The sequence below is a fragment of the Aspergillus alliaceus genome (genome assembly GCF_009176365.1).
Source record: "Aspergillus alliaceus strain CBS 536.65 unplaced genomic scaffold BDW43scaffold_6, whole genome shotgun sequence".
In the NCBI taxonomy this organism is placed as follows: Eukaryota; Fungi; Ascomycota; class Eurotiomycetes; order Eurotiales; family Aspergillaceae; genus Aspergillus; species Aspergillus alliaceus.
The window spans coordinates 148738-216676 of NW_022474689.1; the positions used below are offsets into that span (position 1 = coordinate 148738).

A 67939-nucleotide genomic window follows, 5' to 3' on the forward strand; every position below is an offset into this window, starting at 1 on the left:
GTTAACTTGGTCGATAAGAGCTGTCTTGAAAGGATTACATCGAAGACATTAAATATAACAGAAAATCCCAACAAAAAGGCTCGCGGTTTGTAAATCGTGTAGTGATGATATGAGCTTGTCATCTCACCTGCACGTTCGATCACGCAAGAGAGCGTACCCCCATAACTGTGGTGTCAAGTACAGGGAATGGTTATAAGAAGAAGTGGATATACATTAACCATCGACAGTAGAGTAGTAGGTGGGATACTAGTTATGATTATATATGATGAGGCTGAGGAAGAAGAGGAGGGGGGATGAGGGAGCAAGGGGCTATTTATAAGCACGCAAACCCAGTGACAGTGTAATATCCCTAAGAAAACCAGCGCAGAAATATGAATACAAATGTGTACCATATCCTTCACCTCGATGCATTCCCCATTGCTAGTACAAAACGTGCAAGGCAATATGAATCTACCCGTGTGGCTGTAGAGTGACAGATTGCATAACTTTGTTGAATACCGGCTATTCTTGTCAAGAGCCTTACTCGATCCAATAGCGGGGTAGGATATTTGATTTGAATGGCTTTTAATAGGAAGGCGATATTATGGTGAAGATACTCCGGAGTCAATATAGTCACTGCGCAGTAGTATAAATATGCACAGGCCAGAACGAGATACCGCGCATTCATTGAATTGTATTAGATTTGCTTCCCATGTATTCCTCGCTACAGATGTTACTTTCCGTAATATTCCGACATCTAGTATGACATTTCTTCCCTGCAACACTATCCATGAGGAATGCTGTTGAGAAAGACGGTCAAGTCCAGCGTTCAAGCTATGTGCCAGGAATTAGTGCAATCGAAGGCCGAGTGAAATGTTTGGCCAGTGCCGCTTGAGCTTGGCGCTGACAAGAACGATGATAGTCAAGGAGAATAGAAAGAGGATCCGACCGAATTATTGCCTTCATGAATTGATCGTATCCGACCTTTGCATTGATCAATACACCGAAGTCAAATGCGCATAACATGGAGTCCAAGGAACATGAAAGTCGAATCGAGTGATATCGTACGTAAACAGCGACTCCATGCTAGCCTCAGCCCTTACAGATTATTGAATAAATCGTACGAATCATGCAAAGTGCATTTAATATTGTACAAGAGTTTATCTGTGGAGGCGGTTAGTTTTACTCCTTGGACACGTGAGTAGCACTCCAAATGCAATCCTTACCGTGATCGTCGTTGTTTTCTTTTTTTTTCCTTTTCTATTTTAGCCTTGTTTTTGACTCTTTCGTTAATGCTCCGGAGTGGGCTTTCGGAAGCGCGGGTAGTAAAACAAAAAGAAGACAATCACGGCCAACAGGACGACCAGCGTGGGAAGGAACATGAAGGTGAAGAGTAAGAGGCTCAGCCCGAAGGCGGCACTTTGGCCGGGAAAGAAACGGCGAGCCATGATCTCAACGCTGTCCCAGACCATTTGGAAGAGGAAGAGGGAATAGGGAAAGGTTGAAAGGCGGTGATGGTGATGATATATCGACGGAAGGGCGGTAAGGCGAATGCTAACGGCGCTAACACAGATTGCCCCAAGTATATGTAGGGTCACTACGATGCGGAAGTTAGAAGAGCAATTAGCTGATCAATTTGAACAGCGCATGAAATGGTTTCAACATGCAGATGGGAGATGAAGGGAGAGGGAGAGGTAAAAAAAAATAACTATATAAATATATTTCTTGGGTCGTACAGTTGGACATAATACAGTACATACATACATACATACAGCCATCTGTACAATTAATGTAAACTAGTTAGTTAACGTATTTCACTACCGAGCGCCGCACCACCACCGAGCGTCGCACCACCACCGAGCGCCGCACAACCACCGAGCGCCGCACCATATATCCCATACTAATTCAGCATTTTTTGACTCTAATATCTTGACCAAACTTAGTCCAATCTACTTTATACTTTTAAATTAGTATATTGAGATGGTGCAAATCTTAATATTAAAATAATATAGGATATATATCTATAGATCTTTAGGTAATATATATAACATTGTAATTTTGCGTAATTTATTTTAGTCTAATATTATAGACCTTATATAGGTCTTCATCTAACTATTTTAAGAATATATATTCTAAATGTATATACATAGCTGTTATTATAATATTATTACAATTAAGCTAATAGTTGTTGAGATATTTGAGGTCAAAAAATGCTGAATTAGTATAGGATACACAGTGCGGCGCTCGGTGGTGGTGCGGCGCTCGGTAGTGAAATACGTTACATGGCTTTTCGCTTAGTCAGAAGGGAAGTTGAGCAAATTGGATTTCTAATTTTTGATTACCACTCATACATAGAAGGCGTTTATCTCACAAATCATAATTTCCACCAGTATGATTACGAGTCTCTGATGAATGACAAGAATGGGTATCCGCGACGCCCCGTAGGGATTCCCCCACTATTGGGAAACGATTGGCTTGGGAGTTCCAGACCCACCGAACTACGGGCGGTTAATCAGTCACTAAACCGGAAACGGCGGATGACGCCCCGAGCAAGGAACATCCTTAGGGGCAGGCAGCAGCATTCTTAGTACGGAAAGATTGATGATACAGTACCGTTTGTGTATGAAACAAGGGAGTGAAAAGGAGACGAATCTATAAATGGAATTGAATTACTGGTACTAGTTATAGACTCAGTGGAGATGAGAGTGACGTTGCCACAATCTCTTCACTACGGATACCAAGTACTAGTAGTTAAAACTATCCCTAAAATGAGGCTGATCATGTGGCCATGACTTAGGTACTCAGAGGAAGGCCTAGGCAACCAAATATTGCTAAAAGTCTCCGTCTCTCGGTTACCAGATAAAGCAATGTCTTTCCGGGTAACATCGTAGAATCAGCCACTGGCACAACCTGTTGTAAGAATTTCATAATCGGTATGGAACAAGGTGGAATATCCAGACCGAGACTTCCGAGATTTATCTTTAATTGATTTATTTACGGAGCACTACGTAATCCTTATTATCACAGGAGGGAAAAGAAGAAGTATGAGAAATAAGAAGGTTCGTCCCTCTGAAGGGAAACCAATTGCCTTGTAGGGCTGAAAGCTTGGCATGGATCCTCCGTTGTCAAGGTTTGTGTTAATTCCACGGATACAAACAAACAATACACTCCCAACTGTAAGATCGACGGCAAATCCCCATTAATCGTGGGGCAGCAAGGACGAACCCTTGTCCCCATTTCACCTTTTCCTTTCCCATTCCATTTTCCTTCTCTTTTCTTTTTTTCTCTTCCTTTCTTGCATGAACCGTCGAATGATCCGCGGAGATGCGGGCTACTCTTTATCCCTTCACCATCACTTCATGAATACCCTCTGATGAATTTATTATTGCTTCTACTCGCACAACATCCCTCTGTCGACATGGGTCTGCTTACGGGAAGCCGCGAACTCGATAGGGCCGAAGCCAACAATTTTGGCGTGGACTGGGTCATTCACTACCAGTTTGAGGACACCGGTAAGTTTCTCTCGACCGGTCTTTTGTCTTGATAGGCACGTCTCACTAATTCGCGCGATTGTCTCTAGAACTTGGCAATGCCATCGAAGAGTTCCGCACCCTCATCCACGATCTGCAAGAAGCCAAACTGCAAGTTCAAGTCCGACGCGGCTATGGCCCTTCCTTATTGCTGTGCATCCGCGTGCCCCGGAACCACCTGGGGAATATGGTGTATAAATCTCGGTATGACTGAAGACCCCACTGCGAATCGGTGACTCCGCTAACACCGTCTAGGGTAAAAGACTGGCTCTATGGAATCATCCATGAAGTCCCCATCGGCGATGAGCACACCGCGATTGACTCCGAAACCGCCGCTGAAGAACTCCGATCCGTATACCATGCGGTTACCTGGTCGAAGGCGCTGGGAGGTGCGGGCATCACCGCTCAATTGGGCAAATGGAAGAATGTGGCTAGCACCTTTCCATTACACGATCCGTCTGCCAATGCCGACCTCTTGCGTAAGTGGAGTCGGACCCTGCTACTAAACGCAGAGGATCTAGATGCGATCCGGGCGTTATACGGCGAAAAGGTTGGCCCCCTCGATTATCACACCAGGGGCTCCCGCTGACGATCCCCGCTCCTAGGTCGCCTACTATTTCGCCTTCATCCAATGCTACTCGACCTTTTTGGTCTTCCCTGCCGTCTGGGGCGTCTTTTCCTGGCTCTATCTAGGGCCGTACTCAATTGCTTCGGCATTTGTCAACTGCCTCTGGAGCATCGTCTTTGTCGAATATTGGAAAATCCGGGAAACTGATCTGAGCTTACGATGGAACGTTAAGGGCGTAGGAGTGCTCAAGGTCAATCGCCCGAAGTACGTATGGGACAAGGAAGTTCGCGACTCCGTGACGGGTGAAATTGTCCGCGTCTTCCCAGCGCACAAACAATTCATGCGCCAAATGCTCCTCCTGCCCTTTGCCACGATCGCCAGTATCGCATTAGGATCATTGATCGTCGTCACGTTTGTCATGGAGATCTTTATTTCGGAAGTGTACACGGGCCCCTTCAAAGACTACTTGGAGTTCCTCCCGACGGTCCTCTTCTCCCTGTCATTGCCATGGATCAACAATAAATTGACAGACATGGCCACCCAGCTGACCGAGTACGAAAATTACCGCACGCAGGACCAGTATGACATCGCACAAACCACCAAAACGTTCGTCATGAACTTCATTACCTCCTTCCTCCCCACGATCCTCACGGCCTTTGTGTATGTCCCATTCGGCGCCCGACTGCTGCCATATCTCGATATGTTTCGCGTGGGTAGTCTTGCCAAGTCTATTGACACCCGCCGAGTCCACATTGACCCCTCACGATTGCAACAAGAAGTCATCTATCTGTCCGTGACAGGACAGATCCTGAACTTTGGCGAGGAGGTTGTGCTCCCTTATGTCAAACGAGTGTTGGTGCAAAAGTGGCGTGACTATCGGAAATCGCACCCAACGGGGGGTCGCCGTTACTCGTACCGAACTGATCAGCTACTGAACGACGCCCCAGACGAGGCATCCTTTCTGGGGAGAATCCGAAATGAAGCCGAGGCGGATGAATACAACGTGCACGATGATACGCTTGAGATGTGTGTCCAGTACGGCTATCTCGCGCTCTTCGGGACGTCGTGGCCGCTCGTCCCGCTCGGCTTTCTCGCCAACAACTGGCTGGAACTGCGAGGCGATTTCTTCAAGCTGAGCCTCGAGTGCCAGCGCCCCCCGCCGATCCGTGCCGACTCGATCGGGCCCTCACTGCAGGGACTGGAAGTTCTCACCTGGCTCGGAACCTTGTCCACCGCTGCCATCGTATATCTATACCGCGGCGGCATGGCTGATGTGTGTCTCTCCTCGCTTCTGTTGACTCTCCTGGCGGCCGAGTGGGCGTATCTCGGACTACAATTCGTCGTGCGCACAGCGCTGGAGAAAATTGCCACGGGGTCACTTCGCCGGGAGGCCGCCAAACGATATGCGATGCGCAAAAGCTACTTGGACGACATCTCACGGAGTACCTCGCCAAAGGGCCGACAACGCGTGCGCTTCCAAGACAGGGTGAATGTTTATAGCACGGCAACGGATGTCCCCACCAAGGCGCAGGAGTCCTTGCACCCCGGTCACCATGAGTCAACGAGCGAGGAGCGATTCTGGGCATGTCCCCCTCAAGATACAGCCGACGCCGGCGTTCGGCTGATCAAAGCCCTGAAAGCGGGAGATTCAGTGCAGCCCGAGAAGATGAAAAAGGGCGTATAGACTGGGCCAATCGAGCATGTTTGCGTCAGGGTAGAACTGTTTCACATTTTTCGTTTTCATTACCATTTCTAGTTTCCTCTTTCAACGCGGTTGACCTGTGTGACTTTTTGCCGTCAACCTTCCACCGGTATCGATTACTTGCCTGCTGTGCAGAATTCTGTCTCGACGTTTTCCCGTTGGGTCTTTTGAACTCTAGTTCCTATGGATTTGACATCCTGTCCTTTCACATCGGTGCATTTGATGAGTGCTACTAGTTCCCGGGATGCATATTTACTCAGGGTTGTGTACATACGTACTTTCTATTTCTTTTTGTTTTGGTATGGGGTGACAGGTTGGCAAATTCTCTTTATGAACGACGTATAGCCTAGGTATATCAATCTAATAATACACATTGTAACAATCCGTCCTGCACATAGTTCTCCAGTACTGGTCACAAACGGGCCGGCCATCATCCCGGTAGAAGTGAGATCGGTTAGAGTGAAATGTCGCAGACTGAACTCGTCGTTTGTGTCCGTGAACAAGTAGTTCTCCTGTATTGGTCACCAATGTATAGGTAGCGCGCCCTCGACCCGCAGCCAGGCCCACGCTTGACACTATCCGCTCGCGTATATCTGAGTACGACACGGAAACAATGAATAGCCTGTCACCCCCACCTCTTCTCTCCCGAGAACCTGATGGGTTACAACCATTAATTAGAGAGGGACTGGGCAATGAATAGTTACATTTTGATAGGTGTGAAAATCATATTTCGAGAAGCATCGAATCATTCGAGCAAGTTACACAAGATGAGTCGTGGTGGTACATCGTAAGAGATATATATTTTTCTTATGCTTTGATACACGAACACGCAAAATAACGCGAGGTGAAGTAACACAACAGTTGGCACGGATCACATGGTCTCTCCTATTTGCTATCCACGTGGATGGAGTGTAGGTTGAGCAAATGGGGTCGAGAGATTGGAGGGCATGGTTCAGCCTACGTCCTTCCACGGACCACAGAACCTTCTGCCACTGGGGAACCGATCGAACTAGACCTCGCTACGTATCATCAGCGAGTTGTCTAGGCGGACCATCGGGTATTCGGAATCGTACCGGTTCCCCCCTTATTTCTTGAAATTGACACTAGCCTACCTAAATTGGTTACCTACACGGTAGGGCTAAGACATGATACTGGCGAAGGATCTGGAGCCCCGGCGGAGTTCGGGTGATTCGGCCACAAAAGCCTACGCTGCTTGTGATAGGTACCTGTTCTCATTTTGCATGTCTCCAGGTGTGTCGAGGGATACGTAGGATTGGGTAGGGATGGGCATGGATGCAGATGCTCGTTCATGCAGGGAGGGGGGAGGGATTGATGGGCGGTCAAAGGTGGTGTGTATGGTACCATTGATGAGGTTACGAGGAGGATCACCGGAGGCAATTGAGGCATCCTTTCTGACCCATTCTTCATCTGTGTACTCAATTATAACCATACTTAGTGTTGAATCCACTTTCAGCCCTACAAGGCAACGCCAAGTCAAGGGAAAGTCAATCAGTCATCCGGGCCCACCAATCACATCATCCTTCTTGAAGTCAGTGACCGACATTCCATTCCATTTCCCTTTCCGTCTTCCTCCCTTTCTTTCCCCATCAATTTTCCCTTTTCCTTTTCCCCTTCCGTTAAAAGCCCATTAAAAGCCCCTTCCATTGCCCTCCATTTCCTTTCACCCCTCGCCTTGCCTCGTTCTTTTTCTCTCCCCTTCCTCCCTCCCTTCCCCTCTTTTGACACTCTTTTCTGGAGGAGCGAGTCTCCTCCCGTCTCCCGATGTGCCCCTCTCAGCGTCCCTGCGACTCAAAAACCGACCTCTTTTTCCAAGAGCATGAAACGGGAAAGCTCGTCCCCATGATAACTGTCGTACGCCGGCGTAGACGATGGCATTTGGTTCACCCCTCCTGGTACCGCAACAGCTTGCTGGCCAGTACGGGATTTTTAGAGTTCGCCAATGCGGGTGATTTTGCAGCCAATGTGTGGAATGAGATCCCTGTTCCTCGGCACGCTATGATCCTGATGGCCATTGGAGGTCCAATCGCTTTATTAATGAGTGTCGTTGCCCTCCGCGACTTCATCCTCAGCTGGCGAAACGTGAAACGTCTCCACGCCGAACGTAAATACCTACAATCGCTACAAAATGATTATTTGGTGTCCACCAACCCAGACCCGGATCTCATCCGGTTGATCGACAGCCGTCTTGGCGTCGGATGGCGCGAGCTGGGCACTGAGCTTATTGACCGCATCGCTATGGACGTTTTTCTCGGACTCGGTGCTCTCCTCGTCGGCACGGGAACCATTATGGCCATCTGGGGCGCCCACCCCAAAGTTTTCCACGCTAGTAACCTCCTCTCCGGATTCGTGGGGAACGCCTTTGCCGCCTCATTTGGAGTCGTCAACGCCGTCTGGTCCGTATACCTTGCCCGCCGATTCCACCGATACGATCGAGCCTGCGCGCGTGTACCCGCCCTGGCCCCCTTCCGAGACCGCCTTCACCTTCGCTTCAACAAATTTAAGTGGCACGCCGTCGTCTCCGGCCTCACCGGTCTCATCGCCGGCGCCGCCTCCATGGTCACAGCCAAGATGTGGTGGGGATACGTGGTACTCGCGCCATGCATGGTCCTCCAGGTGGCATGCAACCGGTTCTGGCGAGTGCACCTAGGCTACGATCGGCCGGTCGTCAGCGACTACGATCAACGCGGGATCCTACTCCGAGAGACGCAAGAAATTCGCGACGAAGAAAAGGACGCACCGTTACTGGACAGTCTCGCAACCACGGTAACCTTGTACAACGCGCTCGGTGCTCTCCCCTCGCCGAGCGAGGCCCTCGACTGGACGAGGCTGGACTCTCTTGTCCAATTCATCATCACGAACGATCTCTTTGATTCCCTCTGCGACTGGCTCGCGCGCGATAAATCCGTTCCTTCCGACGTCCGGGACGCCGTCTTCCGTCTCCCCGCTTCCGACGCGGAACTCGTCGAGGTCACTCTCACCCCAGAGCATCTCCTCGCTATTCCCCTGCCGCTACAAGCTCAACTGCGCGATCTGTGTCGTCAGTATCTCCAGCACGCCGGACGGAAAGTCCTGCTGTATCGGGAGCGGTATTTGTTAGAAATGATGGGGTCTATGCTCTCCAGGGAGAGTGAGTAATATAGCACGTCCTGTATACCAATATGTATATCGTCTCTCTTGAATAGGGGGGGGGCCATTGGGACACTCTGTGCCGGCACATGAGGCAGTAGATCTGCATGCATAGATATTAATGTGGATAATACAAAGGAAATTTGTACGGTAATAATAATTAATGAAGACATTTTGCTTAGTTTCTTGGTTGTACAGTAGCCCAGTCAAGAAAGGAGATAAGAAAGGAACATGACTAGGGTAGCATATGTCACTATTGTCATTCTTCTTCTCTAAATGCTCTCATCAAGCCCCATCCGGTTCCTAATATCGACACGGCAGCTTCTATCCCTGACTACTTTATCTCACTTTCCCAGAGCCGTCTGAATACAGGTGGATTACTTAAATGCTCCCTAAACTACTTTGACTATTTCTTCCGATTCGGAGCGCCCATCTTCAAATTGACGTACGAAAATTAATTCATTAGCATGACCACTACCTGATTTTGTATGTAACAGCTGATACCGACCTAGTCCATACCGCCACCGAAGACAAAAATACTGAACATACTCACTTCGGCATGAGAAACCCTCCCCCCTTCCCAAGGACTCTCACGAAGGCATTGCATAGTCGGGTAATGTGAAGCGAGGGAGTGATAGGCCAACCATAATTCATACCTTCTGTTCGACTGCGGGGAAAGAGTGGTTAGGGTGAATTGTCCAACTCATGCATACAATCAAGTTGATACCGGTGGCTATACTAGACATCTATGTCATCAATATACCGTTTCCCCACCACTCAATAACGCTAAACGCTACAGGTGTCCGAAGATCAGCACGTCGTTGGGCTATGGAATTAGTATCTCCTTTGCCGATAGGTCATGTAGTATTCTGGGAGGCGCTGCGTAGTACAGTACCTACAGTACCATTAGGTCTATCCCTGGACGGTAGACCTACGACCACGTTGGCTCTCACCAATGTTACTATCATGATGATACCAAAAAAAATAAAAAAAAAATAAAAAAAAGGAAAAATAAAGAAAGGAAAACAAAACAAAAATTATGTATAGTATATTATATTCTAATTCCCCAAAACGCCCTCTTAAAAACTAAATAAACCACTCCTCCTCTTCCCCAACGGATAAACCACCAAAGCAGCCACAAACAACCCCACCGTAATCCCAATCGCAACCTGCACCATCCCGAACCCCAAATCCTGCACGGACTTCTGCTTCCCCGATCCAACCCCAACAGACTGATTGCCCCCATGTCCACTACTACTAGAGATATTCGACCGAATCTCATCTGCCGATTCAACACCCGTAATCAGCGATCCAGATGCCGCCAGACCGGAGGGCACCAGGACAAAAATCCCGGGTAAGATAGCTGTCGCGGCATGACCGTGCCAGATACGACTGTACAGGTTCCCCATAACGCCTATAGCGAAGGCGCCGACGGTATTCGCAACCTGGGTATTTGTGCCGAGACGCTTTGTGACGAAGTAATTAGTGACGTAGCCCGCGAAGGCGATGACGATCATTACGGGGCCCTGTTTCCACTTCCCCTGGTTGATGACTAGAAGGCAGATGGAGAAGGCGATGACGAAGGGGAAGCGGGCGACGTAGGGGTTTTTGAAGCCCAGGACGTTTGGACACGTAGTCTTTGAGGTTGCGTTGCGGTCGATGAGGCCGTAGATGGTTGTTCCGACTGTGATGCCGTAGCCCAGGAAGAGGGAGTAGATGATTGCGTAGACCATGCGGATGGAGCCCGGGACGATCTTCTGGGACTGGAGCTCGAGGCTGCTGCAGAGGACTGTGTAGCCCGGGAGGATAAGGGCGATGGAGGATTGGGCGATGGCGGAGAAGCAGAAGAGGTATTGGTGCGTGCCGTGGATGGTTGTCATTATGCTGCCGATGGCTCGGGCGATGAACGAGGTTAGCACTGCGGCTGTTACTTCGAAGACGTTGCTGTAGAGGACTGAGCGGGGGGCGATGATGTGTTGCATTACTCCAAGGAGACAGCCGTTGAAGAAGATGATGGGCATGTCGATTGGTCTGGCACCGAAGGCGAAGGGTCCGACCATGGCTGTGGCGAGGCCGCAGACCAAGACGATTATTATTTTGCTGTACCGCGGTTTGCGTTTCACTATGTCTTCTAGTTCTTGGATAGCCTCCTCGATGCCGATCACGTCGTGGATAACGTTTTTATAGACGTTATGGGTTTCGGAGAGACGTCCTAGGTCGACGCCTTGGGAGACTCGGACTAGTTTGACCTCTGCGGTTCGTGTCGATGGGTCATCAAAGGACATTATCATGCAGCCGGGCACATAGAGATACTGACTATCCACTTCTAGTACCTTCGCAGTCATTTGCATGTACTCTTCTAATCGATGCGTGGGGGCGCCGAACATCATGAGTGCCTTGCATAGCTGCATGATATATCGTTCTCGAGCGATAATTTGCGCAATCTGTAAGGTAATCTCTATCTCGTCCTCCAGGCGCATATTTCCCAGCGATTGCTTGCTGCGCCGCTTCGAAGCAGCGGTGAGCACTTCACTCGAGACCGGTGTGCTTGTCCCGCTGATATTGGTTGTAGAGCCAGCAAGGGTATTAGGTGACATATTCGGCGGTTTTTTATACCATTTCCTTTTACCTGGTGTGCTTGTCCCGGGCGTGCTGCTATCACCCAAAGGAGTCTCCATCTGTCTAGGTGACTGACTAGTATTTGAAGGTCCACCGATGTGTGAGTGGTCTAGAGCCCCATTCAATTTCAGCAGCTGGGATAAAACACCCCCAGTACTGCCACTGCGTCGGAGTCTCCGATCATTCCACGCATCACCAGGACTTCCCCAATACTCCGGACCCTTATGCGGATATGGCTTTCCATGTCCAGGACGATGATAAACAGACCGGTCATGAGACATTTCCCGAACGAGACGATGAGCCTCAGAGCTCGATCTATCCTGCTCATACCCTTTCTCAGAAAGAGCCGGCCCGCTGTGTCCACCCGAGTCAGGACGATGCTGTATATCCCGCACATCCTGCTCATCAGACGGCGGGCGTCCAAGACGAGCCGCCCAGTCTCTCGCTTTATCCGTCACGGTATGTCGAAGCCCATATACTCTGCTGAGAAAGGAACCCCCCTGACTCGGATGAGCGGGTTTAGTAGGCGACACTTCCCCAAAGTCCACACTATTTGTACCATGAGAGCGATTAGAAAATACAGACCGCTTCCTAGGCCGCTCCTCGGTGATATCTACGGACCCCTGCGTGGTTCGATAGCCACCCTCCGGTGGTGCCGCCTCAGGCGAGCCCTCGGTTTCAGCATTGACGTCGCCGTATTCGTAGCTCAGGTCTGTGCTAAAGTGGACCCGATGATGGCGGGAGAGCGAGACACTGCTCGGACTGTTCTTCGACACATTGGCTGCTTGACCCTCAACATGATGGTCGGGTGTTCCTGGGCCCTGTGGCTCAACACTCCGGTAACTGATTAATGAACTCTGGCTTGCTCCGCTATCGCGCCGGTCCTGGGTCATGAGGGTGGTGTCTTTTGGAGAGATATGAATAAGCAGGATTTAATTAAGAGGATTCACTCTGTACGCTAGCTCGATAGAAATTCCTAAAATCTGCAGCACGTATAAGAGTGTCCAGAGTAGTATAGGAGGACGTTTTTGTATTCAAGCACCACTACATGCCGAGGAAGGTGCTGTGAAGGTCGGACTAACTTCAGGGCAGATCCACAGCTAGATAATCACATTCACTAGATCCAAGGGATTGTTCAATCAAACGAGGCGGGCGAAAATGATGAAAGCGAGGGGGATGTTTACTAGACGATCTTCCAAGACTAGATGTTTTCTGGTAGAAAACCACAATGGTCCCAACCATGGGTAGTTCGACGTCATATAGGATCAACACCAGCGAAAGGCACCACTAACAGCCTTATCGGAGGAGTGGACAATTGTTGTGGACCCCTTTGAAGGATGTTGACGCTTTGGAAGATGAGTCTATGACGCAAACAGTGAGTTTTTATGTGGGTCCAGATGCACTTCCGGACTTTTTACGTGACATGTAAATGTCGGCTGTATAAACTGTTGGAGCGAACTGAGGAGGGTTAACTGATACCTCCTATCATAACTTGACTTGCTCTACTATCCAGTAAATAATAGAGGGACTTTGGGTATCCTGGTGATGTTGCAAAGCGGATAGGTCCGGTTGTGGTGAAAGGTATCCTGGCCATGCGAAAGCTACTAGTGTGGATTACCGACGGTCTAGACGTTCAATTCAACTCAAAATTTGATAGATTTGATCTAGAACATAGTTATAAATATGCCAACCCCGGAAATGCGCGGGCTTCAATGATATCAATCGATGAATGTCCATATTTCCGACAGCATGTGCGATCTCATTTTCTTTTACTGAGGCATTGAATAACAGTCGAAACTCATAGAGGGTTTGAGAATAGCGTGCATCATGAATCTCATTTTTGCATTTTGGAGGACTCACTCAGGAACCCCTGTATTTTCAACAGATCGTTGCTTCTATATCCTGACTCATCTTCGAGTAATTGCGTCGATATAGCCACGACGGTATCGCATCTATCAACAACAGTAATAGTGTTCTGGACTCCTACAAGGATATCTTCTATACTGCTTAACAGGAAATTGTCGTGGCCTGAGAGATGTGTTATTGAATCTTCGAATCTATCGATCTCCTCTTCGAGAACTACTAAGGCACTCTGAGCTTCCTACAATTCATCATGCAGAATGCACCATATAGGACCTGATTAAGGAGCATCTAGCTCGTCAACCAAAGGGTCTTGTTTATTTACGCCAGTTAATAAATGTATAGCACAGCATTGTAGGCAATCAAGGATTTAAAGCACCTGCTGTACTATGTCTACGCTCGAAGATCGCTCTAAACAGAGACCTGGAGCAAGATAAGAAACAAGGTAAACGAGTAAAATATATGATCCGCTCTAAGCCTCTCGCTAAACCCCTGAAGTCTATTATTATCAATGCCGAGTGGGTCGAGAACAGGACCGAAGAGCCAACACGAACGCGATAGCGAAAACGAATTCGGCAATTAGATAGCGCTGAGGAACCGAAGACCTCAGCGAATACATTTTTTTCCATCTCTTCAAGATGATTATTATCTGAAACAGCCCCACGCAATTGGTGCATATTCTTAATGCTCTGTCCTTGCCAAGAGAGGCTTATAGTAGGATGGAGCTTCTTCGGCCTAAGATTATTGGTGGTGACCGAGTATTCGTCCTTCTAATTTTTTTCTACCTATTCTCTTCATGTTTAAATATTTGCAGCACCAGCTAGAAAATAGGTATTGAGCAGACCTCCCTTCATTCCTTTTCTAGTCTTATTCTACACATTCATTTATACTTATTTCAGCGTTCGGATCAGTATCCCGGCAACAGCAGATAACATGAACTCACGCAGTACAAGCAGTGATGCAGAAGCTGCAGCATCCTTCTCATTCTATCATTATGATCCGAGTATGGCTGCTGCGGTTATCTTTATCATCCTTTTCTCGGGAACGACCATATTCCACATATACCAAATGTTCCGGACACGGACTTGGTTCTTCATTCCTTTCGTTATCGGATGCATTTGTTAGTAACGCTCTATCAAATCATCCTTTCCGTTAGTTAGATACAAAAAGCTAACCGGAGCAGTTGAAATTATCGGCTACATCGGACGCGCAATGTCCAGTAAAGAGTCACCAAACTGGACTCTTGGACCATACCTCCTACAAACATTATTCCTGCTCCTCGCCCCAGCCCTCCTCGCAGCCTCTATATATATGTTTCTCGGTCGAATAATCTTAGTCTTAGAGGCAGAATCTCATGCAATCATGCGAAAGAAATGGTTAACCAAGATCTTCGTGACGGGTGACGTCCTCTCCTTTCTCTTACAAGGTGCCGGTAAGTGCAATGCACACCCATTAATGGCGACTTATATATAGCATTTCAGTCCTAACAATTGTCCGAAATTCAGGCGGTGGTATCCAGAGCAGCGGCAACCTCGACAGCATGAAGCTCGGCGAAAAAATCATCGTCGTCGGGCTTTTCGTTCAAATCTTCTTCTTCGGTTTCTTCATCGTCACGGCGAGCTCATTCGACATGAAGCTGAAGAAATACCCTATTCCAAGATGCTATTCTACTGAAATCCCGTGGAGGAAACATCTCAATGTGTTGTATGCGTCGAGTATGATGATCATGATTCGGTCTGTCTTTCGCTTGATTGAGTATCTACAGGGAAATAATGGGTATTTGCTGCATCATGAGGTTTTCTTGTATATTTTTGACGCGGTGTTGATTCTCATTTCTTCCTTGATTTTCAACGTCTGTCACCCGAGTGACATTGGTCGGTTTTTGACAAGTGAAGCGGGTCATGAGCTCAAGGATATTTATAGTGCTGTGCCTTGACTATTTGTATAATACGTATAGATATTTGGAGGGAATGATGGCGTCCGAACACTACTTTCCATGTCCAAGCATGGACTACCAACCAATAAGAAGCCTCTAACGTGACATGTCATGCTGTATAGCCCTACAAGGCTACAACGAGTCTGTGTTAAATGTCAACAAATAATCCTCGAACCAAGGAAGAAAGACGAAGGGTACATGCAACGTTCACATTGATGTCTTCTTAACGTAATTCTCGAGCAAGCGGGTCCTCTGTCGGTCTCCGAGTTGCCAATCCAGCCTACGGTCCTGATCCAGTCTATTCACAGAACTCTGCCATGGGTGCTTATCATGGTACCGTATTCTGGTCATGGCAGCTTGCTATGGCTAAGGGACTCGAACAACAGTTAGAACGTTGCGCTTCAGTTACATCTTCCGTATCTCTGGACTTCTGCCTAGATGTAATTGTGTATACTAATGATTGAGAAGAGCACTACACTCTCTGGGATATACTTGAGGAGAATCCGTGCCTGCTTTCTGTGGAGGTGTGGTCCTGGATCATTACGAATGATAGATTCCACGCAGCACCCTTGGGAACATTACCTGCACCTCCTAGTGTCTGCGGTGGAACCGGTGAGACCGTCTGGCCATGTCCTTGAAAGGGCATATTAACATAGCATTGCCTTTTATAATAAAATATCCGACAGCTCTGGTCTCTGACTTTCTTGGTTGTCACAAGAAAGTCGTCACTCTAGAGTGAAGTCCGCCCGTTTATATGCATAGGTCTTACGATTGGCCGTTAGATATCGGGATGATCAAGGCCAATAGGTCATAATGGAGATCCACATATCGAGTACGAGAACCAAGCAACTAAGCAAGCATACTATGATGCAATATATATTAAACATTAAATTGAACAGAGAAAGCGTATCTTTTGCATTGCTGCACGTGTGGCTTGTGGTACTAAATTAAAAAGCGAAACACAACCTTTAACTGTATTGGTTTATAGAGTCCATTGGACTTTACAAGAAGCTTGGCTCCTCTGCTAATGGAAGGTAAAATGTGAAAAAATTATTTATTTCTAGTGTGCAGTGATCGGTTCTCCAAAAAGTGTTCCATGCTCGATCCCGATTTCTGGTGTTTGCCTTTCCGTGAGATGTAACCACTGCACATGTCTCAACAGAAAGATTGTTGCTGTATACAGAATATAAAGATATTACACCTAGCATTTCGTTCCACATGAGGGCAAAATAACGACATAGCAAGGAGGAAAGTCCGGTATTAAATGTAAGGGGCGGAGTCAAGTATGTGGCGTCACTAGTTAGTTACGTTAAATACTGGCCACGCTAATTAAGAGGACTGAGCTAGCTAGTTACTTGACGAGTGGGTTTTGAGAGGTCTAGCAAGTACGTTAGCAAGGCAGAACTAGACCACCGCCCAAAATGATGATTTGTCCCTTGTTCCAATATCTTACATCTTTTTGTAACCATTCGTTGGTCAAAGATACAGTCAGGTGTTTATCGTAGCATAAACCAGTAGATAATATACGCGGAATTCTGTTGAAACACCTAGAATAGCCCTGCATTCATATCTTAGACCAAGGTGTAGAGGCAGCCGCGCGTCCAGAGTTGCAACCCTGGTACAGGCCCAGGGGAAGCTGAAGCCGCAATTCAGCTTTTACATTAGAAAGACCCACGATGTTCTTACAGAAGCCGGGGCTATTGCTGATGAGCACTCGGACTCACAGGATATGACAAGCTTGACTACCTGGCGACATTCGGACAAATAATATCACTTTTTTCTAGACTAACGTCACCCTAATCTCAGAGCCCGTCAAGCGCTGTGTTTATCTACATGAATCGGAAATTGTTATATCCATATTCTCATTCCTGTATCCCCAGCAGCTCGTCCCATATTGAACGCCATAACTATTATTTTGGTCTACGTAATGTCCACTACAGTGACCCATGAGATACACTAGTCCTTTTACCGACCAAATCCGAGGTATGATATATTCGACTTCCGTGCGAAATGAGTTGATCGTTAGTACAGCAGAAGCCAGCCGAGGTCTGCTCAATGATCAAGATTCATTAATTTTAAGATGGAGACATGTTTGACTGTATGATTTATTAAAACTAGGATGTCACCTGAGCCTGTCTGCGCCAACTGACTAGCAAAAGCTCGGCTCGGTCTCTATTTAAGGCCGGAAGTATTGGATCTACTCGCAACTGGCTGGAAGACGGGACAGCAAAGCCCGGCAAGCATACGCTGTTGGTTTATTTCTCTAATTAATTGTTTAACACTTATTGCTATTGCTACAATGCTTTATTTCTTCTAATAATTGTGTTGCTCAAAGCTCGATGCCGGCATATCAGTTCCAGTAGTGATGACGTCAGCACGTAGCTGTGTGAGATGCAACCAAAAAGAAGTCCGATGGAGCAAGACCCTCGCATGCACCGATTGCGTTCAAGGAAAGAATGATTGCATCTTTCCCGCTCCGAGCCGTGCTCCGCGGCGAAAAAAACGGCCCTTGAAGGCCGAGCTTGTTGCCCGACTGAAGCGGTTAGAGGAGTCTAGTGAGCTGAGTGGAAGGGGGATTCGGGAAACCCATCTAGGCTATACGGCAGAGACCGTTCCAAATCACCTGGGACTACAGGGATATCTGAGTGGATCAGATAGAGAAACTGAAAGGCCGTCAGATTTGCGAAAAAATGGTTTATACCGGTAGTGTTGAGAATGAGAAGCAAGGAAGTTTGATCTCGCACAAGGGTGCTAGTCAATATATGAGTCATGGAGCGCTAGTTAGACTTGGGGATCAGGCAAGGCATTAGATCTGCTGTGATGTGGCAATGGCATGCCATTGCCTTTGTGCTATCGACACTTTGCATTAGACCTAGGTCACCGGAATCTTACCGAGCATGGATGGGTGGAGCGCGCCTACATTCGGTGGAAGGCGCGAGACTTGAAGGAAAGGGGCGTGATGCTGAGCGCAGTCACGCATCTCACGGAGCGGGCTGCCACGGCACAAGTTCATCAGTGGCCCAGATCTGATGGTGTATCCTGCCCCAGCAAGTTACCTGACCCTATTGTTGCGAGTGTGTTTAAGGATGGTGGCGATGATTCCACGACAACAGATTTGCTAGAACAGACTCTTTTTTTCGCATAAACTTAAGCAACCCACCCTCGCATGTCCTCTTTGCCTTGACTGGACTAAAAGCGAAGTTCTACCCTACCATTAGTATTCCGCCCAGAATCATCAAATTTCTGCTTAGATAATATTTTCCATTCTCCTATCTCTATTCATATACTAAAGGGAGGTCTCAAGCGCTTCAACTACCCTCACGATATCTGACCCTCGTCGAAGCTCCTTCTGCTAATTACATCCCCAAAGCGGAATACGACGTTTGCAACTGTTCAAGTGTCCATTGACGTATATATCCCTCCCAGTCCACTGGCGTAACACCATAATATTTCACATTGTCAAGTTTGGGGCCCACAAAAGTCTGACCGTCAATCCAATAGTAGTGGGAAAACCTGTAGAAGGTTTTTTCAGTACACGCAAGAGAAATTAAAACGGGATAACAAGCGCTTCCAGCGACATATACTTAAAAACATCCTGTGGAACTTTATCATGTAGGCTGTGCATTTTCTGATACAAATCATCCCTCGAGCCACGTCTTTTCAAAGCCGCACTCAAGTAATGGACTTTCTCGAAAGACTCTGCAATCTCACGAATGAGGGCACGGCCGTCGACAATTGATAAACTTGGCCCTCTTTGCACATCGTATAGTAGATATGGCAGATGAATACCTACATCGCAAGATATCACGTGCATCAGGGTCCCCAACAACCGCAGCAGTGAACTGCACCACATTATCATTAAGTAGTCCCTCCATGACCTCATCGCCCTTGCCCCAATGCCAAAAGGTACGGGTACTAGGATCAAAGATATTAAAGAATGGACTGAATACCGGCTCCATGAATCCACCTATGAAAATATGACCACCGGAGACATTTTTCTTCGTCTCGAGGTAGGCCTTGACGTGAATCATAGGTTCTTTGGAAAAAGCTGGCCCAATTCGAGCTTGGTGTAATCAAGCGCCCAGTCGCTAGCAACATATCAGGACACATGGAGGTCTTCGCAAGCGTCGATGAGCTCCTTTTGACCGTCGAGCATGAGCTTTTGGTTGCCTAGGTAGCAACAGACGACTACGTGGCAACCTTGGACGAAGGAGCGCACTGTGTCTCGATCGAATGCGTCTTCTGAAATCAACTCGACCTTGGAAGATGCCTTGAAGGCCTCCGAGGCCTTACTGGGCTTACGACAATAGCCGAGGATTGAGATATTGTCTTTTTCGAGGAGGTATGTAACCAGGCGACGGGCAGACTTGCCTGTAATGCCTGCGATTCCGACGCTCATTGTGCAAGTTCTGGGTTGGAACAATTGATATGGAGAAATGCTTTGAGATTGTAGATACTGAAAGGCTTGATCTCAGACAGACATTATCAAGAATATAGCAGTCTTTTTATAGTTCCTAGTTTACTCTAGAGATATCTGTTTTTGTGAGCCACGGTTTATAAGGCCCGCCCCCGGAGCTTAAAACAACACCGGAAGAATTCCTGGCTCGGGGTCGGAACAGAAACGGATGACACACTAGACACTGTTATTGTCTTAAATTATTTTCTCCTTTATAGATTCGCTCATGGAAGAGTAATAAAACTAGAAATGTGAGAGGAGTGGCTCGCGCTTGACCGTATTGGTGTCTATCGTGACCAGAGAAGCCCTATTAATCAGCTGTCCTCAAGATACTCTCGACATGTTACTTCCGACTAGCTCCAAGATAGAGCGGCAAGGCTTCACCATAAACCTACACTGAATCCGCACAGAAATGCGGGTGCCAATGCCAGATATAGAATCCGCAGTGGTTGCGGGTACTGCGAGTTCAAAATTTAAGCCCGAATCGGCACCATTCACCACTCTATCCCAAGATTATGATCAAATTCACTTTACAGAAAGTTCAAACATGATAACTCTCGCGATCGTCGGAAACAGAATGTAATTTTTCCATTCTATCGAAGTAAGTAGGGTTACATACATTTATCTGCAAGGCTTATTATCCAAGAGGCTGTCCGGAACTAGTTTAAGTCATCCATCGCTAAAGTTAAAAAATGCCACGATCGCCATTAAATTCTAGACGTTTCAACCACTCGGAATCTGACAATGAACCCCCATGATGTTACTGCGACTCTACCAAAAGCTACGAGGAAGGGAGAGCTCCAATCCCTGCCTTTACTTCTTCCCATTTTCTATTTACTCTATTATGGTCCGCTTTACAATCGAATTAGCATTGCGAGATAAATTTCACTCATCCCGCGACCTTACAAAATTGAACTATCGACTAGTAAATTTGCACCGCAATGAGAATCTTGAAGAGGATTACCTTTTACACATCAATCCAGGAGGAAAGGTATGAAGGCTTCGAGATTTTTATAGATGATACCGAATGCACAACAAGGGAACATGATTCTTTTTTTGTTAGAAAAAGGAATGATAATACTAATTTCACACTGCAGGTCCCTGTCTTAACATCCAAGTCACTGCCAGCCCCTCTCACCGATAGCTTATCTATATCATATTGGGTCTGTGAGCAACGTCCAAGCTTGATCCCGGAAACCCATCGGGCAACTATACAACGCCTTCTATCCCACCTTCATCGCATTCGAACAGACAACAATCCGAACCCAGCGATAGACGATCTCTTGGCTCGAGTAGACATCACGCCTGAACATCGTCGTGCTCTGGAATATGAACGTGATCGGTTAGTTTAACTAGATATGCCATTCAGCTTCGCATTCCATGCTAACAATGAGGGTCACCCAGCGAGAGAAAGCACACAGAGCCTGAATTAGATGACGAAGACGAAGAAAGCATGACGGGTCAAGCGAGACATTTGTTCTCACAACTATTGGTTGAATACGAAAAATTCAATCGCGGTGGGATTTGGATATTTGGGGACGACACGGGCCCGACAGTGCTGGATGCGCATGCTGTGGTGTTTATTGCGCGACTGGTTGATATCCAACTTGAAGACCTGGTCCCTGTTCAGATGCTCCTGTATGCGAATTCCATCATGGGGTTGCCGGAATGGGATGCAGTGATGCGCGGAATGCCAACGGTCTGGAATTCTTCTTTGGGCCCTGTAGATCAACTCAAGGTAGTGTGATAGAAATAGGCTCCTGTGGTTAATGACACATCGTAACACCGATAATACTCCAAAGAAACAACGTGCCATTACCTGAAAGGTAGAAATGACGCAGATCAGGGTAGAATCGTACTTGGCAGGGTATCAAAGCCAGAAAGGTCTGAAACTGTGTATGATCACAATCAAGCCAATGGTACCCCTTCCAAGTTCTGATAATATCGTCCATCTAAGCCAGCTTGGGCTCTAGCTTCCGAGTTGAAAGGCTCTTTGATGTTGCCCCGGAAATACTTCCGTACATTAGTACGGAAAACGTGGACGGGATCAGTTCCCTCCTCTTGGCAGATCCATGTCAGCCATCTGTGGCCGGTCGTAACATGGGTGATCTCGTCGTTATGAATAACCTCTAAGCTCTGAACACTTTCGATATCACCGGCTCGGCGGAACTTCTCAATAGTCATTGGATTGACATCCAGACCTCGGGCCTCATGTACAAGCGCAATAATACTGATCCGCGCTCTGAGATCATGAGCCGTGATGGTTGCCGATTCCCAGAGACCGTGGTGCACAGGGAGGGCACCGAAGTAGGATCCCATTTCTTCCATACGCGCGCGCAGTAAGGAGAAGTGTTTAGCTTCATCGCTAGCCACCTTGAGCCAGTCATGGAAAAATGCTCGTGGCAGTTGCCGCGAGCCGCCTTGCGACGTTGGAACCGTCTGGAATGTCGCAAACCGGATACATATATCGACTGCGAGATCGATAGCCCAGAGCTCAATATTCGCCAGCGCATGTAACATAGCAATTCTGCTTTTCAAGGTACCGCCTTTTCCAGACTTTTGGGTTGCCCATGGCTGCACCTCCGACAGGCCTTCCCGTGGCGGTTGAGCAGGGGGTGAAACGGTCCCTCGCCCAAGGGGCATCGGAGAAGACGATGCCTCTCTTTCGGTAAAGATAGAAAATAAATGAGCAGTGAGCTCGATCTTGTGTTCCGGGTTTGGGCTGTTCAGAATGTGAGCACACCAGTCGCACACGGTGGCGTTATCATCAAGGTATTTAGCCGGGGCTGACTCTGTCTGGTGAACCTGCGAAACTTCCTGTTTCGGCGCGGCCTTCTTATTGGGTCCTTTACCATCCTTCAGCTTGAACTTCTCGCTGACAGGTTCAAGCTTAACCAAGGAGACATCAGACCCATCCTCTGCGCTGTACGACAGGGTCACGTATTCGCCACGGGCATCGACCGGGAAAGTGCAAGCCTTAATACCAAGGCTTGATTCACCTGTCTCTACATTGAAATCATAGGCATGCCACGGACACGAAACAACATATGCAGAGTCTTCAATATCCACTGAGGAATCTTGCATAGGCCCACCGGCATGGGGGCATTCGGCTTCCATCACATAATATACCCATCCATCGTCAGTCTCATTGGCCGCCTGATTTGCCTTCTTTGACGGGTCAATTACGGGCAGGCGGAACAATACCAGGCGCTTCTTGTCCGAGAGATGGATGACATAGCGCGCCTGACGAATCTCCGAGAGCTGACCAAGACGAATTAACGCCATTCTGCAGGTACAGAACTGAGGATGGGCAGGGAAAGAGAGCCTATACAGTGTCGTGTGGGACGATATTCATGGGTGCCCGATTTGGTGGGGTCACGTGGGGGATGCGTAGATTTTGACAAACTATCCCGTATCAGGAAAGAATGATTTTCAATTAAAACCTCTTACAAGTATTTTCCCACTCAATGTAAAAAATGTTGCATTCTTTTAACGAGTATCCGATGTGGTGTAATGGCTAACATCGCTGTCTCTCACACAGCAGCTCGGGGTTCGATTCCCCGCATCGGAAACATTCCTTTTTGTTTTGTCTCTTTCAGCGTTACGTATTCTCGCGACTGGCTTGGCGGTTATTAACTTGAGTCTTAACCTCTTTATTCTCTCCCATCAATGAACGAATTGTGCTCTCCTTTTTCCATATATATTATAACTGACACGAATATTGCTCTGAATATTATTTTTACAACAACTAGATGGGCAAATGCTGTCAGAAGTAGTGATAGCATATCGATATACTCCGTCCCTGTTTATATATATATGTAAAGGTGTCCATCCGTCCATCTTCGCATAAATTTATTGGTCTGATTGAAAGCAAAATCAAGACCGTAGAACTAGAAAGGTACATATTATAGATAAGAACTACCATATTCTCTTGCATTCCAGTCGTGCCTCCTTTGGTACAAGTTATCCAGCATCTATGGCATCGCTTTACACTGGCCCCGATCCCTTTTCTCAGCCCAACGCTTCATCCCGAATAACCCTTACTCCGGCATATACAAGAAGAAAGCTTGCCGGGTGCGAATTACTCAACCGTCGAGGGATCGCCTCCTCCATTGCAGTGCAACAAACGGATATATTATCATTGGACAATGATGATAGAATGCCAGAGGCGGCGAACAAAATTTGTAAACCCCTGACTCTGGTTGAGACTTCAATGTTTCAGGTAGTAGGACCAATATATAGTTATTTACGAATACCTGGGTGTTAATTCGGGAAGATCTCAAAAGGTCTCCTCAATATTATACGTTAACCCCTGTCCAAATTGCCGTGAATCTGTAGGCTCCGGGGAATAATCAATCTCATCGCCGCACCGGCCAATTTCAACCTAGATCATAGGGATAGTGTATGGAAGATAAAGATGTGCTACCCCATGTTGGGCCCTTTTTCACCTGTGGGATAGAGCAGGAATGTGTAATTTCTCGTTTACTAAAGATGATCGAGGATTTAACACACGAGTTCTCTCTTCCTCCACCGGATACAGGTTATAGACCATGGATTTGTTTAGCCGCATGCTTCCTGGTTGAAGCTTTGGTCTGGGGTATGCTCCCGGCTCCGGATGAGTTTGACTATTTTGAGGATTGCTCACTGATTTTCTCAATCCTGTGGGGCAGGATTTCCATTTTCCTACGGTATTTTCCATGATTATTATAGCAGCCATGAGCCTTTCATGTCGCAACCGTCCGGAATTGCGGCTATCGGTACCTCTGCCATGGTGGGTGCTGTTCCAGCTCCGTCCACGGGATCATTTCGCAATATTTAACCTGAGCTGACTGATCTCCACCGCAACAGGGAATCATGTACTTCGGCTGCAACTTCTGCTTCCTGGGAATACGGGTCCTGCCTTGGCTGAAGAACAAGATCGCCCTCGCTGGCCTGTGCGTCATGATCGTCTCCCTGGTTGCCTCCTCATTTGCCGAAAGTGTTCAGCAGCTCATCCTGACGCAAGGCATTTTATATGGCATAGGCGGCACGCTCTTGTACTCACCCGTGATAGTCTACGTCGACGAGTGGTTCGTACGACGGAAAGGATTTGCATACGGCATAATGTGGGTAAGCAGCTCTCCGTCAATTCCGTTACTGCCTCCCTGGTTTTCCGTACGACTGAACGATGCACGTAATCCCCCTCTAGGCCGGCACCGGTTTCGCTGGGGTAACCATCCCCTTCATCATGGACTGGGGCCTGAACAAGTACGCATGGCCAACCGTGTTGCGCGGATGGGCCGTGGTATTATTTGTGCTAACAGGCCCCCTACTGGCAATAATCCGCCCCCGGATCCCACCCAGCCAAGCCCAGAAACCCCATCGCATCGACCTGTCCTTCCTCACAAATCGCACGTTCCTCCTTTGCCAACTAGGGAACGTGTTGGAGGGGCTCGGGTTCTTCGCGCCCGCCATCTACCTTCCGCTGTACGCGCGCTCGATGGGCCTGCGTAACGAAGCAGTAACCGCAACAGTGGCGCTGCTGAGCATCGCTACCGTCTTCGGGTGCATTTTCATCGGCATCCTAATCGACAGATTTCACGTCACAACCGCAATCCTCGTCTCTTCTATAGGCGCCACCGTCTCGATCTTTCTAATGTGGGGTTTTGCAGAGACCCACCCCCTTCTATGTGCTTTTGCAGTCGTGTACGGGTTCTTCGCGGGAAGCTTCACCTCGACTTACACTGGTATCGTGAAGGAAGTGAAAAAGGAACATCCCTCTGTAGATGCAGGCATTATCATTGGTGTCTTGGCCTCTGGACGAGGTATTGGTAGCATTGCCTGCGGTCCCCTGAGCGAGGCCCTGCTCCAGAATCATCCATGGGAGGGTGAGCTAGCGTTTGGGTATGGGAGTGGCTACGGTGCGTTGATTGTGTTTACGGGGGTCACGGCTGGCCTGGGCGGTGTTAGTTTTGTTGCGAGAAGAGTGGGATGCATATGATGATTGTTTTGGGAGATATCTTTGGTGGCTTTGCTTCGTTTCGCTCATCATAGGGATAGAAGCGAAAGATGATGCCGCTCGAGGGAGGTGGGTGCCCTAGGCCCTAGGCTAAAATCCTGATCGTGTTATTGGTATGGTACAGATGTATAGCAGATTTATGTGTGAAGAACGCGGTTTTGTATTTTTGCCTTTAAATTATTGTAGGGTATCACATGGTCATGAAGATCATGATGATACTGTGGTAGCTTTTTTAACCTTCGTGGCCCGCTGGTGGGCCGACGGGTCGACGGATCGGCCCTCCCGCACAACACGGATAAATCGTAGCTTGGCGAACGGCAGAATAGTACTAAATTCTTATAAGATCATGTGGACTAGATAATGTGCAGTGAAGCTTCTCTGCCAGGATGTATACGTATGATCGCATTCTTTGTTGATTTGTCCGTTAGGTGATCGGCGAGTTTCTAGGCAGATATAAAACTTTGAAATACGCTACTGTGTTCGGTTCAGGGAAAAAAAAATTGAAAGAAAGAAAGAAGCAAATGAAGAAAAAAAAAGGAGGAATAAAGGAGGTACGAATAGAGAACAAAATATTCAAGGGGAAGCGAAAGGCGTCTTCAACTAGCCATAATGTCCTGATAAGCATAATATTCAATAAATCAACCCAAAATGAAAGCGCCATGTCACAATCACTACAGGTATGAAACATACATACGTAAAGATCAGAGATAGAGCCTCCTACAAGTATATAACGCACCAAAGGACCCTGCCCCGATACTCTTTCCTCCCTCAAAATTTGAGAACCCAACAGAGGCTCTCTTTCACTCTCGTGCAGCTCCGCATTTGGTCTATGGCGCGCCGCCAACCATAGCAATATCCCTTGCCCAATGCCCAAAAATAGCATAATCAATTGTGATCCATCCTGCTATCTAATACCAATTAATCACTATGTGAGAGGCCCCGGCCAGAAAATCTTCAAAAGGAAAAGTAACTCAGAAGACCTCAGAGATAGCTAGTAGTATATATACGACCGCTTGGATCTTTAGACCATCGATGCTCAAGCTCGGCACTGGGCATTGCTTAAGCTCTCGAGCTTTTTTAATGAATGATATTATGGCAAGTATAGTCACGATTGGATTTATTGAGAATAATGCAGGTCCGAATGAAAATATACTCTATACGAGCAAGATACTAGCATTGTCAGTGACGTATCGTGGTGCAATTGGGTGAGACGTATAAGCTTAGCCAATCGGGAAAAGTGGCCATTGTGTTGGCGTTGGAGAAATTGATGGTTACTAGGGTGATAAGGTGAGAATAGATCAAGGAAATCTATTATATATGAAGTACCTAGTGTACTATACAGTAGGCGCTACATGAGCAGGCTAGAGCATCAGTATTGCGACGCTGCTATTTATTTTTGGGCTGGCTTTCGAAGAGGCCCGCGCACGGGTGTACGGAGTAGGCTGGAAAAAGTAACTAAAGATCCAACTGGGCTGTCTAAGGCAAGTATCTATAATATAGTGGACTCTACAGTGGTTGATTGTGAATTATGATGGTTGGCCATCCCTCGTTATCATTTGGCTCCTCAACGTATGCTTTCTGCCAGCATGGCAGTGTTACTATTGTAGAAATATGATCTTCCATGGTTCCCCAGTTCTACTAGTCAATCTTAGCACCCTTAAACCGATACCGAAAAGTGGAACCTACATTAGTTCCAAACGGCAGCTCCATGAGGCTCTTCCCGTTCCATGTCTCATGGGCTGAAGAGTGACGAAATCTTCATGCTGACCGGGAGAAAGCTGGATATCTGGGTCATCATATATTGTAAAGCCGCCACAGCTCACGGCCTTCTCACGTGTTTCTCAACCATTGTCACGCAACTGGTATAGCCAGAATATGTCTAGGCGGATGTTGTGGAATGTAATTGGCCTAGAATCATCTGGAGAGCACGGGCAGTAGCTAGCTTTTATTGTCACCCGATAGCCATCGTGAAGGGAAGCAGCTGGTGGGCATTCAAGCTCCATCGCGAAAAACGGGGATCCATCTCTGTACCTTGTTCATCAGCAAAGGCCACAAAGTAGATCAATATGCAAAGGATGTTTCTAACATTCGGGATGATGGCTGGGTAGGTGGAAGGGAGCTCGGAGCTGGGTATGGGGGCTCCCCGTCTTCAACAGTGAACGTGATATGTGGGCCACCTGGTAGAACAAGGGAGGGTTCTCGAGTCTTTTAAGGTTTTTGTTGTGATGATCTAGGACCGAGCCCCAATCCCACACCGAAACATGTCCCCCTGGCCACAACAGTGTGTGTCGTTCTCCCGGTTTTAAGTATGGCAGATATAGCTCAGAGGATTACTCCTTCCAATGACGGGCACGACCGGGGGATACTCAATGGTAATGGCGCTCCATTCATAGACTGGTGGCTCTGATTGACGTACTGGGGGTGCATGGTCTCCAATTCCTTCCAATCCCTTGAGCTATGGCGGAAGAGCATAAAACCAGAGGCAATGAACCCGTCGGAGTGCGGACAAACGAACACGAGGTCTCTCATCTCGTGAGAAATCAAAGGCGCATCGCGCCTGAGAAATATGTTTAGATACAGTTCTGTGTGACAGGAAGTAATACTACATTTGCTCTTTCCCTTCAATTGGAGATACGTGGCCAGAACCTCTTCCTCCATATTCACCTGCTTTCTCAACGAGAGGAGTGGTGCGTGTTAGGTAGTGCTTATGATATCGTCGCGATGAGAGGTTGAAGTAATATGAACGTGAACTCTAGAGTGCGTAATAGCCCCTGCTTACAGTCTTCCTGGTACCTTAGGCTACCGTGATATGCTCCGATTGGGAGCCGGGTGTGTTGAGTCTGCGGCTTCCTACCCTACCATAGTCATGATTAAGCTGCAAAGTAGATCATTCGAATACAGATCACTTTCATCGACTGTTAGCTAAAGCCATATCGCAGGCGTACAGGACCTAACATAAGTTACCAGTTACCGTGATATAGCTTACTATATAAGAGAATTATGCAAGCGTAAAATTAACTTCTCCCATGCCCCATGACTTGCTAAGGTCCTATTCGTATAATACCTCGTGAAGGACGAGGACCTCTAATATTGCGACTGAAGTCTGTAAGGCAACCAGCCACGACCTAAATACCAGCTACAAGGAGGTACGAACCATATTTGCCCACGTCAATTACCCAGCAGAAAACCCACTAATGCAATCCCGACACTTGCTCTACTAGAAGCGGGGTACGCCGGAAATCGCTGTGCATCGTATTCAGAGAAGAGTATTGAGTTGAGTTGTTCCTATTGTGGACTTTAATTGGCTAGAGACATGGATGAACCATGCAAAGAGCACCTATACTTAAGGAAGCTAAGGTTACCACCAATTGTTCCGACCGATTCAGAGGCGCGATATTGCCCGAAGTGCTCCAAAAGATGGAACATTCCCTGGTAGGGAGCCAGACGACGTGACGAATGTGGCGGTTCACAACACATTCCCACAGACTTCTTTGTCAGTTAAGGGGACCGAGTCCTGCATGGATATGTTAACAGGGTCAAATACTTGACGATAAAATTGTGTCGTAAGACAGCCCTCTACTTCAATATATCAGCCAGGGCTATCCATGCTAATACACTTTACAATTAATATACGCGTCCTGCGGTAGGGCTTATAAAATACTATAACAACTCAGCTTGAATCATATAAAGACCCTGACTGGAGCTTCAGTCTGCCGATTATCATTTGAAGCTACTACTAAGACAACGATGGTGGACTGTAGTTTGTGTTTGTTCCTGATCTTTACATCGAAGTCATGTGCGGGCTTCTGCCGATATCATCTTCGCTACCAAAAACTAAACCTCGAGAGGCTTGGATCAATCTGGTAACAGGACAACTTACAATGATAAAGTGAGAGAGAAGTGAAATTTAAGATACTAATTATAGCCGCTTATGAGCATACACCATTTCTAAAAACCAGGTAATCCCACAGACGCGCCTGAGAAACCCTAATTTGTCACTTATAGCAGATATATCTGCATCTGCGATGGATGGATGGTATCCTATCATGATGATATTCTAATAAATTAAAGAACTGGAATACCTGTGAAGTGAAGAGAAGTTCTAGCTGAATACGGCGTACCTAGTTCGACACAGGCTCCTAGGTCAGGCAGCACTGCAGTTCTCCGACGAGGCTGTATATTAGAGCTGTAGGGCCAAAGGCAAAATCGTCGCCTATGTGGCTGTGTAGACTTCTCGTAAGCAGGTAAATCCCTGTCAACGGCATCATCGCAGCCACCCCCTCCTCTAGATTTTCCTTTCGAGATGGTAGGTGTTCTTAATATTAGACTCGTCCTTTCCCCTTGGGTAACAAAGAAGACGCCCAAGGGACAAGGAACACCTTATTCACCTCGCATCAGATTTAGTCTTTCAACGAATGACACCTCACTTGGAGGCGGTGCCATGGTCTCATTGGACCGACATAGGACTCAAGCGAGGAAGTGTTAACGCAAGGCAGCGTATCAACGACAGCCACACATCTCGTGAAAGACGAGGCTCAATTTCCTTTAGGCAATGACAATAGAGAGTGAACCAGAAAAGGAATAACGACCAACAGAAAGTGGTTGTTCGCACAATGGCATTAAGTCATATATATGGGGTCACACCAACCCCACCGGGTGGTACTTTATTTCTTCATAGCGTGAGATATACGCATCGGTTGATCTTCACTGCCATTCCCGATATCATAGACGGGGCTCTTACGGCCGATTTCCTCCTTTGTCATCATGTCTTCATCTTGGAAAGACAGGCTTCTGCCGTCCCTCCACGCGCTTCTACTTAGCTGTTCAAGGGCAACTGTATTGGCCTCTGAGGTACGGTTCGAGGAAGATTTAACCACATCCCAGGATCAAGCTCTCGCTGTGCTTATCGAACTGGACGCGGAGGTTAAATGTCTGCTCCGACGGATCCTGCAGCCGATAGCCTGTCAGCCACCACCAAACCCGCTCCTCACGTCAGTCCTCCTAGGTTCAACATGTGCGCTCGATCTATTCGAGAGGCGGATACGATTGTACGGCCTCTCCAGTCAGGGTAGAGAGTCTGTTTGTGAGTCGTGGACACGGCTCATCGAGACGCTACAACAATACACCATGAACCTTCAATCTCTGATTGGGGCTTTCGATCCGGTTTCGTAAGTCATCATCTGGTACATGCTTCGCGTCCATTCACGGTACTGACTCGGCCGTACGAAATATAGTCCCAAGCCTATTTCCAAAACGCCTTCCCTTCAAAATTTATTCAGCAAGCAGACGAACGATGTACAACAGGAGCTGGAAGCCCAGATCCGATCTGAAGTCCAGCAATGGGACAGGCTTCCCCACACACAAGAGTATATGGGGGTACAGCACGAGTATCCGCCATCCACCTATGCTACTCCACCAAGCAGCATCGCTGATGACGATATCCGTGACGAACTTCCCCCCATTCCTGGGCCTCCTCTCCGATATTCCGATTTCGTATCAAAGGGCTATGACCATCATCAAGTTGAAGTTGAGCAAGCTCGGGAGAAGGAGCGCGCGAAGATTTACGATACCCTGAAAACTATCTGGATACCCGAGCATATGGCCCCGGAAGAACGGTCGAGTCACCTGTTGCGCGCAATAGAACTGAACTCAGTTGATGGAATCAACCTTCTTCTCGATCTTGGTGCGGACGTGAATCAACCGTGCAGGAATGATTTGCCGCTGTGCCTGGCAGCTAGGAAAGGATATGACAGGGTAATTGAAACCCTCCTGGAGCGCGGCGCAAAGGTCGAGGGACGGAGTGCGTACGGCAATACCGCTCTTTTATCTGCGGCTAAAGCTGGCCATACCTCAACCATCACCATCCTCCTAGCCAGGAATGCAAAAAAGGAAGCCAGAAGTAATTCCACTTGCTGTCCAGGATATACACCGTTGATGAGGGCGGTGAAATTTGGACAGATGCATGCAATTCGAATCCTTGTCGAGGGAGGTGCAAACATCGCGACCCAGAGTGACGGAGGGGAGTCTTTGTTACATGTTGCAATACAGGGTGGCCATAAAGAGATCATCGACCAGGTACTTCGGTTCCAGCCTCGGATCGGGATTGCAGACAGAGATGGCAACACAGAATTGCACCGCGCCTCCACAAAGGGCCTTGTTGAAGTCTGTAGGTCCCTCGTGGGACAGATGAAGAGCCTCGTGAGAACGACCAACCACAAACAGGAGACACCATTACATTGCGCAGTGAATGCTAGGAGGTGTGAGCTGGTGAGACTGTTTCTCAGCGAAGGAGCGTTTGTTGATTGTGCCGATGATGCAGGGAAAACGCCATTGCATCTCGCTGTTGAAGCTAAGAGCCAGAAGATAGTTCAACTACTCCTTGATATGAATGCTTCCCCTTGTGTAAGAGATCAGAATGGAAAGACCCCCATCCACTATGCTGTCGACATGTCCAATAAAAGTATTGTCCGGCTACTAGCGGAAAGAATGCCTTCTGTCGATGCTAAGGATGGAAACAAGCAAACGCCACTCCACTACGCCGTAAAGTCCATGAACCTTGAAATTGTGCGCGTGCTATTATCACATAAGGCAGCGCCGAATCGCAAGGACCGAGCTGGTAAGGCACCACTTGAATATATCATGGAAATGCCCAAGTCAGACGAGGAGACCGCAATCCGCCTTATCCAGGAGTTCTTACGCTCACATGAGAAAGGACAGAAGCTCACATCCGCATATGGCTTTCCTGCGCTATCTAAGGCAGCAAGGGAAGGCAAGGTGCGTTTAATCCAAGAGTTTTGTCAGTACGATCCAAATCTCGCCAACGAAGTTCCCGCTTCCGACTCAGCTTTTGAACCTCCCTTGCACGAGGCCATCATGTCCGGTCACAAGGAATCAGTGCAAATGCTTTGCATATTCCCGGAAACAGACAGGAACATTTTTGACCGTAAAGGGAATACACCATTGCATCAAGCCATAATGCACTGGCAAGATGGGTTGCTCGAAATGTTAATCCAGGATGGAGCAGACAAGGACTGCCCTCATGCGATAACGGGGTTGCCGCCGCTCCATTTCGCCGCGAGCATGCAGAGCCTCAAGAAAGTCCAAGAGCTTTTAAAGGCCCAGGCAGATCCTACGAAGCGCATCGAAGGACCGCAATGCTCATGGTGCAAGGATCATAATAGCCCTCCGGGTAGGAATGCAAGGTGTGTCCTGCAGGAGGTCCCCGATCAAGATCGGACGCCAGAATACTGTTCGATTAATCGACTCCTATCTGACGCTATCCTAAGGCCTAACGGCGCAGGTTCCGGATCGACGAATAGTAGCAGGAGAGGAAAAATAAGAAGTCCCTACAGGGTGGGTTCATTGGTTTACGTTCTGTAAAAGACATGGCCATTAATGAGGGGAAGTATAGAATACTGTTTTGTATGTTTAACTGGATGAACTAGTTTGTGCACCTATGTTGTCTTAAGTTACCTTAAATTTTACTTACATTGTTCATGGTGCCACATAATCTCTTAAAAGACATTATCACTAATGAGGTATGGGCAAACCTCTACCTGACCATGTGTCCCCCTGGAACGGCCGATATATTGTGTCCAAGGTGGTGAGGCCGTACAAATGTCGTTTTCCGCGTCCGGGTCGGTGTCAGTCGTCATGGATAGTTAACAGGTAGGAAAATGCTTGGTATAGGGTATTAGAAGAATTGATACAGGGAGAATCATACTGTGATACATATAAGCTAAAGCCTTAAGTTGTTATAGGATAGTTTGTCTGGCTCAGGCTATTTTTCAGCTGAATGGCTTAGGGATGAAACTGGACTAGAACAATTGACTGTTGTATGGAGTTGATTAGGTACTAAGTAAACAACAGTGATAATTGGGACCGAAACTACCGAAACTACTCCGTAGCTGAAAAATGCTCTCTTTCATTCCCTCATGTTGATACTCCGTGAAGGATTTGGAAGATTTCATCTGGATTCTGCTCTAAGTGACGTGCTAAAACTAGGGTCTCACTGTCAGGAAGTCTCTTGAAGCAGTCAAAAAAGGCGCGAACGATATCTCGCAACGGCTGCTTTAGGTTCAAACGTAATCGAGTCAAAATTTGATGGGACCCGTCCGAGCTGTGGTAGGTGCTCTGACCGACAGAAGACCTGCGGACATATGACTAGTCAAGAGAGATAGAGCGTGTATAAGGGCACCGAAATAATCCTACAGGGTCAGTCGCGGGAGATGTTGACACAACACGGGGGTATAGAGTGGTTCACGATGTCCAATCTTCGGTCCTCGCTCGTCGTCAACGAAGCTTTGGACACTGACTCGATCAATATGACCTATTAAGAGATGAAAGAGATGGCTTCGGCGATGACACCGGGTACGCACCTGGCACAGAATTTAGCTCAATGCATCGACACATCATTGCATCCCTCCGCAGGACGCTTGCTATTCCATCGCTTTGTTTTGCCTCACAGCGCGGCTACCCCAGCACTCGTGCCTAGTCTTCTCGCACTGTCTGCCCAACAGCTGCAAACACCTTCAGCCTTCGCTCTCCGAGATACCTTTTTAGACTATCTGTTTGACTTAAGGGTTCGACTTATGACCGAGGGCATGACAAGAACTTGGAATTCCTCCCAAAAAATTGATACCATTTCATCCAGGTAGAGGTCAGGCTTTTCCAGAAGACGCTCACGTAGGGTGCAAAGCATTGGCAGAGTGGCGCCCGCGCCTGATTGGCGGTGCTTTGGTCATGCCAAAGCAGCGAAGATTAGATCGAATATACTTGGTGGAACGCTCACTGCAGCTTGCAACGTCGGCTATTTGGGCAGTAGTCAATGATCTGCTTATAATCATATCGCGGATCGGCTGATGCTGGGGGGCAGCCAGGTTTGGAGCCATTTTGGCTGTTGGCGACAAGCTTGCCAACTGAACCTAGGAGAAAGGATAGTCTAGAGCTAAGTGAAACACCTTGTGCTCTTCCAGGAGACGCCTCTGACTATTGTGACCTTTCACACATGCTGGCTATGCTATATAGACTTCCATCTAAAAAGTATGTTTAGAGGATATATCTCGTGAGATTGCGGAAGCGAAAAGAAGCCAACCGAGGTGGGGTTGTCAGCAAACTATCAACCCACTAAAGGCTGCAAAGACAGCCAGTCGATGTGGCTGGCCTTCAGGCCATGTTTATACAGCTATTTGTAATACCCCACTCCTTGTACTATAGAATTTTGGTAGAGAATTAAAGCTTTAGAACACACTATTCCAGGTCACTACTCAGGGCGGTTTGTTGAAATACTCAATTTTGAATGCGTCTGCGGGGTATAACCAGAGGAGAACTAGTTTGAAGAATACGTATAGCGAGTATGGTAGCAAAGAATATTCCGAGTATCTTTTTGGGAGTGACAAGGAGTAGGGTTATAGGTTACTGCCAATGGTATTTCGCCTCTTGCCGCCCCAGCCCCCTTGACATGTTCTTAGGACAAGGCTGAGTTTTAGTAGATAATAGTAATCTTAATTTGGTCTTTGAAATTATTCCGGTCCCCTTGTTCTTCCTGAAGTAGAGCCAAAGCTAATAGACCTTTGCCTCTCTCTTTAACTTCTTTCAAAGATTTCTCAATCATTGCCTCTATCAGAGCAACCCATAACTGTACCTTGATCAAACTATAATTAAATGTTTTATCCTTCACGAGAAGAGTTTCAAATCGGGTGGATCTGCGCCCTTCCTATCGAGGCAGCAGCAGCCAAGGTAATGCTTGATAAAAGTTTCGGACTTCTGGATGAACAAGATATTACAGGTTGGCTTGATAGTTAGCATGGGAGGAGGAACTCTATCCACCATGAGTGACATATGGCTTGGTGATATTGTAATCAGCTGTCCAACAGGTACCTGTGGAGGTATGCTTCAGTATAATATAGACAAAGTTGGAGTTAAGTGTAAATTTGCTTGAATCAGATCCGGGATATCTCTGTAGTGCGATTGGAAGAACCCCAAGAACCCAGAAAGCCTTTGCCAGACCTGATCAGCAGAGTGACCGGTTATTTCAGATCAAGCACGACCATCCAATTGCTGCAGACTACTATAATGGATATCTGAGAGAAGAGGAGGAGACCAGAAGTGAGTGTGAGGACAATGAACCACAGTCTCACTACAGTATTATTGCGTCTGGGAATTCTGTTATCAAACACGGATGGACACGGGAACAGCTCCATACGCAAACTGGGGCACTGTACTTTGAAATGGAGGTGGCAGGATTAATGTTGGATTTCCCCTATATTGTGGTCCGCGGTATTTGCGATTATTCTGATTTGTATCAAAACAAGCAATGGTAAGGATATACTGCCTTGGCAGCGGCATTATACACTAAAGAACTTCTAGAATATATTATAAAGAGCTAAGTGTCGCAAGAAAGCCTGGCTAAAGATATTTGCTATAAGTGATATTCAGATTAGTCTTATATTTAATAAAGACATAATTTACTTATATGGTACTGTGTAGGCTCCCTAGAAGATCTAAATGAAAAAGTCAAAGGCACCAATAAATAATTGAATAAAGTATATAATCAACAAGAATAGTATCACACTGAACAAATAACTTGAGTCTTGACAGATCAGCAGAAAAAGTATCATCAAGTATTCAAGACACCAAACTATGAGCAGTGCAAGAAGCTCAATCGATTCGATATCACTGGGCTGCCAGGTCACACCGCCCTGTACGAGCATTTCCCAAAGAACTACCTGTGATTTATGTCAAATTTTGAGCTTTTACCTACCAATGGCAGCTCTCATATTCCAAAGGTGGGGGGTGTGAATGATCGTTTTCCAGAGCTCATGCGTCTCTCAGTCCAGGATATGCTCAATACCTACTGGAAGTACATATAAGCTAACACCATCTTTTGGCTGGCAGGATGGGGCAGTATGATATCTATCGCATTTTTGTCATGAATACGCATTTCGAGTTAGATACTAGCGCTAACATTTGTTTACGAACAGTAAAAGTGGCTTTCATTGAGATTGAGGACGATAACGGAGGGAAATCGTCGATTATGTCTATAGGGAGCGTCCTAGCTCATGCCATCAGAGTGCTTCTATAGATAATATGCGATACACGTAGGCAATCAACGCCCTGTAGAGCAACGACAGAGAACAGAGAGTATGATAAATGCTCTTTTATTCCTTCTCCCCTCTTGTATAAATAGGCTAGTACGACTTTGGTTAGCACGAAGCTTTAGTCTCCAGAAGCCCAGCCACCAATTTATACCATTAAGCTCTGATGGGTTCCTCAATAGCAGCCATTTCGATCGGGGCTCCGGCCATATTGCGTTTTTGTTAATATTTCTCAATATCATGTTCCACTTCTACAAAGATGAAGCCGCGACAAGCATCGAGTGGAACCCTAAGCAGGTGCAATATATTGAGGCATGGAGTTTTCCCAACGTTAGTCGAGAAGTCTCCTAATATGTTCCCGACTAATTTACTAAGATTTCGATTTCAATTGCTAGGTAAATGAGGTGATATCGTGGAACTTTCGCCAGGGACTTCTTGACAACTCCCAGATAGAAGCCTGGCTGCAGCAGACAGGAAGCTTTTCGATCCCAGACTTCCCTCCTTCGGTTGGGCATTCAAACGGGGGTGTTAGATTATTGATATGCGATTACACTTCATTCCCACATCCCTTGCTTGGAATGTCTTTTGAAAACTATTGCCTTGTAGAATCAACACTTGGGCTTCACCCGGCTACCCTTCCAGCTCTCCAAGTACATGCTGGGACGTTTTCGGGACATTTCAAGTCCAGCCAGGAGAAAGATAAGATATGTGCGTCGACTGCTCTATTCCGCACAACTACGCCAACTACGAACTGAAGGGCTAACATGACAAAGCCATTGTTCTTAAAGCTCCTCAGAAGTATGAGATTGCCAACTACATGCTCTCCCTCACGCATGATCCTACCTCGCGGTGGACCACAGCTTTACTTGCTGGTGAAGCAATCATCGAGCCACCCCATCTATTTGGAGAATATCCCTCGGATATACCTATCAGATTTCGTGCCCCGGCAGGAGTAATCCGAGCCAGCCTCATGCAGTCACCCGAAGCTTGGAACAATCCACTTACACTTCCATGTATCCTCGTCACTGACCATCTCAAACGATTACAGAACTACTCCACAGGATCCCTGACCCAAGAAGTCATGATCATAGAAGAGCAGCTTGGAGTCACCCGCGTTGGCCGAAGGAACCAAATGCCACGTTTTGACGGCCAAGCGGGCAGAAAGTCTCAACCCGGTGATACAGATGGGTTGAACTTTGGCATACCGGAAAGATACCAGGCAAAGTTTCTCACCATTGCCATTAACACACGGCTTACCAGCATCCTATTCACAAGACGTTCCCCAAAGTGGAATTACGAGGCATCAGAGTTTCTCATGCGGCTTATTAGTGAATTTTCTGAAGTGTTCCAAGAGCAACAATCTCTGAACGATCGAATGGGTGAGCTGATGGAGCACAATATCTCTCTCGCACACTCCATTGAAGACCAGGTCCTAAACCTTCAAGCCCGATTGGAACTTCAACTGAATGTGGTAAGATTTAGACAGGTGGCCGTAACTGATGGACCGGCTGTCATTGACAAGAATGCAGTTGTACAGTTTCGTAGCCCAATCGGACAATCAACTGAATGCACGGCTCGCCGCAACAACTGGGAGGGATAGCACCTCTATGAAAATCTTGGCTTTCATCACGACAATCTTTCTTCCTGGGACATTTATCGCGGTATGTTTGCAGCAAACGGAGATAGGATTCTATTGACTAACCCCGTGCGGTTTAGACTTTGTTTTCAATGGACATGTTTGATTGGAAAAATGACGCTTCAGACCCTAGCCTTACTGTATCGTCACAATTTTGGATCTACTGGGCTGCAGCACTCCCACTTACAGCCCTCACTCTCGGTGGTTGGGCCCTATGGTGGAACTTCGAAAAGCACCGCTATGATGTGCATAAGGCAGCGGCGCCCAAAAGAGCAGACAGACCATCCAAGTCATCATGGTGGCGGAAATCCGCAAACGTTTAGAAGAGATATGGCCATCGAGATAATGTGTACCATGAGATGGAATAACATTCATCTAGATGGTAAGGGTGATCCGCCCGTTCTCAATCGCTTAGTAGAGGAATTTGGCCTTATCAGATTAAGGTGTAAATAGATAGCTCCCAGAATGCAAACGTATGCGAACCATGGCTGCCAAATCAGTCTCAGATATGCGTATTCACTCCATTTCCTGCGTTACCGGGGCAATTCGCAGGACCTCCCTGCAGTCACCGGCAGCTCCCATTTGTGACCAGATGTTGCTCCTATCCCTAAACCAACTAAATCATTTGAGCCATATACTCACCATGGGGCTGATATCGGTGACGTTACCTTCATCAAATACGAAAAGGAATCAGAGACATCCGGCATATTCCTGGTATCCTTCCAGGAACGGCCCTGTTTTATGAAGGTGGCGTGCTTTAGAAAGTCGCTTTGTTAACTATTCGAACATTTCTACAACAATCTAGTATCATACAGTCGAGAGAAGGCCCTGGCATCCTACAGAGAAACCAACACGTTTACCTGCCTATGTTTGCCTCAAGGAGGAAAGGCTATGCCAACAAGGGATTGCCCTAGGTCTCTACTGGGTAATCGATAGAATTGAACCTGATGGCGACCTCATCTAGATCGTTTCTTAAAGGGCGCACTTCGCCCAAATGCTATCTTACTGGAATTTATTCCAGACATACACGAAATTGATCTCACAACGTATACGGGATATCGTGCGACCACTCTTCTGCAGATTATTCGAAAAGTTCACGAAGCAGGAATTGGACATGGCGACCCGTGTCCTCGCAATATAATGGTTCCGCCTGACGCAGGTCGAGTGCTTTGGATAGATTTTAGTCGCACGCAAATGTTCGCTGCGGGCCTCATACCAGACCGGATGCGTGAATGGGTGGAAGATAATTTGTTGATGACCTCTGAGATTTTAGTCTTCCTTGTAAGATATCCCGATGTTTAATTATTTTTCGCTAACTTTCCGCTTACAGGCACAAGATGTGAAGGAGGGGAAACTTGTCCAGGCATGGGACTACTATTATCATTATTCATAATGATTACATACAATTCTTTCCAAGGACATGCAAAAAGGTATGCGGCTATATAAGCTGTGCGTTGTCTTTACAAAGAACACATTCCTGATTTAAAGCCGAAGTGTATAACAAGCATGTCACCTCCTATACTTATGGATATCAGTTCAGCTAACCAACCGTAGAACACAAGTAAATACCACCTTCATCTCGACCCATAACCTACTCAACATCACATCCATGAACTCATTCCACGGAGGGATCGTCTCACCAGGCGCAAATTTCCCCCGCGAAGGCCGCCAAATCGGCCAAAAACGCAGAGGTTGCGTCTTCTTCTCTATCACCCTCCACTCATCATCCGGGGCTTCCATCTTCGGATCTATAGCCAACTTACGAGACGGAACAAACCCATGCCTCATATAAATAGGCACACCCATGGCAATAACCGATTCAAGCCACACCTCCATCCCGAATTCATCCGCCCGCCGACATATCTCCCCAAGCAACATGTCCAGAATCCCCCGTTGTCGTTACTCAGGAAGTACGAACCCGATATACGCATCTGCCACCCCATCAGTCGCCAAACCCAACAAAACAAACCCGTCAACAAGAAAACAACATACAAACATACGCTCTCTGCATAAACCTCTCATGCGGAGCGGTTAACATCCGCAAACACTCATCAATATACTCCCGCTGACTACCGGCTGGATACCACGTCGCCGATTGCTGGGCTGAACCCGAACCATGTCGCACGAAGGGATTATCGCGGTGGACTTTGAATAATATCCCGCCGACGATTTTGTCGTTCTGTTCTATGTCCACGACCTTGCACCACACTGCGTCGGGATCATCGCGAGACCATTGCCGTTGCAGCTGAACTAAATTCTTCAATGCGGTCTGCTTGTCCTCCTCCGGCTCGGTACCGAAAATAGGATAGAAGAACCGGAAGATCGATTGCGGGGGATGGTTGAAGCTTGTTTCTTCACAGGCGATCAATTCTTCGAACTCGGGGTGCATCATGGCAGACTTCGGATAATTGGAAGCGTGGGGTCCCGGTTGTCATGTTGCGTTCGTCCGTTTCAGATTTAAGCTTAAGTTCACAAAAGGTGCAAGCGTTCGAAGTGCGGTGGATCTGCACTTATATTTGTCATATGTCACTACGCTACAAGGATCAGACGATAGACTCAAGTAAGCACTAAGTTACCAGAAAGAAAAAAGGGGAAATTAGTAGGCGATGACAATTTTCTAACATACGATGCTTGTCGGCTATTTTCACCCCCTCTCGCACCACCCGTTCCTAGTATCCAATGGCACATAATGCGCTATTGTTAGACATCTGCAACGCGTCGTATTTGGAGGTCTCAGCGAAGCCACCTAGGTCCAGCTTGCAGAATTCTTTAGCTCTAATACTGCTTCCTACAGGCTTAATGGGTCTTTGTCTCATATGTTAGTATTCGCGGTTTGGTTGGGAAAGACAGCAACTGTTGGGTCTGTGGTCTGTTGTATGTCCAATCTTCTTTTGAACAGGTTGGAGATATGATCATTGCGCATTAATGTAGTTTTTTGGAGCACCCTTTGGATGTGAGGTATGTGGTTATGTACTGAGTCCTGATAACCAGACGTTCGCGATGGAAAGCGTACTGCTATTTGGAAGCATTCTTCGATCTAGAATAATCCGGTCTCCTATATGGCGCAAGCACTTGAAAAGGCTTATTGTAAATCTAGGAAAAGGGCGCACAACCTCAAGCACACCCAGAATAGTCAGCGAGGCGCAAGTGGAGTGAAAGGGGTGTTATAGATCAGGGTAACAAGTAGGCTTAGGGCATCTTATCCGGTTCTGGTAATTATCTTGCGCCTTGCGAGATGAACACCGCAGTTCCAGATCCCCATTGTCTAGGGTTGATGGAAGTCACTACTTATTCCATTTTACTAACGTCAGAAAGGAGAATTCATTAATTACTCATGCTCGCGCGTTCAATATTGAGGAAAAGTCGGTCGTACGCGTGCATGGATCAATGAGTGGTCGCTTTTCTGACCGCATGAGGAAACATTTCACATAATAAGTGATGAACCTAAAAGATAAGGCTTTGAACGATGCCTTTGGGTTTTGCGAGTTAAGGTACATGAGAACAATATCCTTGTACGGGGAGGGGACGGCACTGCCAGCCAGCAACGTCGGTGATGGACCGCCATCGATTCCTTATATTGAAAAAGTACCATTTTCTTTCCCCGATATTCGGCAATTAGGACATCGTAGAAGAATGAATAATGTAGAAGCTAAATTAGTAATTGTATAGTTAATGGCTAGGAAAAGATTAATGGCGGTTTAGAGCTTATCACCAGGACTGTTTAAATAAGGGGGAGAAGGTGAGAGGCTCCAACCAAAGCTCTTAGGTTGAGCGAATAAATTTTCTTTAGTGCTCATATCAGGAACAGGGCCCATCAAGTAGTGTTCAGCTTCCTGCAGTCTTTTTTTAAAGAGCGCGTCGGCATGTAAAAGCCTTGTACATCGTCTCTTAATATTAAAACACAGTCAAGTTGGTCTCATTGGACAGTTGACGTTCCGGCAGGGAAGAGAAGCAACACGAAGGGAGCTCTGGGACCTCGGCCGATTGCAATGGCGCAGGACCTAATGCCAGAGCAATATGTTATGAGTAGCTCTACAGGGTTCGAGGAAATTCAGGGGAAAATTTACGTCTGATGACAATCCTCGGAGTAAGTGCGTGATCCTTCGAGGGAAACCAGGCTCGCAGGAACTCGTCAACGGAGTCCGATCAGAGCGACAAGGGTCCAACTCCTTCCAGTCCAGAAGTTGGTATTTCACCAGGATGATAACTAGTACTCATATACTAATCCAGGGTTATTGAACTGTGGCGTATATCAGCCATTCAGCAACGCTAGCCCTAAAATTGAGTTTCGAACTTAATCTCGGGTTGGAGGGTTTTGCTGCATGTCTTAGAATTACATCACTGAGGAATCTCAACACATGCGAACAGAATGAGGGAAATTGGGATATTTGTCTTTAGATACCTCGGGATGCCGGTGGTGACATGTGCTATATAGCGACACGAACTCCGTTGATTCGTGGTGAACCCTGGACACTATCCCGCACTAATTAAGGGTTTTGCGGGGTACAATTAATTTTGAGGGCATCATTACTCTTTTGGGATATCCCCAGGATCTAGCCTGCAAGGCATCACGAACAATCCCAATTACACGTCAAAGGAGGCTTTTTCGGAAATTTCTGTTGATCGAGCATATAATGCCCAGATTTCTCCATGGCCCCTTACTTCCATCAGGAAACAAGGCTTGCGCTCAACCATACCCTTTCCCACTCTGCTTCCTCTTTCCCCGCTAACCCTGGGCCGCTATTATCATACTTGTTATAATTCCAACCTACCATCAGTCAACATGCACTTCTACCGTCTCCTTGTCTTAGCCGCTGGGTTCCTTACAACGGCCACGGCCGCACCAACTGAGCTGATCAAACGCGATGCCACAAGTGTCGTTAGTGCAGTAGGAGACATCGCCAACCAAATGTCGACATTAAATTCCACAGTCAGCAGCTACCGAGGCGGCTTCCTCGGAACCGGAACGGCCCTTAAGATCGAATTCCAGTCCGTCCAACTTAGTCACGCCCTTAAAGATGCCATCTCAGAAACCGAGGACTCCGCCAAATTCACCGGCGATGAGTCGAATAAGGTGGCGGCAGCCTTCATCGACCTGCAACCTAAGATCTCCTCGACTCTAGACAATATAGTCTCCCACAAACCACAATTCGATACCGGCCTTCTCGGCCTGGGGTCTGTTTCATTCTTGGTTAAGTGGAACTTGCAGCAAGAGAAGGATTTAGCTGCAGAGCTGGGGAAAGCTGTTGTTGATAAGTTGGCGGAGCCGTATGCTTCGGTCGCTCCGTTGCTTAACGATCAGATTGCGGCGGCGTTTGAAAAGGCACTTGCTGCCTTTGCTTAGGTGGTGTTTAGGAGGTAGGTGAGGTGGAGAAAGTAGTCTTTCTTGTGCCTATATTTAGGAGAAAGTGCGGTCTAGACACACCTGATTGATAATAAGACAAGGCTCTCTCTATACAGGCACTCGTTTATATAATGATGGAACTGGATATCATTCTCGTCGATCCGGCCCAGAGAAACAGTTGTATCCACAGATGATCCAGACAACAGTAAAACTATAGTGTTTTACCTTCGAATCCAGAGATATTCCATGCACCCATGTGCCGGCAAGCGTACGTATGTCCATGTCAAATAGTATATAACGACAGTCACATTGGGGAGTCAAAACAAGCAGGCCCTTAGAAGGACTCATTTAAAGTCCCTGGGATCGTAAGAAAAGGACAATGAGATTTCTTGCGAGAAATATAATATCATTATCCGCGTTAAACAACGGCCCCTGCTTAGTATTGGCCAGGTAGTGCAAATCCATCAGGCTAAATACGATTTTACAGTTCAATTGTTTGCACAGTAAAAAGCTCTATCTAGTTTTCCTACTTCGTTTAAAGGACCTCCATGACTAACCAACTGGCAGGGTGGTCGAGTGGTTAAGACGTTAGACTTGAATCACCTTTGTGAGAACATCTAATACCTTCGGGTTCGCGCGTTCGAATCGCGTCCCTGTCGTTCTCTTTTTGTCTCTTTTTTATCCTCTGGACGGAGTGGAATGCATATTCAACTATTTTTTCTTTTCAAAAGCAACCCGAGCATAGCAATAGCTTGTTCCCTAGCCTAGAGAAAGGCACGTCCGTCCTGGTTACATCTAGTCAAAGTGCGTCTCATCTTAATATCAAATTTGAATATATATTTCTCCTACAACTACTTGTGAGCCATAGGCATTATACATAACTTCATCACTTTTCCTAAACCTAAAAATCCGGTAAAACATTAACGTCTCTCGCATTCCACAAAGTCGAATGGAGCGAGAGTGATGAATAGAGCAACATAATCGCCAATGTGCATACTCTAACGCTCACTTTGTTTTCACAATAGAATCAGCGCTATGCGTATCGCAGAAGGATTTACTGGTCCTGTATTCTGGTATTTTCTGCTTCCCTCAGCTAATATGATATTTATCAACTCATAAAGTCGTCCGCAATCGTATTATTTATGTATATGGGGACATGACACCGCACTAGAGAGCTACGATGTAGGTGCTAGGGATACTCAAGTTATAAGCTAGAACACTGCTAGCCTGACGGAGGTGACCTGCAAGAAGAACTAGGGTAGTTGTCTCTTGGGACGATCGAGCTGAGAGTAAGAGAGATATTGGGAGATTGAGATTTGGTTTATGAAGCATACGAACGAAGATAGACATAGCTGAGGTTATTTGACCCCTACAATAGACATACTTTGAATAGTCGTTCGTTCAACAGTACGCAGATAATTACTTGTCTTCAACATTTCCCCTAATCCTGCGCTAGACGGCATTAAACGAGACAAGCAAAGTCCATCTTCAACTGGTCTGTCTACCTAGTATGTATGCCTGGCGATATGAAATTGAAGTCTATGAGCGCTAATAAATCTCCGTAGAAGGCGCCTTCATGTTTACAACAGCAAACGACATCATACGGCGCCATTTTCTCGTGAGACGATGTTAGTAAAAAGCGCAAGAGGAAAAGAAATATTATACGAAACTCTCTTTATTGGTTACAGTGGGTTTAGGATCCAGATATTGAATGTTAGTCCTCGTATTCCTCAGCATTGCCTTCATTGTTTCTGCGGAACCACTTCAATAAAGTAGTGGGTTCGATCTTCTTATTGGCGGCTGGTGATCGCCAAGTATCATCTATACGAGGTGATCGCCGTGGTTGAGAGTCCCAACGCGTTTAGGCGAACTCTTGTTTTCTGGAGTTGTTGTGGGGAATATCATTCGGAGCCTGGACTTTTGTTGATAAATAAGCGGTTTATTTCTACCCTTGAACAGTTTTGCCGTTATTGAACGCCTACTATCGCTGGAATTCCACTGAACAGGACACTGACAATATGTCTTTCGCCACTGGTGATGGGGATGTCAGACACCCACTTGACGACTTGATGGAGGAGTGCAACAGATTGGCGGAGAACAACAACTGGGAAGAAGCACGGGAAAAGCTGAACAGTACGATACGATTGTCCGAGGAGCATCAAGGTCCCGAACATGACAATACGCTAGAAGTGAAAACAATCCTGGCCTACAATCTCCGCAAACATGGAGAATACCAGGAGGCTGAGCACATAGACCGAGAGGTATATAGTGTCCGACTTCGAGTGTCTGGGCCAGAAAACACCAATACTGCCAAAGCACTGAACAACGTCGCGCTAGACCTCAAAGGCCTTGGCAGATATGACGAGGCATTCGATCTCGAAGAGCAAGCACTGGAGATATTTATGAAAGTAAAAGGGGAGAATTCTAGAGAGACGCAAACAAGTATGAACAACCTTGCCAACAGCTTTTACCAACAGCATCGTTTCCAGGATGCGGCCCGGTTGCACGAGAAGACACTCAAGCTCCGCATAAACACGCTTGGCCGAGAGCATTTCGAAACAATCATGGCCATGGACCTGCTTGGAGTCGACTATCGAGAGCTAGGCCATGTGGGAAAGGCTGTGCAGTATCAGGAGGAGGCAATCGAGCTTGCGAGGAGGATCCTGGGCGAAGCGGATGAAACCACCATTCGGTGTTCGATAAACCTGGCATCGACATATCAGCAAAGTGGGATGGCCAATGGCAAAGAGAAAGCGCTGAGTTTGCTAGAGCATGTCTTGGAGCTATCTCGTCGCGCTCTCGGCGAGGAGAGTCCGGAAACTGTGGGCATCATGAACAATCTCGCAGTGGCGTACGTCAAGGCCGGCAGACTACATGATGCCCAGCCACTGCTTAGAAATGCCTACGAGTTTAATCGAAGAACATTAGGCCCGAGCCATCCGAAGACTCGAGCCTCGGAAGGCAATTACGACTATGTTATGGAGAAGCTAGGCTTAACTCGAGCAAACACCTTTCAATTCTGATCGTTGTACTATGAGTGTCCTGTGTCAAACAAACGAAATAAAGATAGTTTAGAGTAAAAACAAAGGAAAAGCCGATAACGCATCATGGCTCGATAGTGAAAAGGAAGTATGAAAGTGCAGTTGTATAGAATGCTAGACTGGCTAGCATATGCTAGTTTTAATGTTTTTTCTTCCTACGACGTGGGATATGGGGACTTCGTGAGACCCTCTCCAGCTAGTGCCAAGTCCTGAATAGCAGCCAACCCATACTGCGCAACGGCATTTGTTGATATCCAACTAGCCTCATCCACTGGGGCCAGCGCAGCACTTCCATTCACATGTTCTGAAGCCCAGGGCTGATCAGCAGTGAAGCCATCCTTATTAACGTAAAACTCTTTCCATGCTCGTTCAGCCACGGTCTCATTGTTGCTGTGCTTTGCATAAAACGCCGTCAAACGTGAGTGACCCTGTACCAGACTGATCTTGCTAAAGGCTTCACCGTAACGTGCCTTCTGCTCCTCATTAGTTGCTCCATAGTAATAGCAGTAGTCTAGCCATGCGCTTTCCAGACCCTCCGGAGCATCATCGCCCCAGTATTCGAGCAACTCTGAAACAACCTCCGGGAGCCCGAACACAGCGTTCAAATGGGAAATGGACACACGACCCTTGTTGTTGGGGTCACTTGGCGGTGGGAGCAACGTGCCATTGGTGATAGCGTATAAGCCGTCTCCGGTCACAAAGCCGTTCTTCAAGCTGGCGATTCCTTTCGCTGTACCAGTCAGCTTTTGCTTCGCTTCCTCCCAACGAGGGCCCCGTCGCTCCCACTCAATTAACCAGCCACCGGCCAGACCAGCCCAATCCGTTCCAAGGGAAAATGCAACAGGTTTGCCAGGCTCTGGTGTCCAGCCATCGGTCCGGACCTTCCGTTGAGGATCTAGTAGTCCGTAAGTTTTGTCGGTGTCAAGTGCTTCCTCTAAGAGCTCGCCCACTCGTTCATCGCCACCAGATAGGTAGAAGAAGTATTTCCGATACAGAGGTTGGGCGATACGGACTTGCTTCGCGCTATCGCCGAAGTGCTGAACACCATGGCGAGTTCCAAGACCCTTCCACTCGCCAATATGATAGACATCTACCTCTCCAGTATGACGCGTCAGTGCCTCTGCGAACCGATAAACATCCGCTCTACCGGTTCTGAGGAAGTACTGCCAGAAGAAAAGATCCGGCGACAGCTCAGAGTTGTCCCATGCGTATCCGCCAATATCATATCGCCAAGTGTGTCTGTCTTCATCGTAGGTATGCATGATGTCACCGTAGTCTAAGAAGCCATACCAACGATGGTCTTCAACCTGTCCCTGATAGAACTTGACTAGATAGTCGAGGTTCTTTTCGATCGTCCTGGACTTTTCGCTAGATGTGTCCGGGAGTCCCCAGTAAGAGCCGGCTGCCTTAGTCTCTTTGATATATTCAGGCTCTGGGACCAGAACGGGAGGTTCATTGATATACCTGCTCAAACTAGCCAAGTCATCGCTCGCGGGAGTGGCATCGAACGTGTGCAAGAAGATCTCGCTTGTCCTCGCAATACCATATGGCTTATTGAAACCAGGTTCATAATCCTCGTAAGTAATCTCGAGCGCATCCAATTGCTTCTTGTATGTATCCTGTCCCAATCCATCGTGGAAAGGCCGGAGATCCAACGGTGCGGCTTCAGGGCTATACAACCAAAGCATGATTTTGCCTTTATCGGCGCCCGCATCGGAAATATCCAACCCTGTGGGATACCTCTTCCAGAAGTCACGCAAGCCAACTGCGAATCCGCCTTGCGTCGCACCGCCAAGATAGGCGAGCCCTGAAGATCTTGTGCCAGCCGGGATATTGACCCAAGCGTGGCCAGGCTTGGTTCTCTTTTTGAGGGTGAAGCCGTCGGGTGATAACTGGCTCAGCTTGTAATCGTTCCAGGCAGGAATCCACTGGAGGCGGGATGAAACCCTTTCATCCCAGGTGCTCACGTTGGGGGTAGCTTTGCCTTCATACTGCGCTGATCGGACTTCCACGCCTGGGTCGCGACGCAAACCAGTAATTCCCTGAACGGCTTCATGAAGATAACCACCATCCACTCCGGGGAGTCGGATGTGACGGTTATACAACTCTTCGCCTGCCAGGGGAACTTCAAACTGGAGGCCAAGACCAGTGACGAAGTCTTCCTCCGGCTTCCCATCGAAGACAGTACTATGAACCACCCTAATAGAGTCCGAGTTGGTGTACAAATAAAACCGCAGTACAAAGGGTAGCCAATCTTCATGATCGCCATCACCAGTAACCTGATGCTTTCCCCTCACGGTAACCAAAGCCCGAACAGAAGTCTCATTGCTGACCACAACCTCCTCCACATTACTTTGGAAATTAAAGTAGTTGATCGAGGTATTTGCCCGAGCGGCAACATCCTCCGCAACACCGGACTGGGTATGGAGCACGAGCTTTCCATTCTCGGCCACGACCTTCCCACTCGATGTCGTGATGGAACCCACAACGCTATTGCCCGACTTAGGGAACGACACCGTTAATTTACCGGTGTCAATTGTGACGCCATTGGCCCCGTTGGCCACCTTCAATCCCGGAGATCCGTCGGAACGGTTAGACGGTGGTCGGCGGGGAGATGCCGATGCTGCGCTGACGCAATATTCGCTATCAATGGTGTCAAGCGGTGGGATAGCGTGCCCAGTCCATTTGATTGACCCATCACGCCAGTATCCGGTTACCCAGGACTGAAGCGGAATTTGTTCCTTTGATGCTCCGGAGATCGTGAATTGGGTCCCGTTGAACCGGTACTTTCCTTGCGGCCATGGGAGACCGAATGTTGTTCCGGCTTGATAGGCCGGAGTATCGCCGACCCAGTGGATTTTGACGTTGTCGGACGAGGTGCTGTTGGTTGGCCGTGTGAATACCTCGCTGGCCATGGTGCCGAGAGCAACCCAGAGAGGTAGTTGTCGCATGGTGGGGACGGCGAAGGGGGAGCCCACCAAACCTAAGGGGGATTCTTATGTATGTGCGAAGTCGGACTACATGATGGGTAGGGTAGATGTGGTCATCTTATATAGCGAATTATGGCAGTTTAACGCCGAGCCCGGAAGAGGCCAAGGATTTGATTCAATTTCCCATGTTGGTAGCATGATGACAGTTGCCTTCCAGCGGTACATTAACCAGTCAAGATACTATAATACCTAGCTGGCTCGGACTAGCTGTGGTCCTAAGGGAATGACGAGATCCATCGAAAAGAAGAAACAAATTATCACACAAAACCGTACCGAATGGCATCATTGGTGGCCAGCCTATGGTGTAATTCTCCGAAATGTAATTGCACTATCTCCCTCCGGTTTAGCGACAGCTTCTGGTTGACCGGCGGGCTGTTCTTAAAAAGGATTTGCAACATCATTATGTCCTGCCAAGCATTCTCCCCGCATAATTCGGAGCAAGATCACCCGAGCGTGTTAGAGCTTCTCTCCTGTTCACCAATAGGCGTTTGCTGCTACTTCGTCATGCAATTTCCCGGTTGCGGTAGTGGAGAAAAGCATGGATTCTATTAACCGAGTTGCATCACTCTGTAGATTCTCGGGTGGGGATGCGTATATATACAAAGGAACGAACATTATGGATAGTGTTTTTCATTTATAATCATTGTGGATAACTATATTGAAGGTTGATAAGCATAGCTAAAGAATTCCTTGTTGCCAATTTAAACGAATTACTCGATTTAAATTGACCCTAGTTCACAATAAGATGTCTGTTCCAACCTTAGTGAATTACCTCATATACAAATGATTATGTCTCTCTTAAAGGCGAGCAAGCGAAAGGACTTCATCGTATAGCCATAGAGTGTTTCAGATTTGGCACCTGTTGTCCGGCGATGTTGGATATTCGGTCTACCACGACGTCTTCGATTAGACCTGTATGCGCGAAGGGGACGTACGATACAGAGAGGCCTTATGGGCCATATTCATGTAGCCTGAACGAGAGTCCTTTCCTGACAGCGTAAGCTTTATCTTAGTAGCTCTTCTGATTACGGCCGGCATTATTCAGTGTCAACTATAGGCGTACAACCATGCCATCCCCGGCATTCACTGCAGGACAGGTTGACACGGCACTTATAAACCAAACAGTCGTCAATTCCCACCAAGTGAATATTCTAGGCCTTCTTAACATGGCCGCTATAAAATGGGGCTCGTTGGATGTAGTTTGGGCTACGTGAATTCGAGGAACCAGGAATTTGGATGACTTTCTCGCCTTTGCTTTGGTCTGCGATCACACAACCCTCTCAACATGAGTAGGCCCATAGCAGGCTGGGTGGAAGAGGTTCATGTGAGCATGGCTGATGCAGTTAATGTATCTGAGAGAATCTCTCGTCAGGCAGTAACATACCAAACAGAATGTCCCGCGGACCGCAGATCTTAAAACTCTACCAAGGCTATAATTGCATACCTAGTTGAAAGGGTCCCCTCAGTATCGAGAACTTCACGACTCCGCGAAAATGATAGTACATACCACCAGCCTTCGTTTGAACATTTTGAATTGACTCTCGAACAGGGCTGACAAAATCCAAAAGATGATTAGTTCTTTAAGAAACAACGCCACAATGCAGATAATGCAAACAACAGCACAGTTCAATTCTTTCATGGCATAATGAAGCGTATAGCCAGGGAGATACATAGAGCCCCCGGTATCTTTAAGATTGAAGCCTCTATTATGAGCCAGTCCAGCATCCTTGATATGTGTACTACACCCGGTGGTCTCCTTGAGATAGAGCGGGGATATAACCCTACACCTCGAGCTGTCGAATTCACACTAGCTTCTTCTGAGGAGAGAGGGGGGCGGACACAACGTTCGTTTACTGGAAGATCCGAACGTTAAATTGCACCTTGTAGACATCGCAATGCTAGCTGCGGATATGGGTGTTGCAGACATCCCGACAGAGCACCCCGACGCTGGGAATTTCTTGCCAAGACACGTTACCCCAGATCAGACTCGTCACCTCATAATTTGCGGTGGACAGGTTCTCGGAACGCACGAAAGAGTCCCTTATCATGAATCAAGGGAAGCTCGCAGATTGATCGTGTCTCAGCTGTCACTTGGCCTTGAACATCTAAAGCCCGGGGGGAGTATAATTGTCCTCCTTCACAAGGTTGAGGCGTGGGATACTGTGCAATTACTGTATACCGTCAACAAGTCCTCATCAATACAGCTTTTCAAGCCATTGACTAGCCACACCAAGCGATCGTCTTTCTACATGGTTACTAGAAACGTTGGAAGCCATCACCTTGAGGCTATCCTTGCAATCGCGAGATGGAAGGATGCGTGGTACTTGGTACCCTGTCACATTCGGAACAGAGAATATGTACTTGAAAACAATTTGTAATGATGATGTGGATGTTGGAGTAATTCTAAAATTATTCGGTCACAAGCTCATAAGACCGTGTTGCATATTCAAGCCAAGGCATCGGCGAAAGCACCGTTAATCAAAGCAGGGTTAGCTAACTGAAAGAGGATCGAAGTGCGACTGTCTACGCCTCATGACAGGAAAGCAATCTCAATCAAATTTACTAGGTGTATATCCTCTACATCTCTTCTATGGTCAGGACCCTTTGTCTCGCTACATATGTCCTCTGTCCAATCCTACCAGTTCCAACCACTCCAAGACTTGAAGTTCTCTGAAATCAGAGACCATCGTAGAAGAGGATGTCAGGATATGTATTGGAGTTTCTAGGAACCTTCGTTATTCCTTTGTGTTGACGGATATATTGTCTTTTCTAGGATGAAACTGCAAATTAAATGCGTTCAGATTGTTCTAATTTCGACATTGTCATTCGCTTGGCCAACCACATTTACTCGTAAAGCCGTACTTCTGTCTTCTAATCTTTTCGGGATTCGGTCACTTCTCGAATTTGCCTTATGATCCATGATACTCCAAAGAAATAGGCGGTCATCATATCAGTGAGCCAGTATGGCATCCACATTGAGAACCAAGAAATTGTTGACATGCCCCCAGCCCAAAACAAGTCTGGAGTACCACCGATCCAATCATTCAGCCATCCCTCGCCCCTTAGAGCAGATTTTACTAGCTTTGCTGCATATTCCTGTATTGACATAGGGGAGGAATTCTGGTTGAATGATAATCTCTTCTGAAAAAGGCCTGATATGGGACGGTAGAGAGAGTTTGTGGGTAGGTTTCTGTTGAAATGACTTGCCACTTCAGAACGCACGGTTGCTGGGGCACTGGCTTACGCATTATTGACGAGTACCAAATTTCCAGATACAGGTCCTGCGTACCACACTACCCGTTATATACAGCTGGAGTAGTATAGTACAGTTGTTATCGGGGAAGTGCTCGTTCAGAATTTTAGACCCTCCTGGCCGCCTCCGGCCCATGGGTTTCTCGCCATATCCACTCTTTTGAAGATCTGGAGTGGTGGTTGAATTTGGGGAGAAACCCATATGTAGGATATAACGGCACTGGGTCGACGTATTTGTAGACTGTATGAGGCCTCCGTATGACAAAAGCCGCACGGATTAGTCGAGAAACGGTGTCATACTTTTCTGTCTTAGCAGTAACTTGCACGACTCCGCCGTCTGAATCAGAGCAGATATGGTGACCTCCAAGAGACTGAGCGTTAGGAAATCAAAGAAAGGCACTGGAATACTTCTTGAAAAGCTGCCAGGCTTCATGCTTTATCTCCGATGTATGAAATAGATCGAAGTGGGACATCGTACTTGAAGAGCCCTTTGCGCCATTCCAAGGCCGAGAACCGAGGCGAGTAGTTCTACTCTAAGATCCAGATCCGATGACCGGTAAGAGGGCTTCTAATCTTTGGTAGCGGGAACATTGCCCGGATAGAAGGGCGACGTAGTGTTGGGTCGGTTGCCCATTACTAGTTCTATTTACTTCGAGGTCCATCCCATTTGTCTTTCTAAAAACATGCTCACTGATGTCAGATTGATGTCGGCCTCACCGCATCTTTCCTGGTGAAATGAAGCGAAATATCTCGAGAAAGCAATTTAGCTGCCGGAAAAATATACTTCGCAAATTAAGATCCTCGTAGAATTCGAATTAGGAATTTATCGCCTTAGATGGGCAATTCTACCATTCTGACGAGAGCCATGGCATTGTTCATGTTGGGGCCAAGTATCACGAGATGTTGAAATACGTGCAAGAGCAAGGAATCCAGTAGCTCCATTTCTTGGAGTTGGCTCCTGATGGGATAAAGGGGGTTCTGGATCCAAGGTTTCCGCGGACGGTGGTGAAGTGTCGGCCTCTGGAAGAGGTGGAGAGAATGGCCCATTGGGAATAATAAAGTATATTATGTATAGTACTTCAGCCCCTAGCTTGTCTAGCGTGATGCTACCAGGTTATGTACGATCGATGAAAGCCAGGACAAGACTCGCAAGCCCTTCCTTCGCGTCTCGGGGTTCAGTCATCTGCGGTAGATACCAGACGCGCACTTTGGCCGACATCCGATAATAGTCTACAAAAGACTTATAATCTAGATTCCGCCTTATTCGAATCCAGTGCCTACAAGCCCGCTGTGTAGAAGATGGAACACGTGAAAGAACAAGGTGTCTGCCAAACCGTGCTTCATGTCGAAGTTGCAGTATTGAGGCTTGATGAAAAAGGACTGACAATTGAACACGAACAGAGTATGACTTATACTTCAGCGAATATCACCCTCATGGGATACGGCATAAAGTTAACCATAATATAGACCGCGCTACGCGTCACAAAATTCGCAGAGTTCGGTTTTTATTCGTGCTTTGGGTCGAAGCCAATGTAGGACAGCTTAAGATTCAATACGCGGAGGAGCGGCGCAAAGTCTTGGAGGTCAAGAGGAAAGTATATCAGTTACTCGATCCGGGCACTTCCTCTACTCGTGTACAGGGTTGGGTCCAATTGCTTCTGGACCGCGCCTATGGCAAATCAAAGGCACGAAAGCATCTCAAGGTATTTTTGAATCCGCTTTCCGGCGCTGGTTCCGCCGTGAAATGGTACTACCAATTCGCGGTCCCTCTCTTCACCGCAGCACAATGCCATGTGGACTTACAAGAAACCCGTTCTTCTGGCCAAGCAATGGTGTTGACATAACATCCGCCTCCGTGAGTCAGTTTCTTGAACGGATCGACAGAGTCAAGTAGGCTGGTCAGGATATGATTTTGAACAAACGATGGGACACCATCCGCCCATCTCCCCGCGTAGATAAGATGCCAAAGAGCATTCCGCCAGGCACGGTGAGCTTCTGCAGTGGTTCCATGCTGATGGTTTGCCGGCGTAGTCATAATAATCTGCACAGGAATGTTCGCAATCCGAGGAATAAAATTGTCACTGTTCTTGATTCCACTTTTCACAGCATCCACAAGGGGATCCCTGTACAGTGAATCGAATAGGTTATGGGGCAATAGTCTGCCAGCGAGCACTTCATGGGGTCCAGACGGAGTCAACTGGTCTGCGATTGATTGAGTGCCTTGCAAGAATCCCGAATTTTTCGCGAACGTAGTGTGCCGATTTTCTAAGATCTTCAGGCCCGGGTAACTTGCCGCATAGGCCTGGTGATCCCTTGTTACATTGTGGATGAGTGCATCGTCATCGTCTGGTAGAACTAGATACATTTCCATTTTACCTGAGAAGCAATAGGCATGTCCAGCCACCTTATTATTCGACCAGGTTGTTTGATTGTTGGCGTGAATTGCCCTGTCTTCGCAGCGGAAATTCGGCACGGCGGGTGTAAAGACAACAAATATATTGTCACTTCAGAAATATGCTCTCTTCACGGAGTAATACTGCCTGGAATGCCAAGGGCAAAATCCACCCTCATAATATACCTCAGTTAAGGCATCTACATATCTGCCATCGAGGCCCACACTGATCTTATGGGAGTAGATCGCAGTAAATAGTATAATCTATAGTTAATATTCAGTGATCGGGTCTCGAATCTCAGGGCTATAGTCGGTGCTGTGATTTAATATATTTTCGAAGATACAAAGCTATGTTGCATATTTTGTTTCTTTTGCCATCAGTTGAAATATTATTAATCCAAGGTTACATTTTAGTAATATAGAAAACGATATAGTTATTGAACTTGGTATTATCAAGCTTCTAAGGAACCTCTATACAACATGGAATGAATGATCCTCATTCAGTCCAAGTTTACTGCTCGAGGTACATAGACCTCATGCATACTTGTTTCGTAAAGTGGTCAAACAAGGAGGCATTAAGGAAATGCTCGACATATCCATGACAAGGAACTCCCTCATATCTAGTAGCCTCTTTACTACGGCAACTACGCCACTTACGAGAAAGGACATTTTACGGAAACCTCTTACGAGTATATCAGACACAATCCTATATTCTCCATCACTAAAAAGAGCTTCAATCTTTCGCCCTACCAGCCCACTCTACAATCACGCCAGAGAGAGGGATATGAGAGAAGGAAATAATACGGTTCAGTATTCATAATCTTTCTCGCAATAGTGGGGATCTATCAGGTGTTGATATGTTCTGCATATCCGAATTGAAAACAGTTCATGGTGTTCCAGTAATAAACAGCTGGCACGGTATTTTTATGTCTCGTATATCTGCGTATGAGTATGTTGAGATCAATTCAACGTCCACCCTTTCACTTCCCTCATGCGCGTAAACCAATCCCTGACATAAGGGAGCCGTACATGGGGTCCATACGGGTCCAGCTCCCATTGTGGGCTAGGGGGAGCAATACCTGTCTCTTTCAGGCACGAATCTCTCAATTCATCCAAGGAGCCACCTCTATCATACTCTGAGTCCTGTCCCAGCGTATCACGAACATTCTTTAGGCTCTTCCTCAAAGCCACCGTTTCCTCCTCGCATACACTAAGGTCACTAGGGCTAACCACCACTCCGTAGTTCTTTCGGGCTCCGTCGATGGTCACCAATCGCCGGCGAACTTCCAAGGCAACCTTCTCCGCAGGTCGAGTGAGCGGGTCTCCCAGTCCACCACCTCCCCACGTCACCCACTCCAGTAAGTCGTCGGGATCAACGCGAATGTGGTCGCACTTCGAGGGGAGTATCTCAACTGGAGGTTTCTCACGGGACTTGGAGTACCGGTACAAAACCTTCCGAGAGCGAGAACCCGGTTTGCCACCGCGAATGCCCCATGGCTTAGTGAACCAACGATCATCATGCAGACTGAATTCTCCACGGCAGAGGAACCGGTAGAGAGTGCGTTGCGCGTTACCACCGCGATAATACCCAGGTCCGCCACTGTCTGCGACACTCTCGTTCGCTTCGATGCGCAGCGGGTAGTTAAGTTCGATGCTTTCTGTGGGGATCGATTTGATGGCGGGGAAGAGACAGTGGCAGTCGAGTCCATCACCGGCGTTCCGAGCAGGTACACCACCGAACCCGATTTGGTACAACTGATACCATTCTCCATTGGGCTTGTATCCGGAGTAGAAGAAATGTGGCGAGTCACTGAAACCTGCCGCTGCTGCATAGAGCTTGTTTTTCTGGCCGATAAGTGCTTGCATTACATCCATTGTTCTTCCCAAAAGGTGGGTTCGGCAAGAGATAGCTGCTGGCCTAACGGGCTTCAGCACCGTGCCCTCAGGGATATAAATATCGATGAGGTCATGGAAGCCGTCATTAATCACTGTACCAGGTGCTGCTGCCGCAATCATGTAGTAACCGATGAACATCTTGAACATCGTCTCCGACAGATAAAAGTTGATACTATGCTCACTCTGGGGCGAAGTTCCGCTCCAGTCAAACAGGAGCCGATTTCCCTCGATCTTCTTCATTGTGCAGGTTAGGGCCCAGGGGCCAACACCATGACCATCATCGTCAACGAAGTCAGTAAAAGTGCAAGGCTTATCATCAAACTCTGTATCGATGATCCTAGCCATTCCTGTGCGGTTACGTTGCAGCAGTTCAGAACAGGCGGCAAGGTAGATTTCAGATCCGAATCGCCCGGCCAGCTCACAAACCCGACTCTCAGCAGTTCGGCAGGCGGCAATAATTGCCATCAAATCTGAGCGATACCAATCGGGCTGGCGCGAGTTGCGGCAGAGCAATTGAACTAGGTCGGCGTTCATGACGCCTTCGGAGTAGAGCTTGATGATGGGGATCTGAACACCATCGTCGAAGATCGATGTGGCGTTGATCGACATGCTGCCCGGAACCATGCCTCCTACGTCGGTTAAGTGTCCAAACTGCGACGCCCATCCAATCAATCTGCCCTCAAAGAAGATTGGCAAGAGCACAATCACATCGTTCAAGTGCGTTACTGCCCCTTCGATCATGTATGTATCATTCGTGATGAACACATCACCTTCATTGACTGTTCCTTTCCATGCCTCAAGGAACTGGGTGATAAAGCTACCGAATTGACCCACAAGCATCTTCCCGTCTGCCGTTGTGATCACGTTAAATTCATCTTGCTGTTCGCGAATCGCTGGTGACATGCTGCAACGGAGCATCAGTGTGTCCATCTCACTCCGGATGGATGCTAAAGCAGATGCTACAAGAGTTGGGATCAGCGGTGTAGATTGAACTGTCTCCAAGGCCTCGCGTGCGGTTTGATCCTTCGACTGCTCTTTCTGCCGATTATCGGTTGGATGTATAAGAATGTTACCAATAGCGTCTATCTCTCCGTAACATCCTGGAAGAATGAGTGTGTTGCTGTCCATCTCTGTGATAATGCAGGGGCCCTGAACACGTACGCCTCGGTAGCTAATCTTCTCACGATCCCAGAGTGTGGCCTCGAGAGTCTGACCGTCTATGACGATGTTTTTCTTGGCCACCATCGCGTCAGCCGGTGGTTCATTAGGCGTGTCCTGGCTAACCTGAGGTAGCTCAATGGTTGGTGTAGCGTCAACAGCGACGACCTCAAGGCGCATAAGTTCCAGCTCAAAGTTGGGAAGGCAATACTTGAATTGCTGTTCATGAAGCAGGTCAAACCTTGCCTGCAACAAGTCTTTCCAGGGTTTATAATCAAGGGAGAGGTCCTGCGCTTCCAAATCAACAGTCAGATTCAACGCTTGACCTTTGTATCTGAGGTCGACGTGGTAGCTGATGTTCAGCTCCATTGAATGGCCACCATTGGAGCTTTGCATAGTCTCCCTGCAGGCCGTCTCGAGTTCGTTAAACCGCTCCTTGACCTCCTCGGGCAGTGTCATGGAGAGTAATTTGATGTAAGACGAGGACTGAGAATGGCTCAGTCGGGTGGTAGCATCACCCAACGCGCATAGAGTACCTGGAGAGGGAGGGACGATGACTGGCCATGCTCCAAGAAGCTTTCCGATCGCGTTGGCATGCAGTGGGCCAGCACCTCCAAACGCAACAAGGGCGAAGTCCTTAGGATTGTAGCCCTGTTCCACGGACACCAAACGCAATGCTCCGTACATGGTCTCATTAACCAGGTTAATGATGTCTTCGGCAGTTTGTGTGACGCTAAGCTTCATTTGGGAAGCAATTCCATCGACTGCGGCAAATGCAGCCTCTACATCTAGTGTGAATTCACCTCCCAGCAGCTTTTCTGGAAGATATCCCAGAACCAGATTCGCATCAGTGACGGTGGCTTCAGCACCTCCTTTGCGGTAACAGGCAGGGCCGGGGCTTGCCCCTGCACTCTCTGGTCCCACTCTCATTGTTTCAGTGATGTCCATGTATTTCGCAATGGACCCTCCTCCAGCTCCGACTGTCCGGATGTCCACGGCGGGTGAACGAACCGTTAGTTCCCCGACGACTGTCTCGCGGCGAAGACGGGGCTTCCCTTGATAGATCAAAGCGCAGTCTGTTGATGTTCCACCCATATCGAATGTGATCAGATTCTTGTACGGTGTGTTGCGAGTCACAACGTCTGCAACACCTTGGACACCTCCTGCGGGGCCAGACATCAGGATATTGACAGGAAGCTGTCCCGCCAGATCCAAACTGGTCAGGCCACCGTCAGACTTGAGGATACGAATCGTATTTCCATCCTCTGCAAGCAAGTCCCGCAGATTGCCCAGATAGCTCTGGACAACTGGCTTAACGAGTGCGTTGGTACACGTCGTGACAGTTCGCTCGTACTCTCCAACCTCCCGAAGCACATCGCTGGAGGAGATAATAGTAACATGGGATCCAAGTTCTTCCCGCACAATATCTGCCACTAGCGATTCATGCTCACTGTTACAGTGGGAATTGAGTAGCGAGACTGCCACAGCCTCCGGTCGATCTTTCGTCCATGCCTTCAACTCAGCACGTAGTGCTTCCGTATTCACCGCGATAACCGTTTCTCCATTAACTGACATACGCTCCTGGCATTGGATCACACGCTCCAGTGGTACTATCGGCTCCGGAGGTGTATAATGTAACCAGGCACCGAGACCACCGGGAATTTGGGACCGGCGAACAGCCAAGATATCTTTATGGCCTGCAGTGACAATTAGGCCCGTGCGAGCTCCTTTGCCCTCTAGAACAGCGTTTGTGGCGGTTGTTGTGCCATGGTGGATGAACTGGAACTTTCCGTCCCATGAATAGCGCTCCTTCAGCTGTCGCCGGACCTTCTGGATTCCATTCTTGATACCAATACTTTGGTCCTCGACGGTAGTTGGTACCTTGGCTCGTACAATCTGCCCGTCAGGTGTAAAGGCACAGATATCAGTAAAGGTGCCTCCTACGTCCGCTCCCAGCCGATACTCGCCATGTCCGGTGCCGTGTGACATTGTGAAGCGCGCTTAACGGAAGCTCCCCGTCAAATACAAACAAAAATAGGCTGAAAGGCCCTAGGTATTAACCCTGGGTGTGTGGTGGTGGTATCTCCTAGGCTTGTCGGGCAACGCGTATCATGAACCCACTGGGGGTCAAGTGAGTTTAAATTCCGCAGAAATCACCTCGCTTGAGATTGCGCGGAAATCCCTTCTCTATTGGTCCTAGAAAAATTCTCGGTTTACATTTTCTATTTGTCACGGCACCTTACGATCCTTCAGCGTAGTGTGAGTGCTAGCAACTTAGCTTGCACAACCCCTCAGATAGCGCTTCGGGGGATTGTGCTTCACTGGATAGTGCAACCCTGGACCCGCTCATAGTTTGCAAGAAGACATATGACATGGCCAATCTTAACCTGCTTTAGAAAGCTCGGCCTCGGCGCAGTCCACTCGCATTTGGCAGGGAATAAGCCTCCCTTGTTTCAACGTTGGTTTTATTGGGTTTGACCCTGCACAGTTTGTTTTTTAGGCAAGGTGCTGACGGAACTCCAAGCTGCAGAATCCTCTCCAGGTGGCTCTACTTTAATTTAATATCTTTCAATCTGGGTATGTTGGGGAATTCTTCCGATCGACCCGCTTTGCCAACGAGGTTGTGGGCCTCCGCGCGGATGCGGGATTTTCCCGACCGTTCCAGATATGTAGCCGAAGGTGTCCTCACTTTGGCCTGAGAACAAGGATATAATTTGAATAGACTCCAGTACTGGCCTGGTTCGACTTTTAAACGCGTCATAAGGCGGTCTTCTGCTAGGATATATACCGGTTGAGTTGTCAGTGCGACAGCCTGACTTTGGGGTTCCTTGGCTAGGACATATCCATTGAGCATTTGGCTGTGCAAAAACTAGTCCAGCGAGCTAAACAAGACCAATCGCTTAGCAGTGGTTCTGCACGCTTATTTATTTACCGCTGGCCATGTACTTATCGAAGAATGTCTCCTCGACCCTTGAGTTAGGTGAAAGAACAAACCCGCGGCTGATCTTGGTGAATATATTGATATATAAGATTAAACCTTCAACTAATACTGGCTCTTGGTCAATTAGGAAAATGAAGTATTCCTCGGGTTTTAACAAAATCCTGTAACTCCGTTATTCATAGTTCTACTTGGTTATATCAACCTTCAAACAATCGTATCTATATCACTATTTAGTTTGTAGGACCCAGTTTACCTTACTCAAGAGCAACAAGACACCACAAGAAGAGATAGAGATATCATTCAAGTACGCCAGCGTACTCTACATCGATTGGTTCTGCTGCATAAGTCTCCTTAACCATACATATGCACTCCATATAAGTACATTCACTCCGACGCGGACTTGCCAGCCGACTGAGTTGCCTTTCCAAAACGACTGACATAATCCTGCCCAACCTTTGTTTAAGAAGTTTTGGTTATCAACTTTTTTTTTGTCATTTTATGTATCGTCCAAATAGCGGACATTCAGTTAAACGCCACGATGCTCACGCAAAGCACTAACCTGAAAGTATAAACTAAGAACAAGGCACTGACACACCACCAGGCTTCGATCTTCACAGACACTGGGTATGTTTCTGACCATTGCTTTATTTTTCTTTCTTTCTTTCTTTTTTTTTTTTTTTTTTTTTTTTTTTTTTTTGATTTGAGACTTCGGTTACTCCGCCTGAAGGTTCGTTCACTCTCGAAGACCCAAGAGCTGTTGAGCTCAGTATCCGTCCGTCCAACTATTGAGCCGGAAAAGGCGGGAGCGTAAGAACAGGCTGAAATGTCGGTGGTTGTGCAATGAGCTCAAGGAACTCTTCGTTTGATCTGTTCACGTTCAAGTCGAGAAACTCCCTTAACCGGCTTCCACCAGTATGGGCGCAATCTTAAAGAAAACATTGTTTTGTGAAGTCATCGGTATCGATCTTGAGACGGCCTGGGCCGAATCCTTCTGGAAGACAAGTTCGGAAAGGTTCGCCAATTTCATTCTTCCCTGGCTTGCATAGTTCCCTATTGACGGGTTATACATGGTAACCGTGAAAAGAAATTCGAGATCGACTTTGCCTTCAAAATACTGAGTGGCTTCGTTCCCGAGTACTTCCAGGTGGTACTGGTACCTGCCGACATGATTATCACCCCAACTCTTTGGCTCGCGCAAAAATATGTAGAGATATATGCATCCCTCTGAAGCCTTTGTGCGGCCTGCCTAGAGGGCTCAGCCATGACTGATAAGATATCTAGAATCGAAACTGTTTAAGTCAAATTGAAGTGGACGGAGATTTGATGTTGACGGCTACAGGCCGAATCTTGCCTAGATTATAGACCTTCCTGAGGGCACCTCTCAGGGTCAGTCTGCTCATGTCTTTCTCTGTCTTTCTCTCCTTGTGACCCTCTTCGACACAGAATATTTTATTGATATGTTCCATCTCAAGGGCGGCCTCTTGACTATGCAAAGGAGTGGAAAAGGAGTTGCGACATCATTTCCATAGCTCATTACTAGATGAGACGACACTATTCAAATGAATGGTTGTACGCGACATAGCCAAGTTTCTTTGTGCATTGGCAAAGATGATACTGCACACAAACCTCACCGTCTAAAAGGTGATGTTTTTCCTCACAAAGGAAATGCCGATTTGAAAGGGGAACACTCCATTATTTAGGTGCAGATGATCGTTCGCATGATGATTTAGAACGATGCATGCATCATAATGATCAGGCTAGGTTGGATCAAGTATGTTTCATCATGATCATGAAGCCCGGTGTTGTTGCTTTCGTCCGGGTGAATAGTCGAAACATGGGTTGGGATCTTGTATACAGACAGAAGCAACGCAACACTTCCTGTACTGGGGGCTATCTATCCTAGAGTTGGGACTTGATTAAATCTTCGAATCTATTAGCCAGAAATCCCGTAGCAGTGTTCCGGCCCCTTCTCCATTTCTCAACAACAGTCCAACTATTTGTCCTTGTCAGCGTGGCCTCGTTTGCAGGGGTCAGTCCGTTTTTGGTTATTTATCTGTTTGAGATTCCAGCTGTAATTCGTTGTATGTCACATTCATTGTCAGGAATAGTTCATCTCTGACATCAACACCCCACTAGGTTGTCTGCGGTCATATCTCATTCTCCCTTGAATTACTACTGAAGGCCATATCAAGCTACATCTGCCTGCCAGTGATTATAGGATGGGAGTTCACAAGGTTTATAAGAAATATTTTTTACGCTAAGAGCAAGGCTTCCTCACTTGTAAGCTGAGCTCTCTACTAAGAATAAAAGATATTGGCCTTAGACAGTCAGAAGCGCTACGTACTAAGGGGTTGGGGTCGTGGTTGGAAGGAATAAAAGCTTCGGTACCAATGGTATACTTTTATTCGGTAGGAGATGGAGATAATGGAGTTAACGAAGCTATGCTATCTTGGGAATATTGGATAAACTCCGGGGGGTGTGACATGATTATCAGGATGGTTTGTCTCCTTTGTGCAATGGAAGTCGATATGTAGGTTTTCTAATATCATTTATTTAGTCAAGGAATTGAAATATTTGGGACCATGTCCTCGATCAGGCTTTTGAGTAGTTTAACAATCATTTAGGAATCGAACCCGTCCATAAACTCCACAGAACATATGTAGCTTGGCTATATATTACTCCGATGTCTGGACCTTAGAAGACCTCGCTTCTCCAAAGGTGACCAAAAGCCTGCCTAGAATCAACGCAAAAATCGCATGGAAATTCAAGAGTTCGTCCATCAACCTGGTCTCTTATAGTAGGTCCACAACGGTCTTCAGCCTTTCAATCATGCACTGTTATAAGGCATCTCACAGCGTAGCATCTGGATGGCCTTTTTTTTTTTTTTCCACGGTGTATTCCGTCTTCATTTTTAGTTTGATCTTAGTATATATTGACTTTAGTATTGCTCGAGCCGTGTAGGGAAATGCGTCAATGACTAGAAAGGGTTTGGCTACGATCGCAAAAATGACTCGCCCTATAAACCATGAAGATGGCAGATAGTTCAGGACGTAGGGTAAGAGTAGATCACGGGATGAACCGTGCCCGATGTCAGTAAAACATATGGACGCAGAGACACTACCTTGCCACAGCAATATATGTGATACGGGTCAGGTTGAGCTCATGTTACCCAACATAATGTATGACCCTGACCCTGGCCCCCCGATGGGTTTGTCAAACAGCTAGGGTTACAGCTCCCTAAGTTTCGGAAACACCGCGGGAGGCTACGTGAAGCTCATTGCTCGGCCTGTAGTGTTGTGCTCTAATTGGTTGGTATTGCTCGCATGAGAGATCTCTACAGCAGTATGCGGGATTTTGGTAGTCCCAACAATGTCTCAGATTTCATCCAGATAAAAAAATACGAGTTACATTAGCATTCTACCCATGTTGTTCGAACAATAGCGTAAGTCACAGGTTGGTGACTTGGCACGAAGTAAGAGTATCATCGCCTTTGCGTGGACGTCTCAAAGTTCTCCGATCGGGTATATATCGCAGTGCAAGGTTACATGCTTCTGGAATAGCCAGAGACACGGGCTCCGAGCAAAAATCGCGGATGCGAAACTACCTTCCACAGCATTAGGGTGTCCCCCCCCCTCCCCCCACAGATTCTACGAAACAAACCTACACAGTGCAGGGCACTAAATAAAGAAACACGACCCGTGGTGTGGACTCAGGTTGTGTTTTGAAGCGATTGTTGCAACCAGGGTTCTAATCTGTCCGATGCTCTATTGTGTAACGCCTGGGCCCTCCAAGAGGCAGTTAGTTCTAGGAACATGCGCGTCATGAGCTTTCTAAAACTTTTTCGTCCTTAGCTAATCCTTGTAAGGCAGACGTAAAATTGGCACAATTCCAGCGAGGGGAAAGGGAACTGAAACAGTGGCCAAAAATTCTAACTGGCAGGATATTTTTATGAAGCGGAAGAAGCCGAGGAATCTGACATAATCCGCACAGCCATCATGCACAATTGGCTGCTGTTGTGAACCTTTTTTGAGGGTTTTATTTCGAAGGCACCGCCACTTGCCGCCAGAACCAACAAGTTGAACTCGACAAAGTACCGACAGGGCTCATCCAATAGCCAAGGCGCAGTCCATAGTGGTTCGCCCAATGGACTCATTCGGGGAAAATGCAGCCAAGAGACACAACGTCATCCCTTACGACAATCAGGACTCAATCGCAATCTCCACCACGGCCAACTGCACCAATGCCAAGTCCACGAAAACCGGGATTGGTGGACGATCACCCTCTCATTTCGGCTGTAGCCTAAGGAAGACCGTGGCTCTGTTTTTTTGAGAGAATACTGGGGGCTATAAATAGTGATATAACAAAAGTGTGCGGTGGGTCAGGACAGGGGAATTGTGGCCTTGGGGCCTTGGCAAAGCACATCGAGGTCCCAGGCTGGCCTAGGGACAGGGTCTTCTCCGTGCTAAAGCGTGCTAAAGACCTCGTCGTCTTGAATATTACTCTAACGTGACGTCTCGCATGACCTCATCGGAAAAGTCGGCGTGAGTGAAAGTCAAGAGACATTCCACCTTCCGACTGGGATATCACTTGATGGACAGAACGAGCACCACATCCAATCCCACATGGAAGCCTCCGGAAGACTACTGTGGAGCCGTGGATCCAAACACGCTTTGCTGTGAAACGCAAGTCGGGCGACGGAGTACGTAGTGATTCGCGGCTGTGGTCTCCATCCCATTGCATTGCCACTGGAGCCATAACTGCGTTCTTTATGCCGATCCAGTTTTACCGTCAAGATTCACAGGGCAGAGACAAACTATTTAAGAAGCCCGATACTCTCCAGATTTTCCGGAATATTAATTTAGATCATCATCTATCATCTATCTAATCAGTGGATAACTGCCTTTTCTCATATATAACTCGCAGCCTTTACCTCCACACTCCTCTTTTTTATTATATTTTATTTTATTTTTTTTTTTTTAAAAAAAAAAAAAACAACCGTCCACATACAAACCACATTGAAAATGCAGTTGACTGTCTTGACCACCCTTCTCCTTACCACCTCCGCCTTGGCCGCTCCCCAGGACATTGGCGACATCATCTCCGGTGCTGAGAGTATCGCCCAGACAGCCGTGAACGGTGGCCAGAGCGTCGCCTCCGATGTCGCCAGCGCCGCGACTTCTATCGCCTCTGCCGCTGAGACCGGCGGCGGCGCTGCCTTCTCTTCCATCACCTCGGCAGCGGGCGCCGCGGCTACCAGTGCAGAGAACTGGGGCTCCTCCGTCGCCTCTGATGCCCAGAGCCGGGGCTCTTCGATCGCCTCTGAGGCCAGCTCCAGGTTGAGCCAAGACCTGACCACCCTGACCGGCACCAATGGCCAGCCCACCTCGACTGCCACCGTTTCCACCACTTCCTCCGCCAGCAAGTCCGACTCCACCACCACCGGCAAGTCCACCTCCAGCTCTTCGTCTTCTTCCTCTTCCTCCTCGGCCGGTAGCGCCTCCTCCACCTCCAGCGATGGCGCCGGTGCCATGCCCACTCCCTTCAGCGTTGGCGCCGGTGTCGCTGGTATCGCTGGTGTCTTGGGTGTCATGGCTGCTCTGTAAACGAACGATCATAAAAAAACCTACCAATCCCTCTCGTTCGAGACGACGATCCTATGTTACACTATACCATGATTTAAGCGGGACTATACTTCAGTTATGACAAGTTAATGGGGAAATCATGGCGTTTTGTCGCTTCATGTACATGGATACACACATATGTTTTTTTTGAGTTTTATCGATATACATACGTTCTTTTGAAATATATTATCTAGTGATATGATCTACTACAGCTGGATGCATAAACTGGTGCAAATGTTTATATACTTGAATACTTTCAGGAGCCCGTGTATGAAACACGCTAAGCCGCTTTTGTTAAAGCGTCCAATAGGGCTTGTTACGTATTTCAGTATTTCATGGTAAGGACTATCCCCTGACACAGAGTATTTTACATAGCCTGTATCCAAGCGTACATGCGCATCCTTCTCGCCATGTATCCAGGATCCCTTCTGGAAGATCACTTCGATCATCCTCATATACTGGTTGAAACCTCATTCAATCAGTCACGAGCAAACATTGTTCCCAACCCTTAATACCAAGGCGCTAATATTGAGGCCCTTCGTAAATAGATATGATGTCAATATATATTATGTAGTAAACATGTTATTTATAGTATATATGCGTAGAAAAGGCTTTTCGGCAAAGTTCGATGGCGCCCACTTGCACAGCGGTATCAGAAGCCAACTATCTTTTCGCGAGGAGCAGGACAGTATATTCGAAAAGTAAGAGCTTGTCACTAGGACCTACAGAGCTTAGCAGGAGTAGAGGTATTAAACCAAGAGCTATACGAAATAGCGA

At 47.3% G+C, this 67939-nt stretch overlaps 18 protein-coding genes and 2 non-coding genes across 20 annotated transcripts; 15 read left to right on the forward strand and 5 right to left on the reverse strand.

Annotated features, from left to right (window-relative positions):
* The first annotated feature begins 3038 nt into the window (after window positions 1–3038).
* Window positions 3039–6162, forward strand: BDW43DRAFT_264715 (anoctamin family protein). The gene is made up of 4 exons (XM_032040697.1): window positions 3039–3491; window positions 3560–3713; window positions 3765–4059; window positions 4115–6162. The coding sequence occupies exons 1-4, from the start codon at window positions 3353–3355 to the stop codon at window positions 5759–5761; spliced, it is 2235 nt and encodes a 744-aa protein (XP_031903968.1). The 5' UTR covers window positions 3039–3352; the 3' UTR covers window positions 5762–6162.
* Window positions 5863–6163, forward strand: BDW43DRAFT_200715 (uncharacterized protein). The gene has a single exon (XM_032039137.1). The coding sequence runs from the start codon at window positions 5963–5965 to the stop codon at window positions 6122–6124; it is 162 nt and encodes a 53-aa protein (XP_031903969.1). The 5' UTR covers window positions 5863–5962; the 3' UTR covers window positions 6125–6163.
* A 1275-nt stretch (window positions 6164–7438) lies between these two features.
* BDW43DRAFT_264717 (uncharacterized protein) lies at window positions 7439–9043 on the forward strand. The gene has a single exon (XM_032040698.1). It carries the CDS (start codon window positions 7562–7564, stop codon window positions 8933–8935), a length of 1374 nt encoding a protein of 457 aa, XP_031903970.1. The 5' UTR covers window positions 7439–7561; the 3' UTR covers window positions 8936–9043.
* A 962-nt stretch (window positions 9044–10005) lies between these two features.
* Window positions 10006–12438, reverse strand: BDW43DRAFT_322557 (threonine/serine exporter family protein; the record flags this gene model as incomplete). The annotated part of the gene is made up of 2 exons (XM_032049587.1): window positions 10006–11555; window positions 11589–12438. 2 exons carry the CDS (start codon window positions 12436–12438, stop codon window positions 10006–10008), a joined length of 2400 nt encoding a protein of 799 aa, XP_031903971.1.
* Window positions 12439–14338: 1900 nt separating this feature from the next.
* On the forward strand, window positions 14339–15341 carry BDW43DRAFT_307415 (RTA1 domain-containing protein; the record flags this gene model as incomplete). Its single annotated transcript, XM_032046246.1, has 3 exons — window positions 14339–14525; window positions 14589–14837; window positions 14911–15341. The coding sequence occupies 3 exons, from the start codon at window positions 14339–14341 to the stop codon at window positions 15339–15341; spliced, it is 867 nt and encodes a 288-aa protein (XP_031903972.1).
* A 4108-nt stretch (window positions 15342–19449) lies between these two features.
* BDW43DRAFT_297534 (glutathione S-transferase family protein) lies at window positions 19450–21544 on the forward strand (the record flags this gene model as incomplete). Its single annotated transcript, XM_032044402.1, has 5 exons — window positions 19450–19455; window positions 20016–20048; window positions 20579–20788; window positions 20895–21139; window positions 21202–21544. The coding sequence occupies 5 exons, from the start codon at window positions 19450–19452 to the stop codon at window positions 21542–21544; spliced, it is 837 nt and encodes a 278-aa protein (XP_031903973.1).
* Window positions 21428–23102, reverse strand: BDW43DRAFT_200754 (Rieske [2Fe-2S] domain protein). The gene has a single exon (XM_032039139.1). The coding sequence runs from the start codon at window positions 23080–23082 to the stop codon at window positions 21706–21708; it is 1377 nt and encodes a 458-aa protein (XP_031903974.1). The 5' UTR covers window positions 23083–23102; the 3' UTR covers window positions 21428–21705.
* A 194-nt stretch (window positions 23103–23296) lies between these two features.
* On the forward strand, window positions 23297–23368 carry BDW43DRAFT_t46. Its single transcript has one exon. It is a non-coding gene; the product is annotated as a tRNA-Glu (tRNA).
* A 920-nt stretch (window positions 23369–24288) lies between these two features.
* On the forward strand, window positions 24289–25777 carry BDW43DRAFT_297537 (major facilitator superfamily domain-containing protein; the record flags this gene model as incomplete). The annotated part of the gene is made up of 4 exons (XM_032044403.1): window positions 24289–24394; window positions 24468–24568; window positions 24646–24906; window positions 24986–25777. The coding sequence occupies 4 exons, from the start codon at window positions 24289–24291 to the stop codon at window positions 25775–25777; spliced, it is 1260 nt and encodes a 419-aa protein (XP_031903975.1).
* A 7855-nt stretch (window positions 25778–33632) lies between these two features.
* Window positions 33633–34690, forward strand: BDW43DRAFT_264723 (uncharacterized protein). The gene has a single exon (XM_032040699.1). The coding sequence runs from the start codon at window positions 34135–34137 to the stop codon at window positions 34450–34452; it is 318 nt and encodes a 105-aa protein (XP_031903976.1). The 5' UTR covers window positions 33633–34134; the 3' UTR covers window positions 34453–34690.
* A 2441-nt stretch (window positions 34691–37131) lies between these two features.
* BDW43DRAFT_307421 (uncharacterized protein) lies at window positions 37132–38850 on the forward strand (the record flags this gene model as incomplete). Its single annotated transcript, XM_032046247.1, has 5 exons — window positions 37132–37221; window positions 37287–37599; window positions 37665–38362; window positions 38421–38552; window positions 38608–38850. The coding sequence occupies 5 exons, from the start codon at window positions 37132–37134 to the stop codon at window positions 38848–38850; spliced, it is 1476 nt and encodes a 491-aa protein (XP_031903977.1).
* A 1538-nt stretch (window positions 38851–40388) lies between these two features.
* BDW43DRAFT_264728 (uncharacterized protein) lies at window positions 40389–40954 on the reverse strand (the record flags this gene model as incomplete). Its single annotated transcript, XM_032040700.1, has 2 exons — window positions 40520–40954; window positions 40389–40458 (listed from the first exon to the last, which is right to left on the reverse strand). Coding segments are annotated over exons 1-2 (428 nt in total), but the record flags the coding sequence as incomplete, so codon positions are not given.
* Window positions 40955–43027: 2073 nt separating this feature from the next.
* Window positions 43028–44193, forward strand: BDW43DRAFT_264729 (cell wall mannoprotein 1 family protein). The gene has a single exon (XM_032040701.1). It carries the CDS (start codon window positions 43311–43313, stop codon window positions 43869–43871), a length of 561 nt encoding a protein of 186 aa, XP_031903979.1. The 5' UTR covers window positions 43028–43310; the 3' UTR covers window positions 43872–44193.
* A 240-nt stretch (window positions 44194–44433) lies between these two features.
* BDW43DRAFT_t47 lies at window positions 44434–44530 on the forward strand. Its single transcript has one exon. It is a non-coding gene; the product is annotated as a tRNA-Ser (tRNA).
* Window positions 44531–45889: 1359 nt separating this feature from the next.
* BDW43DRAFT_322569 (TPR domain protein) lies at window positions 45890–46894 on the forward strand (the record flags this gene model as incomplete). The annotated part of the gene is made up of 1 exon (XM_032049588.1): window positions 45890–46894. The coding sequence occupies one exon, from the start codon at window positions 45890–45892 to the stop codon at window positions 46892–46894; it is 1005 nt and encodes a 334-aa protein (XP_031903980.1).
* A 132-nt stretch (window positions 46895–47026) lies between these two features.
* Window positions 47027–50051, reverse strand: BDW43DRAFT_322572 (polysaccharide lyase family 26 protein). Its single transcript, XM_032049589.1, has 2 exons — window positions 48880–50051; window positions 47027–48774 (listed from the first exon to the last, which is right to left on the reverse strand). The coding sequence occupies exons 1-2, from the start codon at window positions 49861–49863 to the stop codon at window positions 47068–47070; spliced, it is 2691 nt and encodes an 896-aa protein (XP_031903981.1). The 5' UTR covers window positions 49864–50051; the 3' UTR covers window positions 47027–47067.
* Window positions 50052–51797: 1746 nt separating this feature from the next.
* BDW43DRAFT_307426 (uncharacterized protein) lies at window positions 51798–52280 on the forward strand (the record flags this gene model as incomplete). Its single annotated transcript, XM_032046248.1, has 1 exon — window positions 51798–52280. The coding sequence occupies one exon, from the start codon at window positions 51798–51800 to the stop codon at window positions 52278–52280; it is 483 nt and encodes a 160-aa protein (XP_031903982.1).
* Window positions 52281–54453: 2173 nt separating this feature from the next.
* Window positions 54454–54998, forward strand: BDW43DRAFT_307427 (uncharacterized protein; the record flags this gene model as incomplete). The annotated part of the gene is made up of 2 exons (XM_032046249.1): window positions 54454–54556; window positions 54622–54998. The coding sequence occupies 2 exons, from the start codon at window positions 54454–54456 to the stop codon at window positions 54996–54998; spliced, it is 480 nt and encodes a 159-aa protein (XP_031903983.1).
* A 1331-nt stretch (window positions 54999–56329) lies between these two features.
* Window positions 56330–60742, reverse strand: BDW43DRAFT_200795 (Hydantoinase/oxoprolinase-domain-containing protein). Its single transcript, XM_032039140.1, has one exon. It carries the CDS (start codon window positions 60587–60589, stop codon window positions 56507–56509), a length of 4083 nt encoding a protein of 1360 aa, XP_031903984.1. The 5' UTR covers window positions 60590–60742; the 3' UTR covers window positions 56330–56506.
* A 5820-nt stretch (window positions 60743–66562) lies between these two features.
* Window positions 66563–67144, forward strand: BDW43DRAFT_307429 (putative GPI anchored protein; the record flags this gene model as incomplete). The annotated part of the gene is made up of 1 exon (XM_032046250.1): window positions 66563–67144. The coding sequence occupies one exon, from the start codon at window positions 66563–66565 to the stop codon at window positions 67142–67144; it is 582 nt and encodes a 193-aa protein (XP_031903985.1).
* Window positions 67145–67939: the final 795 nt, after the last annotated feature.

Coding starts and splice junctions, on each gene's coding strand:
- BDW43DRAFT_264715 (XM_032040697.1), top strand. CDS start 3,353: ATGAATTTATTATTGCTTCTACTCGCACAACATCCCTCTGTCGACATG. Junction 3,714..3,764: donor AATATGGTGTATAAATCTCG/GTATGACTGAAG, acceptor AACACCGTCTAG/GGTAAAAGACTGGCTCTATG. Junction 4,060..4,114: donor GGGCGTTATACGGCGAAAAG/GTTGGCCCCCTC, acceptor CCCCGCTCCTAG/GTCGCCTACTATTTCGCCTT.
- BDW43DRAFT_200715 (XM_032039137.1), top strand. CDS start 5,963: ATGGATTTGACATCCTGTCCTTTCACATCGGTGCATTTGATGAGTGCT.
- BDW43DRAFT_264717 (XM_032040698.1), top strand. CDS start 7,562: ATGTGCCCCTCTCAGCGTCCCTGCGACTCAAAAACCGACCTCTTTTTC.
- BDW43DRAFT_200754 (XM_032039139.1), bottom strand. CDS start 23,082: ATGGCGTTAATTCGTCTTGGTCAGCTCTCGGAGATTCGTCAGGCGCGC.
- BDW43DRAFT_264723 (XM_032040699.1), top strand. CDS start 34,135: ATGAAAGAGATGGCTTCGGCGATGACACCGGGTACGCACCTGGCACAG.
- BDW43DRAFT_264729 (XM_032040701.1), top strand. CDS start 43,311: ATGCACTTCTACCGTCTCCTTGTCTTAGCCGCTGGGTTCCTTACAACG.
- BDW43DRAFT_322572 (XM_032049589.1), bottom strand. CDS start 49,863: ATGCGACAACTACCTCTCTGGGTTGCTCTCGGCACCATGGCCAGCGAG. Junction 48,775..48,879: donor AAGGCAAAGCTACCCCCAAC/GTGAGCACCTGG, acceptor ACCCTCAAAAAG/AGAACCAAGCCTGGCCACGC.
- BDW43DRAFT_200795 (XM_032039140.1), bottom strand. CDS start 60,589: ATGTCACACGGCACCGGACATGGCGAGTATCGGCTGGGAGCGGACGTA.